Raw genomic sequence first — 63,451 nt, forward strand, 5'->3', positions numbered from 1 at the left:
CAACACATTATCATTCCTTCCCTTCTCTAAAACAGGAAACTACTTGTTTTACCCACCCAGGGCTTGATTTGGCAACGACTAATATCAGACCTGGGCACTACCAAACCAGCTGTCAGCTTTCTCTGGATCAACAGACCAGCCAGTGCAGAGTCAGTGTTTATGGAAGCTGGAGCCAGGCACCTTCCCTCCACCCTTGGGTACACTGCTTGGTGCTAGCCAGTTTGTGTGGTTGAAAGCACTGTGTTGAAAGCATTGGCTGAAGTCACCTCTGGCATCTGCCCCTCTGAAGTCTCTTCCAGTTCTTCTTGACTGCCATCTTCCAGACCTTTGTGGATCATAGGAGACACTTTCCAGATAGGAGGTCTGGCTAAACCAGAGGCAACCGTGAATTCCTACTCCTCGTAACTCTTCCCTGCAAGAGAGGGTCAGGGACGCAGGTCAGTATGCTCTTTGGCTTGGCTTGATAATATTAACAAAATCAGTACTTTGCCCATAGGATCTGCCAACCATCTGACACCTCACAGACCGCTCAGGCTGGATGACATGAGATTGACCTGTGTCAACCCCGGCTAACAAAAGTATCTCTAATTCAGCAGGAGCAGCCAGAGAACCATTCTCTGATCCTCTGCAGAGTTCCTGTAGGGCTCACTACACTCTTGGAGAGAAGTGGCAATCTGTGCCAGGTCAGACAAGAGACTCATTATCCCAGGAAACATTAGAGGGATGTTGCTTTATTATCTTGAGTAAAGTTCAGTTTTTCCACCCTGACACGCTGGCAGGGGTTGATGTTGTTGATGATTACCTGGGCAATAAGGGCATGCAAACCTTGCTAGCTCGTGCCGTTTTCTATGTGCATTCCTCCTTGTAATAGGAATGATTGGTTCTGCGCCAATTGTTTACTAAGATTTGCCAGCATGTGGCTTCGGTATGAATAGCCTGAGAGAAGGAGAGGTGCTGGGGCAATGTCAGCCAAGGAGCAATGGAGAAGTGAGGGAGTGAGTGTGTGTGTGTACAAGGGGGGTCAGGATGCGAGGGATACTCTGAGCCAAGGAGGTTGCTTGCTCCCCCCCAGAGGCATAACTGTGCGTGCCCTTGCCTTCCTACTCTCTCCCAAAGTATTTGACTTGGAAGAAAAAGATGGTCTTGCCCTGGCATTGCCCTAAGAAAAGAGAGTATTAAATCCGCTTGCAAGAAGTGGCCAAGCAGAGGCGTATTCCAATTCAGGGAAACTGGTGACAGACAAGTCACAGTGTCTTAAAAATGCTGCTGGGCCCTAAGCACTTACAGAGGTTAGTAGGACTCGGGGACCACATCCAGTGAGAACAAGGATGAACATATCTGGAGATAGATATAGGGAACCCAGCTTTCTGCATCCAGCCACAAGCAATTTTGAACAGGATTGACCCCACTGTCAGTTTTCACTTGGTCAGCAGTGGTACTTAAAATGGGATTTACTCTTATGTCTGTCTAGGGCTTCTGGCTGTACTGCACTAGCCAGGCAAAACAGAGCCAGTTTGGAAATGTCAGGGAAATGGATGTGATTTTTGGCACAAAACTGCAAAAAAACCCCATGATTGTATAAATAACTATTTTTTACCAACTAATCTCAAAATCACTTCATCAGCAGAAATTCAGATTATTACAGATTTAAAAATGCAGTAGGCGAGAGCACAAAAAGCCCACCTCAGTTTCAGTCTGCAGAGAATCTTTCTAAAATCAGGGTTACTTGGGCTGCTTTCCTTCCCTCACAACACTCCTCTGTTCTTCAGTCCATAAACGCTCACCCCAGATCCAGGTTATCTTAATTGTTCAAGCTATGAATTTCATAAATACCTTTGGCAACTTAGCAGACCCATGCCTGTAAAATAACTGTAATCTCAATAAGAAATATCGCTGATTCCACCCACAAATCCAACCTTGGATATAGGTTGCAATCTCAGTACCACGTCTTGTTCAAAACACATCGCAGAAGCCATGCAGGAGGTGATGAGTTTTCCGACCGGCCTTTTGAGTGCACAACGGAGATGAAAATTGCATCCATCTGTCTGCAGCATCCCCAGTGCCCACTCAGTGTTTCCATGGAGTACCTGGTACCCACCAAGTCCTGTGCCCACAGAGGAAGGAAATTTGTCTCCTGAAATCAAGAAGTCTTTTTTCAAGACTCGGTGCTCACCAGCTCTGATATTCTGCCAGATTTACTGCTTCATATTTTCTGTTCCCTTTCTGTTGTGTTTGATTCAGAAATTTCAGATTGCCATCCCAGGTTACCAGGTTGCACATGACACAGCGAGTGAGGAAAAAAATGTGTTGTGTTATTTGATCTCAGTCCCACCAGGCTTACCGTAAACCCAAAAGCATCTCATGTAGGAGGCAAGCTCTTTGGCTGTGTCATGATCTAAGCCTTTTGGACTGATGTGACAGCCCAGCTGTTACACCTATTCCTTTAGCAGGAGGTCTTAATCCCATAGCATAGGTTGGCAACATCAGCTCGATTTTAGCATGATTTTTAGGACAGAGCACAGCTTACCATACCAGACCTTTATCTTCCCACATGGCTAGGTGCAAATCCTCATTTACTGGCTTGCTGGAACTCTAGCTAAGCTCCAGTTTAAAAAAAAAAAAAATAAGTGGGACAGGATTCATCTACTCATAAACTTGTCAGGATTGTGTCTCTGCTGCTCATTCTCTTTTCTCTCCAGGCACACAGGGAGGAGTGGAGGGTTCTGCTCCACCTGCCCCCCACCAAGACCCTGCAGATCCCCCCCTGCTGTAAGGATGGCCTCTGCCTCTGTGCTCCCCACTAGTCCCAAAGGTCCCATCTGTACTAGTAAACAAAACACACCCAGGACACACGTTTCTCCGAGCCCCACGGATGCACGTGCCCGTGCACAGCTCAGGCGGCGTGACACTGGGACCCTTCACCAGAGGCAGTGATCCTCCCATTTGAAGAGGGAAGGGAGCTCAGTCCTGGCCATGGCAGCTGGGCCATGCCTCCTGCTCTCAGGGCAACGGACTGCCCCGGCCTCTTTTATTTAGCAGCACAGACACAGTCACGCAGGGCTAACACCGTGCCAGGCTGGTCAACCTCGGTGTAGCCTTGTCGGCCCTCACTCCTGTTCCCTGCCCAGCTCCCCAGGCCTCCTCGCCTGGTAGACCTTGTTGGACCTTTATTTGGGTGTTCTTGGGCTGAGATGCAAAGCAAAGCGTTAAACTGTGCTTGGGAGAGCAACAGCAGCAGCTCTGTGCGTTGGTGATGCAGGAAAGGGTCAGGGTTGAAGCAGCCACAGCAGCACAGTGGAGGACAGGACTCCCAGCAGAGGGAATCTGTGCTATTAACAGTGCCGTGAGGGAACAGCTGTTCCACTTATGGTCCATGAAATATTTATGAAATAAACTTCTGGAATGTGATAAAGACCTTTAATAGGATGTCACCTCCTGGGATTAATGAAGCACTAGAACAACTGTAAGGTCACAGTCCTGCAGCAAAGAGCGGATCTGAAGGAAAGCCATTGCTGTCTTCTGCTGCTTTGATTTGTAGCACGTAGGCACATAGTCAAGAAGACCTTTGTGCCAAGCGCCGTTCAAACAGAGGATTAGAAAAAAACGCACGTGCAGACCTGACGAAATAGGTGATGAACCCAACCAGGTCTCACCACTCACAGAGAAGGATAGACAGAGACTTGTCCTTGCTGGCTTGAATGCTCCTGGCTTTTGTACCTCCATGCAGGCTACATGAGCATTCCCTCTTCCTAAGCTGGACTGTGGATTTGTCCAGCCTTCCATGTTGATGTTTAATATCCACTTCCCAGGGCAGGAAGAGAAGAGACTCATGGCTGAGGCAGCCGGAGCAGCACAACAGAGAGCATGTCACGGCTCCAGCATCCTTGCAGCCAGCATTGCTGTGGCACACGGTAGGCAAACAGCACCGCTGCACTGAGCACAGACAGAGGAGCATCACTCCGATGCCAGCGCTCACGCTATCAACACACCACCCCAACAGAGGAAGGTGTCCAGTAATTCAAATGTTGTTGCAGTGCCCTTTGGAAGCAGTGTGCAAATGGGACCCTCAGAATTGCCCAGTACCTGAGGAGCCTATGCTATATTTTTAAGGTGATGTAAAAGTCAAAACCTAGTTAGGCAAGGTGAGGCAGCCAAGCTATGGGAGTCTTATGGCATTTTCCTGCTTGCAATGCAGATACACTAATCAACGTATATCCAATGAGGCAAATCATTAATAGCTCCTCTCCTAATTTCAAGTTCTTATAAAGGGCAGCATGTTATACAGGTGGAAATTTGTACTGGGAGGCACACAGATACTGCACCGCAGGAATATCCTGGCTTCTGCCACAGAAAGTTAATGCAAGCAGAGTGACAACCCTTACTTTGTGAACCAAAAAGTCAATTCTCACCAGCCATGCAGCCTAGCTAGTACACTGAAACCTAAAACCAGCTTGGTGGCAGGAAGGCAGCAAGAGGAGGCAGGTCCATGTGCTTGCATGGTTTTCACCTGGCTATGGCACACCCTAGATTTCCTCATTCTGCATAATCCCAGCTCCAGAAAATGTCGGAGGCATTAAATTGGCCGCTCTAGGGTTTGAGAGCACCATTCTCCATTAGAAACATTCTCTCCAAACTTTTGGCAAAGACTTTTTTTTTTTTTTTAGCAATGTTTTATTTTGCTAAAAAACATTTGAGCTAAGAAAGCCCTGGAGAAAATCACCGACACCTTTAGTGAGATTTTAAAATGTCTTTTCTCCCATCTCCCTCTTGGTAGGACTGGGGAGGAATTGTTCACGGTTTATTTCTCACTACCTTTCATGAGAACTGTTCACTGAGGTGATGAACGCTTACACAAAATCATCTGATCTGTAAGTACTGTACCATTTCTTAGTTGTCCTATAATATATTCATGGGCAAATGTGAAAATTTCAGTAGAGAAGCAGTTAATGTTTATTGCAAAGTGTAGCTGCAGTGTGCTCAGGGAGAAACAGCACAGCTGGCAAAATAACCTTCCTCTAGGGCCTGATTTAAACCCCAGGAAAGCCAGAGAGACTCTTCCATGCTTTTTAGTTCAAGCAACACTTACTCTGTTCATCTCTTGGACCTCTTATACTCTTGTAAAAATTGGATGGACCTGCAGGCCAAGACGTAGCAAAAAATGGAAAATATTTTCAGGTCTATTTATTTCATTCGGATGAAAAAATCTTTGAAATAGGGCATTGGATGCTTTATTGCAAAAAGCCAGAAAGAGAAACCTTGGAACTATTACTTCTACCAAAAAAAAAAAGGGGGGGGGGGGGATTTTTTTCCATTCAAAAGCCTGTTATTTATTTACTTTATATACAGCAAATTCTTTTCTTCAAATTACAAAGCTTCTGAGTATCACTAAAGACCAAGCTATATTTTTTCCACTTGATAAATGGCATACTGGAAAGCCCATTTGCTATAAATAGTTCATGGACAATGAAACTGTTGCATTGGCTCCTCTTTATTTCTAGATAATTCAGGGGCGGGGGTGTGTGTGGAAAGATGAGAAAGGCATACACAGAAAAGCAGCGTGATAATTTCTTTTCTCACCTGTCTGTGTGATTAAGACTGAAGGGTACACAGCCAAAGCACGTCTTCAGCCTGGCAAGGCCAATCTTTCTGAGATCCCCCAGCAGTCAGTGGAGAGAGAGGTCTAACTCGTTTTCTTTGGTGACCCATCCACAGGGTGTCAGCTGGTGCAGGCCACCGTGGACAGGGAGGTGCTGGGCAGAGGAGTGATGCTGGGGCAGATGGCTGCCTTGGTCCCAACCACCCCTCGTTGGGAGGGTCTTACCTGCAGACCCTCACAAACCGAGATGGGGTTTCTTTTGTGCACATCATCAGATCTCCTGCCTGCCCAAGCCCTTCGCAGGAGCACGAGGCTCTCCACATTTCCAGCACTTTCAAAGAAGGAAGAGTCTTGCTGCAGTTCAGCTCTACACAGGGCTGGGAAAGCTTTGGTGAAGTCTGCAGAGGCCAGAAAACCAAAGAAGAAATTCCTGAGAGTGCTGAAGGGCTGGAGCAGCTTTTCCTTAACACAGCTTGAGTTCTCCAACATTCACAGGCCATCTGCTTCGGTCTCAGGCAGAGATGAATAGAAAAAGGGCAGCTGTGTGGGTATGTATAAGCCCAAGACATTCACATTTCTGGCTGCTGTAGTCCAAAGAAATAGACAAGTAGCTTCCTTGCTGCTCTTGCAGATGGAGAAGAACCAGAAGGAATATTTTCATAACTGGACACCGTTAAGGACAGCAAAATAGCCCTCAGCTGCCTGTTATAAGCATTTTATTCCAATATGAACTTGATCCCTGTGCACAAAAAGACCACAGCCATGGAGCAAGATGCTCTCAGCAAGGAGGAAAGGAGCACTAGATTTGAAGCCTGTGCATTCATGCAGGATTCACCGCTAACCCTTTTGTTGTGACTGACATAAATTTGCCTAAAAACAGCAATCCAAAGCCAGCAGGGATCAGTCTCACTTGTCAAAGTTGTACGTTACAAAATATTTTATTGTGCATATACTTTATGCCGTGTGAATATCTTGTGTAGCAATTTAATAAAGCTTTTTTAAAAAGTCTATTTCAAAAATTATTTTTTAAAAAAGAAACATATGGCCCACAAATTCCCTGCCCTTGCTTTAGGCAGTAACTTTGATTTCCTTATTGGTACTGTGGCTCTTTTATGATTGTGAATACGGGTCTTTTACCAGAGCTCTGGAGCTTATCACAGGCTGTGGGTAGATAATCTGAAGCCCTTGGTGTTTTCAGAGAGGTAAAGGACAGATGCTGATAATTTACAGAGGGGTGAAAGCTAATATTCATAGATACAGAATTCCAGGAAGAGTTTGGCTTTTCAATCATTAGTCCTTGCTAGAGCAGCATCTAAAATATTCTTTACAGCTTGCAGTTATATATATTCACACCAGCCCTGTTCCAATACAGGCTTGAGGCTTGGCAGGTTTCCCAGATTGTAGTTGTGCGGTCTCAAACAACCGAGGTACAACGTACAGCCAGGGCCCACTGTTGACAATGCGGCCAGGGCAGTGTCATGCTGCTGCTGCTGTGGGGTCTGAGGCTTTGAAGTTCCCCCATAGCCATTGCTGGCATATGTATCCATCCCTGCTGCAGGACACCTTTCAGTTCTTGCTTCAAAATCTCATTAAGGATCAGTTGGGCACTGTCTGATCCCAGAAGGACTTGTTTGGATGAATTATTTCTACAGTGAGGATCCTGCAGTATAATGTTTCAGCTAAATTTTGGTGCCCTTGCTCTTCCAGGCATGGAAAGCAAGAGAACACATCAAGAAGGATTAGGAGGATTAGATGACTCTTCACTGAGGGGACTGGTTAAATAATCGGCTGTCACTTTCAGGTGAAGAAAACCCTTGTCCGGCTACCAGGAGGGAACCCCAAAAAGGGCACAACTGATGAAATTAGACTAAACAACAAAAAATAAGTGGGCTGGGCCTGAAAAAATCTCTCCTCACATAGAAGCAAAATGTCTTAAGATGTTTTAAAAGTGCCTTAATTATTCATGGGAGGAATATGGATGTGCAACTTGCTGGGTGCTTGCAGCCAAACAGACACTAAGGATGATGCTCCAGGTGAACCTGCTTTAGCAGGGGTGTTGGACTAGATGATCTCCAGAGGTTCCTTCCAACGCCCACCATTCTGTGGTTGTGTGATTGCATTTAAATGCCCACAGGAGGGGACTTCCAATGAGTGTCTTCTGAGAGATGCACACCTATTTGAAGTTGAAGGAGCTGGGACAAGAGAAGGAAAGCTCAACAGTGCCAGTAGCTTTTAGATCCCAACCTCTTTTCTGAATAGTGGCAAAAAAATAATAATTAAATAAATGTACAACTCGGGGGGGTGGCCGTTCCCTGCACCCACAGCCTGGCTGGGTGCTGAGCTACCCGGAGGCGAGCAGCCACATTGCAGCATCCCATCAAGTGTGTAAGTGCATGCTTAGCTGTACATGAGTCAGCTGCTGATTTCAGAACAGCTCTTCTCACTTAGAGTTGAATGCACTTGAGGTGCTCTGCTGAATCAGGCAAATTGTCATGCAGACGTGTTATATTCAGATAGTGACCTTTTTAATGAAAGTTGGAACTAGCCATATTCTAGCCATTTGGCATTTTGCCACTGACCAATAGAGGGGCTCTCTGTAGTCCAAGAAATATCAGGGAAATGCAAGTACAACTAAAGGGCAGCTGATTTCAACATTTTAAAAGCTCTTTCCACTTCATTAACCAGAACCTGCATGTGTAGGCACTACATGAAGTGGTAATGACGAGTACATAACCCTCTCTCTGTGTATAGCAGAGTGGTACTATGCAGTGTGCTCCCCAGAGCCAAAGAGAGAGAGGGAGCATGACCGTGTGTCCCAGCAGTCCAGTCCCATGCCTGTCAGATATTCAGTCAAGACAGGTTAAAGACACTTCATTACTCGGTTACTGTCCTGACCTACCCCTAGTCCAAATCATCCCATGAGCCTTCAATTCCCCATTTTACAGTGCTGGGTGAAAAATGTCCCCCACAAGCAGTCTTGGGCAAGCCTGGTCTTCCCTAGGCTAGAGGAACTGAGTCCAGCTCTTTCATGTCCCAGGGAAAAGCTGTTGTCATTTCTCATTACACTCCAGGCAGATGGCTGCACAGCAATCACCAGTGCCACCACTGAATTTAGTGAGGACCCTGCTTCCGGACGTGTGGGACACAGGTGCAGAGACCAATGTATGGGCCCCAAGGGAACCAGGCAGGACCTCTGGAGACCTCTGAGAGAGACGCTGTGCCAACATACGTTCCCTGTTCAGACTCTGGAGGCAAACATGGTGGTGTGTGGTGAGCATGAGCAACGTTGCATGGCTTGGATCATTTGGAGGGACACCCTGGGTCTGTGGTGTGTCAGTTCCCTCAGTCCCTCTTCAGATCCCAATGATCATTACCACAGCTAGCCTGACAGGTTTAATTTTGGGATCACTTGATCGTTTTCCCATAGACCTTCAATGTTGTTCTCTGTTCAGAGAGTCTTGTTCTGGCGTTGGGTCAGTAAAGGAAGCTGTTGCCATTTGGACCACTGTTTTGTCTGTTGTAGCATTGTTACCTGCTGGAAACCTCTAGTGGGATGTCAGAAGTCAGACAAAGGGCTTTCTCTGAGGGCAAAGTTCTCCAGAAAGGCATATAGAGAAAAGGCTCCCAGGAGTCCTCATGGAACATCAAAAGTCCTGCAGCCAAGCTGGCCTTGCCAGAAGCCAGAGGTTGAACTTGCTACCAAAAAAGTCTGATCATGGTTTCTAATTGATTTAACCCCTGCTAAGTTTTTTGTTAATCTGGTTCCTTGCATTCTGGGTGGGGTTTTTTTTTTTGATTGCTGTGATGTCTGCTTCAGCGTTGTGTTCTCTAACACCTCAGTTATAGAATTGCATGTTCTTGCAGATGGAGTATTGGTTGTGTTTTTCCATATCAGCACAGAGGAGCCAAAACAAGGGCCTGACACCTATAGAAGAGAAGTGCAATAATCAGGATATCGTCAATATTAACTTGATTTCAACCTGGAGACTAAAATAGTGTAATTAACAAAAGCATGCTATCATTTCGTAACACTGTGATGGCATAGCCAGGAGAAATTTTTCAAAAATATGTAAGCGAAGTGATCACCAAAGGGGAAAAGACAGCTGTAGTTGCACATCAGAGGCATCCAAGTAGCAAAAGTTGCTGGAAAGAGGACAAGAAAAGGGCCCAGGATTAGACTGATGGCAAGACACAAGAAAGTAAAATAAGTGGTATCAGGAGCAGAGGAAACCTTCTGCCCTTTTTTGGTGGGGCATAATAGCATGAAAACATTAGGCATAAATTAGGAAAAGCAAAGAAGAAAGAATACTACTTGGGCTCTGAGTTGTCTTACCAATGAGCTCTCAGGCCTAATGGCTTGGACCTCAGTGATTATGAACAACCAAGACCACAGCCAGCAGTGCAAACTATTAGCTCCATGGTATCTTGTACTCACAGCTAACCTAACAGTGTGGCTCTTAGACGAAGAGTTTTCTCTATATAGTGACGACAATGCTTATTATCATGTAAGAATTACCTGCTAGCAAGTGTGTTGCTAATGAACGAATTTAGTAGACAATTTAGTTTTAGAGTTTACAGTTGGTATGATTTGCCCATCTTCTAAACACTGCCATCAGTGGTCTTTAAGAGCCTAGCTGATATAATGAAAAATATATTCAGTTACACAGGCAGGACTGACCCATGTTGCAACTGTATCTTGTGTCAGCTATATAGAAGTACAATTTTACTCCCACATTAAAAGCTGCAGTATAGCCAATGGCTACCTATGAACTTAACAGTGATATTATTGCTGCCCTTTGATTTAGGACCCAGAAAGCAGAACATTCACTTGAAAGGTGAAACACAAATTGCTGGGGCAGGAGGTCATTTGCCTGACAGTTTCATACCTCAGGAGTCCTGTTTTCAAGCTCTTCTACCTACAGTAGATGTACATTTGCTTTTCGGTTAAAGTGAAATACTCCTGTTTGATAAGATGCTTCCAAGTGTTGGAGCTGCAAGGAGGAATTCAAAGATACTGTGAAAATCATTATAAATCACAAGACTTGGCAAGTCTATCCCAGTTAAAAACCCAAGTTCTTCAAGACTTAACCCAGCTTTTGACTGACAATGGGATCCCAACCATGTCAGAATTTTTGTATCTGTTTTAACAAGGGCAAGGGATTAAATCAGTCCACTGACTTGGTTGTAGTTTCAAGGAAAAGGCTGAGACTCACAAGACAATCCTCTTCTGTTTCAGGCTCAGCTAAGCCTTAGTCTTTTATGCTGAGAGCTCATGGATCAGTCTCCTCATGTTGCCCTGCCTACCAGGCTTATTTGGAAACCTCCTTTTGGTGTACTCTTTCCTTCTCATGTTCTGCAATCAACCACAGAAGTTTTTCTCGTGACCAGAATGAGCTCAGGGCTGCTAAAGACATTTTGGTCTTGATTCCTCCATCAAGGTTGTCGAAAACAGCTGTAGCATGTCTGCCTTCGTAATGAAAAAGACAGAGAGGAACGTTATTTGGAAAAGAAGCTACGCCTATTTAAAAGGCCATCTCGAGCTATAATTAGGCAGTGCTCAACTGGATGTGGAGGAGGTCCCTCAGCTGTAATGTAATACATGTGTGGAATAGAGTAGAAACAGATTTATAATGCCAGCCAAAAAAAGCAGACAAAATATGGAATAAAATTAGGCAGTTAAGAAATAAATAAATGCAGGATTAAAATCTGCACTGGATTTACTACCCATGTTTTAACCCAAACTTTCTTTTTAGTCTGCAAATGAACTCCCTCCACGTCTAAATATTTCCATCCCAGAAATGGAGAGAGGCAAGAGCACAGGCAGAGGAGAGAGCAGTGGGTTTGGGGAAGCCAGGACTCTGCTGAGATGTCCTGCAGCACTGCAGACACTGGTGGAGAGACAGCCACCCTCGGGAGGAGGCAGGAGCCTTGCACAGCCCTCTCAGACAGGCAGTGTCCTGAGGGGCCACCACAGCTGCCCAGCCCCATCCACCTCTGCTGCTCCTCATCCCTCCTTTCCAGCCATCAGCACTACAAAAGCAGCCCACTGCTGCTTGGTGTGGTGTCGCCCAGACGTGAGTAGCTCCAAAACTCACACAGGAGTTCAGAGGAGAGCAGGAATGGCAATTCCTTTAGGGCATCTTGGGGAAGCCTCACTCCAGGGACCTCTGCTCCAGCTGCGCCTCTGGTTGCTGTTGATGCCCCACTCCCTGGGAAGCCCTTGGTGCAGCCAGCGAAGAATATGACCTGAAATTCGTGTTCAGTCAATGTGGCCTGGAGGTGGTCAATCCAACCTGCTTCCAGGGCCCACGGGTGGCCAGCAGTGGCCAGGGACAAGTGTGAGCTGAAGAACTACATTTCCAGAAGCCAGGCACCCAGATGCACATCCATCCCAGCTCTAGCAAACAAGGCAATGGCACTGCGTCTGGAGTCACCCCACTCACACATACTGTGTGTTTTATTAGCAAGTGCTAAGCACTTATCAAGTTGCAACTTCCTTTTTAGTCTCATTAACTGTTTAGTTTCTCCTTGGGATGCGTAAATAAAAAGGCATCCCTAAACTGTACCACTGTCTTATTTCTGCCAGGCCTTCAGGAGGGCTCATGGTACCTCCCCCACCGGAGAGAAGTCTCCAACCAACTGACAGCATAGGGAGCAAAATGCATTTGGTAAAAATGGAGGTGACCCAAAAGAACAGGTATTTGGAGACTAAATCAACCCTGTACGTTTTATCTCTCTGATTCAGCCTACTACAAATTTCTGACCTCATATCAATTTCTGATTTTAGTGGGGACGGTGTTTACAAGAACCAATTGTAACTCAACCTACTTACGCTTTCGTGGTCTAAGAATAGTGTGCTCTGGCTGCCACTGCCTGACAGGACTGGCAGCTGTTTCTGAGATCACTATCAGACATACTTTAAAGGGTGTTTTCCACTTAAGGAGATCTACAAGATGCCTTTTGCCTTTTTTAGGTTTCACTTATTGATGGGAAAAAAAATACTAATTTCATAGCAATTGTGACCAAAGAACAGCCTTGCAAAAAGCCGCCCACCCTCTCCCCTCAGCACCACTCAGCAGCTCTCGGCCCAGTATTTCATGCTGCTTGGGATTCAGCTCCTGGACTGCATCAGGCCCTAATTTTATACCTCTCTTTCCGTTATCCTTTTATGAGTTTTCCACTTCATTCTAACATATTTTTGGAGAGATAAAGTACATTCAGGGGTTTCTGGTGACAGCTAAATATCTTTTTTTTTTTTTTCCTTTTATTTCTAAGTGTAATTTTTTCCTACATTTGGGATTATAGAGCATCTTCTAGGTAAGAGCTGTCAGATTTGTCTCCCTCAGAAACACCTGTGTTTTACAAAAGGAGACTTGCAGTAACTGATTGCAAGTACTGGGAGTTGCAGGGGAGGCAGAGAGAGCACAGAATAAAGCTTGAATTCTTATTTGAAAGAAAGCAAAGGAGGAACCTCAGCTCCTTCTCGGTGGAAGGGCGGTGAATTCCGTGCAACTCCCTTGGTACATTTCCCAGGGGGTGCAAGGGAGGCCAAAAGTCAGCAGCTGGTGTGCCCCTGGCTCTGTGTCCTGCCACGCCGGGCGGGCTGCAGTGCTGCCCTGGCTTGTGCCATGGCTGCAGCCTCCAGGCTGTGTGGCTGGCTGGACTCTCGCCGAGTGCCCTGGCCCTGGCGTGGCCTCCCCACAGCACTGCGGACCCCAGGGGCACCTCGGCTCTCCCCACACACCACAGGGCCAGCTCTGCACGGGGAGCTGAGCAGGAACAGCAGCAGCCAGGGCTGCTGGAGATTAATCCCCCGGAGGATTTATCACCAGGGTTTGCAAGGTGCAGACAGCCCACGTGTGAGTGCTAAGCTGCAGCCATTTGCAGCAGGGCTACAAGCCCCAGTGAGGGCAAGGCCAGGAATGAAGGCTGCAGCAATAAGCGGGCAGCAGCTCCCTAGATGCATGCAGGACTCACCAGTGAATCACAGCATCCCACCCAGCACCAGAGCCACTGCCAAGGATTGCCCTTCAGTGCTCCTTGGATGCTAATTGCACATTACTCCCCACTGAGAGCAGCTGAGAGGTCTTGGGGAGAAAACTTGGGGAGTGCTTCAGCATTGCTACTGAAGACCCAAATGGTCTCCTTCAACAGGGAGCACTAGGGAGTAGTGCAAGGGAAACTGTACAGGAGTCCCCACAGAGGTATTCACTGCATGGACACCCATGCTCCCAGCCTGAGAAAAATGCCTCAAGGTGCATTAGACCAAAGCCTGCAGATCCCAGTGCTGTGGTGAGAGGTGAGGGCCAAGCTAAGCAAAGGGAAAAGTGACTGTCATCCCCTGGGCAGCCCTGTGAGGGAGAGGAGAGCTATCTTCCCTGCCCAGCCCAGGCAGAGCCTCTTCCCCCATTGGCCCTGCGGCAGGGCTGTCTCCCTCCCCAGCTACAGGATCGCTGCTTCCCACAGATTCGCCTTCCGGTTTGCTGTGAGATACTAATTTTCCCCTTTCAAGTACAGGACTGAGTAGGATTTTCACTGGGTCAGGCCTGGGCCCCCAACTAGTTGAATCTTGTTTCAATCACTGTTGGCCAGCTTTTCACCATGGAGCATGGCTCTGAGGCATCTTCTCCCCTGCAGCCCCTGAGATGCACACCAAGCCCTTTCCCTCCAGGCGACCCAAACCACTACCCCGGCACACAACAGTTTACACCAAGTGTCTAATGGAAAGTTAAAGCCAGCCACTCCATTCCCCAAACCTTTGGAGACTGAGGGTAGGATTTATCTGACCACGTGCAGACATCTCCCAAAGGCAGGATCTGGAGCGTCAGGCTCCACAGTCGTCTTCTTCTTGCTTCTGCTGTTGTTTGTGGAGAACATGGGTGGCCAAGGACATGACCTGGTAAGCCATGGCCAAAAACCAATCCTGACCGAGAGGCTGAAACTTAAATGATTTAAGATCTATATGGTCTTAGCCTTTAAGACAATGGCAAGACAGACAGACTGTATTTAAAATATGAAGAGCTCCTCAGCGGAATATGATGTTTCTTAATGTGATAATTATTTGTATGAAACCAGTGATATTTATTAATACTTGTCACTCATAATGGACATGTTTTGCAGAAATACGTTTCGATCCATCATTCTTTGTCACTTGATTGCTGTTACTAGCTGCCATGGCTTTGTGATTTGCTGCTTTTGGATATCATAAATCACTTGAATCGCATGAGCTTGTCATCTTCCTGACTGAGCACTGTAGATTTTACGAACAGGAGTCCCCCTGTCTCCTCGAGAAGTACATGTAGATAAGTTCAAATTTTTAATGACTGCCTCTAATTTATAGTCTCTTAATCATTTGGTAAATAGAAGTTCTTCACAACACCCAAAAAGCAATTTCAGCAAGTGCACTCCCGAAGACGTTATCATCATCATTATATTTTATTGCTACAATGCTAGTGTCTAAAGATCAGAAAGCATTGAGCAGTTAAATAACAATATCCTTACCTTAAAGAACTTATATCTATGCACAACAGTATACAAAGAGGTAGCTAAACATACAGATTTTATTTGCATTTAATGCAAATAAACACATGAGGAAACACAAGAAAAAACAACGATGCTGCTGGAGGAAAAAACATTTCCACTGACACAGTCAAATATAATGTGCTTCATTCAAATTATCCAGCAGAGAAAATTTCTGCATTCAAACATCTGGAAAATTGTGACTTACTTGGTGTGTACTAATAATAATATTCTCCATGTTGGTTTTGTTTGCTCTATTTACCCAGTCCTCACCTTCAGGACAACCTCCTTCATTCCATCCCAGCACTGGAGCACTCACCACCCTGACTCAGTAATGCACAAAGAAACCAAGGCTGTAGACTGTATCCTGGTCTGAAGTGGCTAGATAGTTCCTTCTTTTGTCCCAAGGAACTGAACAAAATTGCAATTTTTTTCTACAAGGAAGAAAAATTGAGGGGTATGGTTTTTTCCAAGTATGTAAAGCATTTTTTTCCCCTGAGCATAGTAAGAGACCACCAGCAACACACATTGTCTCTGGCCATGACTCCCTCCAACCGAAGTTTCATGCTTTGTTTTCTTTTTCTTGTGGTTTCACAGAAAACACCTCTCTGGTTGTCTACAGAGCTGAACCTTGGTGGTTTCCCTCTTTCTCTCACAAATACACAGCAGCTACCACACCTTTCCTTCCTCTTGAGCTTTTTCTGTCAAAGCATTATGAAACATCTCGGACCCCAGGTCCAAACTCATTACTTTATCATAAAATCACAGAATCATAGAATGGTTTGGGTTGGAAGCAACCTTCAAAGATCTAGTCCAAGCCCCCAACCATGGGCAGAGATGCCTTCCACTAGACCAGGTTGCTCAAAGCCCCATCCAGCCTGGCCTTGAACACTGCCAGGGAGGGGGCAGCTACAGCTTCTCTGGGCAACCACTTCCAGTGTCCCACCACCCTCATCACCTTGCCCACACGCAGTAGTTTTCCACTACGGCTAACCAAGGGGGGCATTCAGTCTTCCATTGTTCTCCAAAAGGAATGCAGCTGCCATAGCCAAAAGCTTCTGCATAGTGATACAACTGCTCAACCCCCAGCACACCAAGGAGTCGTTCATTCTCCTTCTGTTTGGTGGTGTTTTGAATGTGTGAAGTCAAAGCACACAGAACAGGCACAAATACAGGCCTTGGGTAAGGTATTGGCCCCTCAGAGCAGAATGTGTGTGGGACCAAAAAAATCAAACATTGTCTTCACTACTTCTGCCACATCAGTTTTGACCTGTCTGGAAGATATTTTGGTGCCAGAACAAAAGAGAGCCAGCTCAGGGCAAGGGGATGGACAACCTGGCTGTTAAGCTTTAGATAGGCACTTAATAGCATGACAACCAGAGAACTATCTCACAAACTGCATACCACCTGTGTTCACTCTACAATGACATTGTCCTCTGAGCTATTAAATATCTTTGATAGAAAGGAGGTCTGCACTGAAGGTGTATCTGAATGTAAGCTACCAAATTGTGCTTTGCTTTGAGCTTCTTACTTCAAAACAGCAGAGGAAGCCCTTAAAATGAAAAGTCTTGCTCTGGTTTTTATTAGCAATTAATACAGAGCTCAGTGAATGAAAACAACATTGAAAAATTGAGAAAATGCTTCATAGAATTACATTATGCAAATTGTTTTAATGGAAGAACATGCTTGCTTTATTAGACCCCATATTGCCTGCTCTACAGTCATGTTCTTAATCAGACTAATTGCTCTTGCTTCTGCAGTTTAGAGAAAAGACAGGGATGCACATAATTGTCAATGTAGATTAAAACTCATTTACAACCTCAAAATCTGCGCTGTGTTCTGCAGCAGCTCAGCTGAGCCACAGACACACACCCCCCTCCTCTGCCCAAGCTTGATGACATTGAGAGAGGCAACAGTTTCGTGCAGGAATGCTGAAGTGTGCTTGTGCTAATGCTCTTGCTCCCTTTTTAATTTAACCAAGCTATCTCTCACAAACAAGACGACAAGTAAGCGCTCCAGGAATTAAGGTGGACGTGCTTGGACATCTACTGGGTTCACAGTAGCAGCACTGGTCTAAAAACTTATCCCCTAGATGATAAGGACCTCTGGAGCAAATTCAAACATGCAGAAAAATTTCTGTGTATGTGCACAAGGTGCCCAATGAATAGAAAGGCAGTTGACCTTCCCTGTACTTGTCTGTATGAGAAAGGTGATTTTTTTGGGGAATGCAGCAATGACACAGAGTGCTGTTCTGGAACAGCTTATTTGCCTAGAACACTGATAGTCGATTTGCCATGTAAGAGGAAAGAGTCCAAGAGCTTACATGCTCTACCTAAAGGAAAGTCTTCCATAGCAACCCCATTCTCCATATGGGCTTTCCATATCAGAAAAAAAAAAAAAGCCTGTTCAACAAGCTTGGATCTTGCTGTGCGTCAATATGATACTTTAGTGACTTTTCATGCAGCAATTTCAATGGTACACATTTCTGGTAGCACCAAAACAAGGTATCTGCAAAACAACAAATGATTGTCCCTCCATCTACTGTCTTTGGCTATAAACAATGTGAGAAACTTCCCATTTCCTACTTAAAAACTAGACCTGTTGCTAGAAGGACTGGATCTCAATTTGAAATATGAATAAAAACTTCAGATAATGAAACCCAGCTCTCTGCTCTTGCAGAACGGCTCCAAGAGTTAAATCAACATACAATGGATTTGGAGCTTGGCTTTGTTTTTCCTCTTGTTCTGGTTTCAAAGCACCAAAGGTCAAAGGTGTGTCTTTACTGTGAATTCTTGCACAAATAGGGAAGACTCAGGTCCCTGTGTGTTGTCAGCACCATGATTTCTTTGCAAAGAGCCTGTGGAAGTTTTAAGTGAAGAAGCAGAGTTGGGTTGCTACTGCCAGCTTCAAATATTTAAATACTATGAGTCAGATTCCCCCAAACCCATACAAACAACTTTCTTTAAATAGCAGCAACTAATGAGCTCTCTTGACTTAAGCCATTGGTATTCTTTTGGATTACATTTCCTCTGCAAGCACAAGGGCAAGAAACTTACTTTTTGTAAAAGGCGAGACCCTCATCTCATGTCAGATATCCAGGAGCCACACGTCTAAAAGCTCTCAAGGTGACTAAAAAAAAAATCACAGGCATAGCATTAAATAAACATGTCTCCAAATGCTGCTTTGGTTTCCAAGTGCATTGACTTGGCACCTGGGTAAGCATTGGGTTTCTTTTCTTCTCTTTTCTTCAGTGCTCTTTTGTTTCACATACAGAGGAAAAACTAGTACTTTTGCAAAGGGTAGTGTGATAACTTCCTTGCAAGTAAGTCCAGAGTCTCTTTTTCCCCTTTGAAATGCCTTAGATTATGATATATTTTCAAGTTAAAAAATTGCCAGGGAAGGAAATTTCTTCAGAAGTGTCCTTTGAGTCAAAGATAAAAGTGATGCCCAGCAGGTACAGGCTAACAGTAGTCAAAGAAAAGATGAACTCCCAGCAGAAGCTGTGAAATTCACTCCCTCTAGTTCTGCTACTGTGTAAGACTACACCATTCGCTATTCCTAACCTTTTTTTTTCCTATCCGCTGGCTGTGCCAATAAATGTACAATAAATCTGCCTGTGAATCTGGCTTTCTCGCCTAATTATTCTGCTGCTTATGATGTTTTCCCTGAGAACAGGACTTAGGCCACCAAACATTTCGTGCAGTGACCCAAGTTCCATCAAGAGGTGACAATTCTGGACACCTCTGCAGCAGGCGGGACCTCCCCAGGGCTGCGGGAGCAGGCACCAGCTTGAACATCAGGAAGGCAATCTTCAACTTCCAGGTTTAGCAATAATCTTCTGATATACATCAGTGAGTATTTAACATCTTCTGCCTTCGTAAACCTGAGATTTTGGGAAAGTTCACTGATATTCTGTGGGATTGTACATTTGGATGCAATGCTACAAATGCAGGAAACACTAAGATCCTTTTGCAGAAGGGGGAAAATTAACCTAGAAAGGCAGGGTAAGCATCCAGACCAGGTACCAGGAGAGATGCTGGTGGTGAGAAGAGTGTTTCTGAGAAACCTGCTTTTATCTCCTGCAAATTTGTATTACCATTTCAGCCCGTATTCCTCATTTGTCCTCATGCCAATCAATTAGTTCTCACTCTAATTTAAACCTGATGCAAGCCAAGGAGAAAAGCTCCACCTCAGGTCTGTGTCCATGACTCTCTAATGCCACCTCCAGCTTCCCCAAGAAAGCCAGGCATGCAGAGGAGAGTGACACACAGCTGCCTGTTCTGGTAGGTCAAATTATAATGCTGGACTCATCAGTGCTACAGCACAAAATCAATGTTGCACATTAAAGGGTCCTTTAATGGACTTCAGGAAGGAAACATCATTCTTGTCTGGCTAGGCAAATTAACTTTTATAAATTGACTACATTCCTAGAACTTCTCTAACTCACAGTCCTTCGAGATTATTGAGGACCAGACCATTCACAAGCTACTTCTCATTTCTAACTCCAGAAGTATTTATAAAGGAAGCTGGTGTCTTCCTGTCCCCCTCTAGTAGCTTGGAAACTTGAGTTTGGAAGATCAAATTACTTTCCCCAGCCACCTAACAGTCCTGTGGCAGACCGAGTCTCCCTGGCTCAGCTCCTGGGGTCCCTGCTGTCGGTATGGCTGTTCAGACCATGGCGGTTTCATTGTGTTATCTGAGAAGCTGTAACAAAATAGCTTATTTCCACTCTTTCTAAGTAACCTGTGCTTCATGCATCCTCGTTGTGCCAGTATTGCAGGCGGAAACCCAATAAGCCAAACAGCAACCAAACAATACCATAACCCCAGTATGCAAAGTGCCTTTAATACACTTCTTCTAAGTTAACTAAATGTTGCTGATGTTCTCTGATAAATAAAAGCCTGGTAAACTGTTCCCAGTGGTACCGTACTGATCAGGGAGAAGCATATCTCAAGGCAACTCCTTTACACTGAAGTTTTATATCAAGAATATGCTGAAGCTTCACCCTAAATAATTAAACACCTTTCTAAAATATTAATGTAGTTTGTTGATGGTTTCTGTTTTGCTTATGGTGTTTCTAAGATGTTGACTGTAGGCAAGTATAGATCTTATCTCTGATGAAAAAATGCTTTGAAAATAGTGTAACACCTTTGCAGTTGAAAGTCTTTCTCCAGACAGGGACTTTTAAATGAAGTGTGCTGTTTGAAAGGCAGCACTGCTAAGGAGAAAGATCTAAAGACCAAAACAGAGCACAGTCAAGTCACTGCAAACAAATCTGTTTGGTGTTTGACTATCTAATGTCAGCCACTTACAAATGACAGAAGTTTAACTCCATATGGCCACTTTCAGAAATATGCTAGTCTAGATAGAAATGGTCTGAAGCAATAATTGACATTAATTCCAAACTAAATAATACCAAAAGTGGTTATTCAAGGCACTTCGGTGCTGAGAAATCAGATAACAGACTGTAGTACATCACTTTCCTTATCATAGTTCCTCTCCATTTAGGAAGAGCTCATGGGTATCAAGGCAGACAGTATCTAACAAATAGATTTCCAGAGCAAGTCACAATGTTGCAGGTAATTAGAAATGCGTTTTTAAACTTGGAGAAACATGACAAAGCTTTTCCAATTATTTTTCTTTTCAGAAAGATTTGAGATTTGCAATCAGCTGATGAGGGGGTGCAGAGAGGAACCTGGGGTATTCTAGTCTCGACCTTCCACCAAGCAGAGGGCACAAATGCTGCAGTTCTGGTGCCAGATTTCTGAGTTAAATACCCGTCTAAGCTCAGTCTTCTAAGAATGATCCCACTAGGCCATGAGCAAGCTTTGTTGTAACCCACTGTAAGAATTAGGACCACTGAACTTTATGTTTGTCTCAAACTTTGTACTTTGTGGTTTTGGAAAGGAAGTAGAGACTCAAGTCACCATAGTGACAGACGTGGTAGGACCCTGGGCTAGACAACATGGCTTCCTGAAAATCTTTTTTTGTCGCTACGCGGTAACAGCAAACGGCATGAATTTGTTCAGCTTGTGCGCTGCAGCTTGCAAGCTGTGTAATGGAGGTTGCATAGACTGCCAGCTCATGACCGGCGCGTGGAAGCAACATGCCGCTGCTGAATTGGATCTCACCATTTGATCGCAACCCATCACCATCAGATTGGCCTGGGACTACAGTACAAAAAAAAAAAGGGACCCTCAGCAGCCTCTGGGGAAAAGAAAAGCAAAGGGAAGCAAGAGGGAATCAAGAAGAAGTGGAAAGGGGAAAAAAGGAGTGGAGCGGAGCAGAGCTGAGACCTGCCTGCCTGCCTGCCTGGACTGAACCACCGCTGGACGGGAAAAACCACCAGATGCTACAGATCCCCTGCGGTGATTATTGCGGCGTGCTCTTCTTCTTCTTCTCCTCCTCCCTTTCTCCCTTTCTTTCTCCCTTTCTCTCTCACTCTCTCTCTCAATAAAGCTTTGTAGTGGTGTTGACAATATATGGCCTCGTTTGTGCCTTAATCTCTCGACGGGTATTTGAATCAGCAGCCCTGGTAAGAGTCTACCTGTTCCAGACTGTAACACCCACATGGCCTCTGCTCCCAACAGCTCTAAGCTGATCCACAGCTAATATTTCTGTGTTGTTTGCTGGTGATGGCAGCCCAGTAAGGGCAAGTGTTCCAGAGGCTTGCACTGAACACTAGGGATTTCATGTCTAAAAAAGGTTTATATTAAAGGAAACAGAGACAATTAAGTACAAAATCAAAAAATCTTCTGCTATCTTGTAAGTAGAGTCCCAAATGCAGAAAAGCACCCCCCACATCCTTGCCTTTGTGCCACCACAGTAATATAACCACTTTCAAAATGCCAACATTAGACTGCCTCCTGTTATTGCAGTAAACCTGCAGATGAACATTGCTAATCTGTGGTACTGAATGCAGGAAGCTATTGTTTGTGTTATTAGTTGCTGAGCACAGATTTGAGCGCTGAACACATCTGTGGGGCATTCGCTAGCTCTGGTGTTTATGTTCAATGGGTTCACATAAGTACCAGTGTAAACGGTCGGACTCATTATTCCCTCCTAGGAATGGGCTCCCTCAGTTTCAAAGAAGGAAGGGCTTCTGTTGACTCCTGCAGCTTCATCAGACACTCAGAGCAAGGTTTGCCTGCAGGCCTGTCATTGCAACATGACCTTGAGTCAGTTAGGCCATTTCAAAATAAAAAGAGAATATTGAATGTCACTGGCAGATGGTGAAGATCTGTACTAAGTAGATAAAGTCTACATACATTTTCGGGGAACATGAATTAAAAGAATAAGCAGATAAAACTGAAATGCTGCCAGACCTTGGAGCACAAATGTGGTTTTCTGGAGCGTGTTCTGCCTCAGCTGGGCAGGAATAGCAGAGCAAGGAGCAGTGGTGTCAGAGGGGGTGTTCTCCTGCAGCCTGCCCTGAATCATGGTCCCGCCTGCATCACTGAGGTTCCCGAGAGCCTCCACTCACAACAGAGCCTAAGCAGAATAATCAAAGTCTTAAGTGCCTTCTAGCTCAATCCATTTACTTCTATGGAGAAGGATGTGCACATCTTCCTCCCCACCTCATACAGTACCAACCTTCAGTGGTGCCATGTCAGGGCACAGACCTTTTCCTGAAAGTCTGGTCCACCTTCCAAAAAGGGCACTTTCAAAGCTACCAAAGTACTTTCAAATAGCTTTTGTATACACTATCATTGGTCTAGATTCTTATCTTAGCAACTTAGCATCAAAATGTCACCGCCTGATCAAAGCGCTGGAATTCACACTACTTTCCCTCTTTGCTTGAAGAAGCGAAATTATTAACTAGGTTATTAGAATAAAAACTTAACACTGTATGTATTCGCAACATTTTCCTCCCACTAGTTAATTTCTGACTGGATACTGTGCCAGCTTAGTACCGAGATAGAGATAGCAGCACACAGAAGCTTAACTGGATGGGAAGAAGTCCCAGAAGGACACAGATCTGCTGCATCTTGATGCTGTGCCGGACTGAAGGCTGCCGCAGGCCAGGCAGAGCTAGAACCACGTAAGCTTGTGCAAATACAGCTGCAAGGCTTTGCTGGTGGTGGGGCTCTCATTGCAAGCATCAGAGCATGCACAGGAGCATGTATCCTTCATAACGATGAGGGGGTTTAATCAGCTCCGCATCCCCGAGGCAGCCAGGATTACACCTCAGCCACAGGATAGTGAGGCGCTCAACAGCACCGTGTCCATGCCGGCGTGTCAGCAAACCCCAGGTCTGCCTATGCAGGGCACATCCCCAGGGCTGGCTGCCATAGCTCTTGCTTGGGTGACTCTGAATTGCCCCACCACACCACAGCGTCCTTGCAAACAACTCTTGTCCATGTGGCCTTCAGCAGCTGGGGGATAAGGCAGTGAGGCTGGGGGTGGGCACCATGCCCATGACCCACATTCCTGGGGCCCACAAGGTGCTCAGAACTGCATCCCACCTGCCAGACCATGCTGCCAGGAACCACTGCAGAGGGACATGTCCATAGTCGGGCAGGACTAATCTTGCTATGGTTGATCACAGAAAAGGGACATCAACATTTACAAGTTCATTTTAGCCAGTGTTAGTCAATCAAACCAGGAATGACCAAAATTCATCCAGCAAAAGCATCCATAGGACAATCCCTTACAGGGAGAAATTAGATTGGCAGCTATCATCTGCTCTCTCTTCCCTTTTTTAAAGCAAGAGCGTGAAGGATTTGTTTACAGCTCAGCACCTGTCCTGCACTGACCTTTAAGGCCATGGCCAGTCTCAGTTTCAGTATGTGGTTGGTACCTCATGGACACAAATCCATCAGCTTTGTCTGGAGGATGTGGGGCACAATCCTCAGAGGAGCTCTTCCTTGAGGCTAAAGGTTGATCCAGTAAGAAGTAACTCAACACAGCATCTCCAAATTATAATCAAAACTGAATATGGGATCGTTTTAATGACATTTCTCTGATCCATCACTCCTGCTAACTGAGTGGCGGTTAAATGACCTGGGGCAAATCGAGACAGTCCCCATGGAAAACTTCATAACTCTACCAGCAAATTAAAAAGCAAAATGTGGGTCTGCTTTTAAACAATCTTAATTCAGTTTGTTACAAACCTGACTGAGTTCCACCAGCAGCCTGATAATGCTACCAGAAAACAGTTGTACTCTTTCACAGAAAGAAAGGGTAGCAGTGCTTCAATTCTCCTTGTTCAATACTGAGACAAAATGTCCTTTTCTTTACAAAAAAGTTGCTAGCTCTCAGTAGACCATAATCCTCATGTTGGAGTATTAAGGTTAACAGCCTGGGTTGGGACATTTGTCTTTTGAAATGTCTTTCATGCTTGGATAAAGCATTCTCTTCCCTTGATGCAGGATCTTTTTTCCCAGCCGTCATTCAAAAGCGATCAAAACATCTGTGGAGGAACTGTAGATGAGAGAAAACAGACACCTTGAAATTACAAGTAGTTTTGAAAACACCTTCAGAAAACCCAGATGGGTGTTTGATGCAACATTTTATGTTTTATTAGCAATAGTCATAGTAGCTCATTGGAGTCTCTGAAGTGCCTCACTTACTCCTCTGGGTGAATTGTTTCTGCCTCGTCCCAAACACTGCAGCCCACCACGGTGACAATACTGGCTTTGCAGTGCAGCATTAAGGGATGAAGAGTGTGTGCTCTGCAAATTCACAGGCTGCCCTATAACAAAAATTGGCAACTAGGAAACCTAAGGCCTCCTTGGAGTTAAGCCTTGCAAAGGAGGTCAAGGACAGCAGAAAGGGCTTCTTCAAACACACTGCAGACAAAATTAACACTAGAGGCAATGTAGGCCCTTCTGTTGAATGAGGCGGGTGCCCAGGTGACAGAGGATACAAAGACGGCGGAGCTACTGAATGCCTTCTTTGCCTCTGTCTATACTGCTGGAGACTGTCCTCAGGAGCCCCAGACCCCTGAGGCCCCAGACGAAGTCAGGATAAAGGAGGAGTTTGCCTTGGTTGATGAGGACTGGGTTAGGGATCAGTTGAGCAAGCTGGACATACATAAATCCATGGGCCCTGATGGGATGCACCCGCAGGTGCTGAGGGAGCTGCAGAAGTCATTGCTAGACCACTCTCCATCATCTTGGGTAAGTCGTGGGGAACAGGGGAGGTGCCTGAGGACTGGAGGAAAGCAAATGTCACTCCAGACTTCAAAAAGGGCAAGAAGGTGGACCTGAGTAACTACAGACGGGTCAGCGTCACCTCCATCCCTGGAAAGGTGATGGAACAACTTATCCTCGGCGCTGTCTCTAGGCATATCAAGGATAAGAGGGTCATTAGGAGCAGTCAACATGGATTCACCAAGGGGAAGTCGTGTTCAACCAACCTGATAGCCTTTTATGAAGACATAACCAGGTGGATAGATGTTGGTAGTGCAGTGGATGTGGTCTATCTTGATTTCAGTAAAGCATTTGACACCGTCTCCCACAGCATCCTCGCAGCTAAACTAAGGAAGTGTGGTCTGGATGATCAGGTAGTGAGGTGGATTGTGCATTGACGGAAAGAAGTCAGAGAGTTGTGGTCAATGGGACAGAGTCTAGTTGGAAGCCTGTATCTAGTGGAGTCCCTCAGGGGTTGGTACTGGGACCAGAACTATTCAATATATTCACCAATGACCTGGATGAGGAAACAGAGTGCACTGTCAGCAAGTTTGCTGATGACACAGAACTGGGAGGAGTGGCTGACCCACCAGAAGGCTGGGCTGCCATTCAGTGAGACCTGGACAGGCTGGAGAGATGGGCGGGGAGAAATTTAATGAAATACAACAAGGGCAAGTGTAGAGTCTTGCATCTGGGAAAGAACAACCCCATGGACCAGTACAGGTTGGGGACTGAGCTGTTAGAGAGTAGCGTAGGGGAAAGGGACCTGGGGGTCCTGGTGGACAGCAGGACGACCATGAGCCAGCAATGTGCCCTCGTGGCCAAGAAGGCCAATGGCATCCTGGAGTGTATTAGAAGGGCTGTGGTCAGTAGGTCGAGAGAGGTTCTCCTCCCCCTCTCCTCTGCCCTGGTGAGACCCCATCTGGAATAGTATGTCCAGTTCTGGGCCCCTCAGTTCAAGAAGGACAGGGAACTGCTTGAAAGAGTCCAGCGCAGAGCCACAAAGATGATGAAGGGGTGGAACATCTCCCTTATGATGAAAGGCTGAGGGAGCTGGGTCTCTTTAGCTTGGAGAAGAGGAGACTGAGGGGTGATCTCATCAATGTTTATAAATATGGAAAGGGCGAGTGTCAGGAGGATGGAGCCGGGCTCTTCTCGGTGATGGCCAATGACAGGACAAGGGGCGATGGGTGCAAGGTGGAGCACAGGAGGTTCCACATTAACATAAGGAAAAACTTTTTCACTGTGAGGGTGACAGAGCACTGGAACAGGCTGCCCAGAGAGGTGGTGGAGTCTCCTTCTCTGGAGACATTCAAAAGCCGCCTGGACGCGTTCCTGTGTGACCTACTCTAGGTGGCCTGCTGTGGCAGGGGGGTTGGACTAGATGATCTTTTGTGGTCCCTTCCAACCCCTACCATTCTGTGAATCTGTGATTCTGTGAAAAATAGACCTCACTGAAATAAAGCAGGGGCCAGGCATGCACATGTGCTTGACATTTAAGACACTGTCATCACATCAGCACTAATAAAGTTTGCACTAACGCTCATCGCTGGTTGTTCCTGGATGAAGTACATGCAGATTCCTGGCACTCAAACGATTCGTTGCAGAAAGCACACAGCAGAGGGGAGAAAAGGACATTAAAAAAGGAACCTGGAGCATGAGTGAGGTGGGACTGGTACATTTACCCTTTCTCAGAGTCCTGAAATGGTATCACATCAGAATGATGATGTGCATCCAGACCTGCGGACATAGAAGAGTTGCTGGCTCCTCCCCCATTGACATCACCTGAGCGATCTGAAGGTGCAGCTAACTTCTGCCACAGCTGTTGCTGGATGAAACATAGAAAATAAAATAAAGGCTGGCAAATCATGGCCTGTGCCGGCCGGATTTCCCCAGATGAATTTGGGGAAAACCAGCACAGACCAGCAGCTCATCCTGGAAGGCAGATCCACGAGGTCCCAGCTTCAAGGAAGGGAGTGTAGCTGTAGGGACATGAGCTGTGTCATACCATCTGCCCACAGGACCAGTCAATGGGTCTTGAACATTTTAGCTTCCTTACTGACTCCTGGATCCTGCTGTCCTGATCATCCATGTTGTTTAAAGGTCATTTCTCTCCCAGATAGTCTCTTGGGAATGAATCAGTCAGCCTCCACTGAAACCAAACCAGCACATGGTTCCTGGCACGGGCTGCTCCAAGTGGGCAGTGTGGATGAGGCTGCACCGGTCTGGGCTCCTGCTGCCCTCTGCAGCCTCACAGCACCTTCCTGGGGGTCTTCAGCCCTCAGACAGACCCCTGTGACACCTGCCAGGGCCTGTGAGATGCATCCTCAGTTTCAGGAGACAAAACCATTCTACTGGTGGACTGTGACTCACCCTTCACACCTTCTCAGGCTCTGCAACTAAAGAAACCACCAAAATAATAACCAACATCTTAAAACCACCAGGGATTTCCACAGAGCCCAAGGAAAACACAGGCTTAGTACCATGCAAAGGGGATGCAGCTGTAGCCACAGCGCTGTGCCAATGGGTGCTGTGTGCTGTGCTGAAATGGCCAAAGGGCTCACCCAACACAGTGTCTCCTCCAACTGCTGCCATTCCTGCGTTTCTCAGGTTTTGGTGAGCACCCAGGAACATACTGCCACCCCCCCACCCCACCCCCCTCCCCAGCACCCTGCCTTGGGCAGGCTCCCCACCACACCACTCCAGGAGACGGGAGCCTGAACGCCACCCAAATTACATGACGTTTCACAGCTTCTCAGAAAAACAGTTACTGCAAGTCTGTGTGTGAGGAAGCACATCTCAGTGGGTGGGTTCCTTTCGTTCCTGCTCCCTTCTTCTTTTTGCTAGATCAACCTGCCAAAGAAGCTGATTTTTACATTATTTGGGCAAGAAAAGCAGAGAAATATGTTCATAGCAAGAAAAACCGAAGGGGAAAAAAAAAACAATACAAGGCACAGGTTAAATTTGGTGGTGTTCTGGTGTTTCTGAGCCCTTTACATATTAATTGCAGTGAAGCTGGGAATGCCTTCCTCTTCTCAGAAGCAAGACCTCATCTGTGGTTGAACCTGCTGTCTTGGCTTAGGGGCCAGAAAACAGCCTCTTTTATTTACTGGTACAGACACAGCCACAAGGTTGTGCCAGTGACCTGGGTCTGCAGGAACATGTCTCATACAGTGTTTTGCATCCTGAGTCGGTGCCTCCCAGACCCACGTAGCAACCCTGCACCTCGTGTCTGTACAAGATCCTCGGCAGGATGGACGGCTGAGGTGGCTCCAAATCCTGTCATGTGTTCCTTGCTCTCTGCTGCAAATCCCTTCCAGGAAAACTCATCACGTGTGTATTTCAAAGCAGGCCACAGAAAGTGAGGCTGGACCCAGGTTTCTCTGCAGTTAAGATGATTTGCGGCCCGAGACCTTCACCCTGTCCTCGCAAGCACAGATCGATGCTGCTGGAGGGCCCATGACAACTCTGTTGCCACGGTGGATCCTCTTTGCAGAGACCAAGGGACGCCCAGCTTTGGCAGATGATGCTCCACTGGAAACTGAGATCCTGAGAAAATCGCCCCAGCTGCAGTGCATCCCAGCTGAGGGCTGGGCTCCCACAGGACCTCCCTGCTGCCCTGGGGGAAGCTCCACAGCAGCTCCTGCAAGGTTTAGGGGTGGTGGGGAGGTGCCTGGCACCCTGCCGTGCCTCCTCGTGTTTCTGTGCAAACAGAGCAACCATGCGCTTCCTGCCAAACACCTCCCTTAGAATAAGGAAAACAACCAGAATAAGGGCAAAATCTCTGACAGAGCACAGCGTGTGTCCCCGTCCACGGGCTGGTGCAACGCAGAGATAAGATGGCATCTCCCATCTGCATGCATGAAATCCACAGGTAGTCCTCAGATTGTATCTAGCCAATGCAGACATTCCTCATGTTTGCACAACCAGACAAACAGTGTAGGAAGGAAGGAACCATGTCTTTGTGCACCCTGATTCCTGTTTCACTAAATTCGCAACCTTAATATCGCATTAAGACAGCATGTGCATTTATGCTGTAATTGCATTCCAGCTGCCTGAATGCTCCTTTTAATTTAGTCATGCTACTTTAGCTTTGTTGTGAGTTATAAATCATTCTTGCTTTCAAGAAACAAATTAATTTACAGATGTTACAAGAGATAGGATTACCCAGCAGGATTCCTTTTTTTTAAAACTTGCAACATATAAACTCTATTAAATGAAAGTAATTTCTTCAGGGAAGTCCGACAGGCACACTAATGGCAGAGGGAGACAAATTACAAAGATTTTTGAGCTTCAAGGAGCATCGCAGTCTCCTCGCAACTGATTTGAAGGAGCTCTGCTGCAAACACTACAGCAAAGCAAGAACACCAGTACTATCCTGTACCTGTATGGGTTTTGAAGTACTCACTGATTTTTCAAGGGCACAAATATTATGTGCACATACCCCCATATTACCATCAGAACATGAAGTAGTGGTTTGTTCGAGGTTGGTCACATCTTTCCACCCTGAGCAAGCTTTTTCAGTCAGTTCAAATCATTGACATTGTTTTGGTTAATTTTTCAAGGAGGAGGTGTTTTATTTGCTCAATATGTTGAGGTTAAAACCTAAACCACTCCCCATTTTGTTACAAAGATCCATGTATGGACAAGCTATTTGTTTTATTAAATAATAATAATAATGAGTTAAAGCAAAACCAATCTTTTCTGGACTACCAGCAAGCAGCCATGCTCTTGTGCAGTCCTCTTCCTGCCACATTTACCCTGTTTCCAAACACCCCCTTGATCATGCATTTACTGAGTTACACTGTTGTGTTGTGGAAGATGCACTTTTGCCTATCAGAGTGCTGTTCCTAATTAAAATAATTAGATCTGGTGTCAATAGATGGTGCTGAGGAGCAGCAACGTCACATCAAGAGTATGCCTAAAGAATTGAAATCACTGTCACTGGCTGCTGTTTACATAAAACTTCAGTGACCTGTACTTCTGGAGATATTGCACTATTTCCAGCCATCAGTACATAATAAACTTTGGTATTTCTATAAAAAGATCTTAACATTCCTAAATAAACATGAAAATCTCATTTTGTACAATAATGATATGTCTCTATAATTTTTTTAGCCATCATTAATGCCTTCTTTTGAAGTTGTCCTCAATGTAGTGTCAATATACATTGCCTGTTCTTTTGGAGTACTCTGGACACTCTGATTTATGGGAATAAAACACACCTTTCACCTGTAGTCCCAGTGATCTTTCTGCCTTGCTGCACAAGCTCTGCTCATGGTATTGACAGCTGGGGAGACTGGCTGGAGACGAGGTGGTGAAATAAAGTTTATTTTGAACAGGGTGATGTCATGATCTTGAGTCTGGTGATACTGACCCCAGGCCATACGTTTAAGATGAAAATATCACAACTGTTCCCAGCTGGTAGCTTAACAAAAATACATCAGTCTTGAAGGGCATGGGAACCTGCTCTTGGAGGCTGTGTTCTCTCAGAGAGCTCTGAGAACTGTAACTTTCTCTCTTTGCTCTTTGTATATCCAAGAGCCAGCTCATGAAAAAAATCAATTCTCCTACATCCAGAAGTGATATTGGTTTGGGAATCTAATATCAAGATTTTAAAGAGATGCTGCAACTTAACTAAAACCTACACATTTGATTCTGAGCAATCAGATGTAATGTGTTGGCCTGTGTTGTACAAGAATCAGATTTTTCCTTATGGCTCTTTTCTATAAAATCTGTAACTTTCGGTCTTGAATGCTCTTACATAACAGAAAAATTAAATTGTATCTGGAGAAGAGTGAAGGATGCACATTTTGGATACCACTGCACACAAATCTTGTTGAACCAGCCATGGGCTTCCCATAGCTGCTAAGCAAATCTCTGTGCCTCTGTCATCTCTCACATAAACTGTAAATCTTCCAGCTTGGTTAGCCCCTCACTACAGACACCAACGCCCATAAGAATGGAGCATTGTACTTGGTTGGGGTCACTAGACATGTTTTGGTTCCACATAAAACTAGGCACCCAACATAAGAAATCTCAATAAACAAATATTGGCATCTCCAAGGGAGAGCTGAATTGTTCCCTCCAATTGCAAAAGAGAGAGCTGAGGAGGACGAGACTCCAGCACCTCAGATGCTGTTTGTCTGATGAGTGTAGGTTTAGGTGTAGTCTCAGGTTAAAAATTAAATGCTGTAACATGACAGGTCATCAGATTCTCATCAGATCTAACACTTAGTTTGCCAATAGGTCATATTTTGGTGAAAGACCAAGACAGGCCCAGGATCTTTCACTTTGTGTTTTTAGGAATCTCTGTCTGCTTGCTCAAAATTGTTCATGATTGATCGTGTAGCTTGTGCAGCTTCTCTCTGTCAAACTTCCTAAACAGATTGAAATAGATATTTACAAGACAGATATGTATAATGCAATGAAATATCCCACAGTATGAGTATGAGTGAATGGTGCTGACAAGAACTGATATGCTTGTCCCAGGCATCACATCATATAGAACTATGTGCGACTTAGGAAAGGTCAAATATCTTAAAATAGCTGATGTCCAACAGCTCATCCTCTCCCTCAAACTCTAGCACAGATAATGTCACCACTCAATTACTGCCACACTAATTTTTTTCTTTTTCCAATGCACCATGATGTTCGGATGCCAGATAATTTTTGATGTCTTGTAACCAAACCTTGGAGGGAGGTTGGATGTCACACATTTTTATTTGGATACTTGGGTTTAATGCAAGTGACAGCTGGATTTTTTCTCCAGCTTATTCCAATGTTAAAAAGATATATGTTAAAGACTCATTCATGCACCTTGTCTCAGAGGTACCAGATGATCTGGCATATGTGATTGATTAACTGAACATTTGTTTCCCCAGGAGCAATACGTGTCACTTGTGCTATGAAGCAATGCATCTTTCTTAAAGAATCTGCACCTACTTCCTTCCAACTCACAGACAGACGGCGCGTAGGCATCTGGCCTCCATCCCACACAGAGCAGGTTCAGGGGACCAGCACCCCGTGCTTAGGACTTTGCAAGGCCAGGCTCCACATACCTCTTCTGTCCAGAGCCGGGACTGCACCATGGTGCTGGTTTGTGATGCAGAGCCCTTCTGCAAGTCAGTTTTGCCTCCTCTTCGGCCAGGTAGCTACTCCACAGGGACAGGAGTAGGAACTTAGGGTGAAGAAGGGTAGGACACCAGGTGTGCACAACCATTGGCATGCAGCTGGCCACCATCCCATCCAGTGGGGTCACAGTGAGGGAAACGAGAGCCTTGCATCATGGGGATGACAAGGGCATGGGGTCATGGACAGAAGGATTGACAAAAAATATCAACCTTGTCCTTGCTGAAATCTTGAAAGACCTCCCAGACTTTCTTGGTGGCATTAATATACATCTTAACGTTAGCTACCAACAACCTGGCATGAAAATCTTTTGTATGAAGTTAAATCACAGCCTGTATCTGTGAAACGGAGTTCTAAAGTTTTCAGTTCAGAATATAAGTCTGCCAAGTCACTAAGCTGTCCCAGTGTAAGTGATCGGGAATCCGAGCTGGCATGCTGCTCCCCTCTCCTTGTGGCTCATCTGTGCAATTTGCTCGAATCAGATTACAATCTACTATTATAGTCATATTTTAAAAGCCTTGGAAGAACAAATCCATAGTTAATGGGCTGTACTTGTAATCTCACACGTTTTACACAATTTTGGTTTCAGCAGTCTATATATTGAGATTAGCTACTGCCTCTGCACTCACACCATGCCACAAGACAGTCCTGCATTTTGAAGACCAGCCAAAGTCTGAATCAATACATGTTTCTATGTACTTTCAGATAAAACCTACATTATGTTACCACTGATCATACCACTAATTATAGAGAATAAAATAAAATACCACCCCCCCTCAAAGGGAGCATTCTACACAGGAGGGAACTGAGTATCCAAATTAAAATTAAAATGAATACAAGCCTAGAAATAATACCATATTTAGAAACACAACATACTGCAATGCCACAAGCATGATCTTTGTCCTGTCACAGTGACAGTATCGGATACCCACCTAATTAAAACATTTTTGCACTTGCACTACAAATTTAATGGCATTCAGACTTCCAATAACCAAATGTTTCCCTCTTGATTCTGCTGCAATAAAGAGTTAATATTCTTCAAACACAGCCTGTTGATGCTGATGGGTTTAAGCAGCTCAAAACATTCAGTGAACTGTTCATGCCATAGCCACCTGTGAGAAGATCCATGGGGTGATCCATTTCCTTTCACAATCCCTCAAAAATTTAACCCCTAAATAATATACCTACAAATTCTCAGAAAACATTGCCAAGGACATGCTACTTCTTAACAAGTAATCAAGATCTATCTTTACTTTAATTCAGATTCATAAGGTGGAATAACTGCCATTCGTCAACTCTGGACAGCCATAGCATTTTCTGCCCCAGGCAAATAGGCAACAGCTAGCGGTTATCTAATTTAGCAAGATTATCGCCCAAAAGCAATATTGTAGATTAACATTTCAATGAGGTGCACTTTTATTTTTTGGCACAGTAAAGCTCCTGAGTTCTCTTGGTGTTTTCCAATACATGTTCTAGCATTGAATTCACTGCTTATTTGAAATGAGAGAGGCAAGCCCACCACAACTCAGCAATGAGAAAAAGACCAGCAAGTTGGGTCAAAACCAGCCTGAACAGGCAAATGTGATTTCTGTCTCTTATGTGGAAATCTCAGTAAAAAGTGCTCTTAGGTTAGGTAAACTCTCTGAAGACAGCTGCAAAAACACCCCTAATGTCCTTCCTGTGAGCAGGGCAGGGGCAGCCTCCACTCCAGATGGCAGGAGTGATGCTCAGGTCCAGGGGAGAAGAGGTATAGGCAGGGGAGGCACGGCCCCGCAGTGGGACTTGCCAGGGGAGCATGGCAGCTGGAGGGACCCTGGTGGGAAGCAAAGGATCCACCGTTCTCAGGACAACAGAACACTGTGCCTCCTTCATCAACAAACAGAATTTCCCCAAAGCTTCCTACTCACATCAGCAGTTTCTTCTCAAAACAACCTCAGGTCACGGGTAGAAGCCATGGGATGGCTTCTTTGTAGCTGTTTCTTTCAGTTGCTCACTGATTTGGGTCCCTGCCTCGGGCATTTGTTCTGCCCCTTCCAAACACCTGGGCTGTCACCTCTTCCCTTGCCCAGGCACAGGTCACTCCAGATCCACACCGCTGCAGACACTTCACCTGACTTGGTCCACCCCAAATGTTCTGTAAAAGCTAACTTCTTCACTTTTTCCATTTGACAAGGTAACGCTTTCACCCCCTGACACCAGCCTTTGACCATACTTTCTATCGCACTTCTACTATAACTCCAGCTGCTGTCTTGTGCTTTCTATTGTTGCAGCAATTCATAGTCACCATCTGCACAGAGCCCTGCTATTTTTCCTGAGGTGCATAAGATGAGACCAATTTCCACGCCACACTGCATACAGGACGTGCAGGCACACCAAAGCACTCTCTCAACCACTGGACACACACAGCTGTTTAAGCAAACACCACAGAGGTGCTGAAATGCCCCATTGACCACAGAAAGAACATGCTGCAGGTTGGGCCATAAGCTTCATGTGGGATTAATCTCATCCAATTTTAGCTGTGCAAAGGCTAAGCATCTAATCACATATGGCGCCACACGGTCATCAAGAAGCGTTGAGTGTCTCAACCACAGGCTGCAGTGCCATTTCAGAGATCCTAGGGCATCTCATCTGGCATCCACAATCTGCTCCACATCGCAGGTCTCCTCTAGATCCTGGTTCCTATCTGTCATCCCCTAGAGATGCCACAGACTCCATAGGGTGTCTCAGTTGACACCAAGGCAACTGAACCACACCCCCCCGAGAAGCACTTTAGACAGGACCTCAGCAACTTTTTTGCACAAAATATGTTGACTATCTACGTTTAGGTGCTGAACCCCACTGTGCACCTGTAATGGGTTTGCATGGCAAGGTTTTGGTAGCGGGGAGGGGTTACAGGGGTGGCTTCTGTGAGAAGCTGCTAGAAGTTTCCTCTATGTTAGATATAGCCAATGCCAGCCGGCTCCAGGACGAACCCGCCGCTGGCCAAGGCCAAGCCAATCAGCGACAGCGGTAGCACCTCTGGGATAATGAGTTTAAGAAAGGGAAAAGTTATTCCACAGCAGTAGTTGCAGTGAGAGGAGTGAGAATATGCGAGAGAGACATTTCTGCAGACACCAAGGTCAGTGAAGAAGCGGGAGGGAGGAGGTGCTCCAGGTACTGGAGCAGCAATTCCCCTGCAACCTGTGATGAAGACCATGGTGAGGCAGGCTGTCCCCCTGCAGCCCATGGGCGGTGGAGCAGATGACTGCCTACACCCTGTGGAGGGCCCCCATGCCGGAGTAGGTGGATACCTGAAGGAAGCTGTGACCCCGTGGGAAGCCTGCACCAGAGCAGTCTCCTGGCAGGACCTGTGGCCCGTGGAGAGAGAGAAGCCCATGCTGGAGCAGTCGGTTCCTGAAGGACTGCACCCCATGAAGGAGACACGCGCTGGAGCAGTTTGTGAAGCACTACAGCATGTGGGAAGGACACACGCTGGAGAAGTCATGGAGGACTGTCTCCTGTGAGAGGGACCCCACCCTGGAGCAGGGGAAGCGTGTGAGGAGTCCTCCCCCTGAGGAGGAAGGGGCAGCAGAAACAAGTGTGATGAGCTGACTGCAACTCCCATTCCCTGTCCCCCTGCACCAATCAGGGGGAGGAGGGAAAGAAACTGGGGACAAAGTTAAGCCCGGGAAAGAGGGAAGGGGTGGGGGGAAGGTGTTTTAAGATTTGGTTTATTTCTCATTACTCCTCTCTGAGTTAATTGGTAATAAATTACATTTTTCCCAAGTCGAGTCTGTTTTGCCCATGATGGTAAATGCCGAGTGATCTCCCTGTCCTTATCTCGACCCACAAGCCTGTTATATTTTTCTCTCCCCTGTCCAGCTGAGGAGGGGGAGTGGTAGAGCGGCTTTGGTGGTCACCTGGCATCCAACCAGGGTCAACTCACCACAGCACCAATGGGTGCAGAGTTCTGGAACGTCCACCTATAGACCTATAGGTTTGCTTGCTGTTTGCTTCATTACTGCACACAGGTAACAGTGGGTGGGACATAGCTCCAGGTTGTAGGCAACTAAAATTTGGTATGGAGAACTGCAGCTTCATCCAGATGGCCTCTCTCAGGTATCTACTGCCATCAGACTTCCTTATCCCACCTCGTCTCCAGCTGCTTGTTCAGCTTTAGATGTATAGATGTCTATAGATGCGCCAGTTTAGGTGTCTTAATCCATGACCTGAAAATAACTCCAGTGGTAAAGCAAAAGATAACCTGGCCCAAATGCTTTTCATAAAACATGAGCACCTCTTCACCCTTCCATGCATGAATTACTCACTGAAAAAGCAATAGTCCTGTAGTATCTGCTGAATGTTTGTTCTACTATCGCTAAATAAAATCTGGTAAGATTTTTGCTGAATTTTTTGCTTGAATAAACTACACCAGAAGCACACAAAAGCAGTCTGTGTCGTTTGATCACCAGTATCTTCAGAAAATATTGTATTTACTTCTTATGGCAAAGCTCAGCCATTAAAAAAATCATTTGGTCAGTAAAATTAATTAATGTAATTTTGAGCAATAAAGAAATTCTAGCTTAAAAAAATAAACCAAGAGCCAACTCTTATCCGCTGAGAGCTTTATTCTTTTGTTAATTCACAGACCTATGAAGGCTTGTACACAAAAAAAAAATCCCAGTATGTTTTTACTGATGTTAGAACTGCAGCCTCATTATTTTTAGTCATTTACTGTAAACATGAAGAGGAGGAGGAAAACTGCCAATGAATCTACTGAAAGCACTTAACCTTTTGGAGATTATGTCACTACTGTTGCAATAAGGATTGGCTAAGATGCTTCAATTTTTTTTAAGATATGTCAATTTTATTCAAATCTTTCTGCAGAAACATGTCCCATTTCAGGGAGAAATTCATTGAGAAGTGAAGTTCAGTTCAAACACTTTTGCTGTCTCATCCAGAAAAAAAACATTCAAGTTCTTACTGAACAGAGCAAGGGCCTGACTTTGTCTCCTCCACCTAGTGGGAATGCACCAAACAACAGGCCCTTGAGACAGAAAAATAAGAGATTATAAAAACGCATATTCAAGCTTCCCTTACTAGCAAAATTCAACATAAAATACTTGTAGCAGCCCCAGCTGCGACAGGTAGCACAGCAAGAAGAAGAGATGAACATTTGGGTTGAATGTAAGAAGCAAATCCTCCAGTGGAGGAATGAAGTCCATCAGCACGTGAAAAGTATAAGTATGCAATACAGCTTGCAGAACTAGATCCTGCAAGCAGGTGAGTGGCTTTTGCAAGGTGCTATTTGAGCGTGCCCAGCACTGAGGTGTGAGAATCACGAAGTCCTCAGCATCTTGCAGATTTAGGTCCTTAACGCAATATAAAACATATTTTCTCCACTTAGTGACCTGGCAGCTTGCTTTGACTTAGTTTTTCCCCCAAGCATCTGCTGTTAAGTTAATTAAGCATTTAAAAATAACAGTCTCTCACTTTCCAGAGACTCCACATAAATACTACTCTGTCTTCTTCTAAGGGCCAGATTTTCTGCAAGGGTAAATCAATACAGTTTCACTGATTGAGGATCTGGCCTTAAAAGTCTATCCAGTGCATTAAAACCAGTGCAGCATGACATATGCCTTGGCAGTAGAACAATTCTCCAGATTAATATTTGAGGGGAATTTGGCAGTAGGAAAAAAAAAAAAGCTCTATTTTGAAATGCTGCCATTTCTTTAATCAGTGCTGACCACCACAGTTTCTCCTCTTGTGAACTGCACAGTTATGGCCGGAGCTTCACTCTCATTCTCCTCAAGCTTTAGTGCAGCGTTATCCAAGCCAGTGCTGCTGGGCTGTGGCAAGGCGGTGGGTTCTGCCGTGCGAGTCGGAGTGGAGCAATACAAGATGAAGCCCACCATGATGATAACGAAGGACAGGATATAAAGACCTGAAAACTGGCAGAGGAAAGAGAGAGACGCATTAAGCCTTGTCTGATGTAAAAACATGTCAATGCTGCCTTGGTTTAAGAATACGAAAGCTACCCTTCCTTTTAAAAATTATTTTAATGAGAATTATCACCATGAAATCTGAAAATCAAAATTCAACAGTTCCATTCACTGACTGACTCAAGCTGCTGGCTGGTTTTCTCTGCATTGCAGCCTCAACACTGTTGGACAGAGTTTCCTTCGGTCTGCATACAAGAATCTTAACAAAGAGAACAAATGGCTGTAAATATGGTGGTACTGAAGGACAGTTGTTCACACACATGAGTACTGAAACACTGTACCCCTAAGAGAATTTTGTTTCAGCAGAGTCAAATATTTTAGGTCCTGTCAAGAGATGAATCGCTCCATCCTACTGCAAGTTACCAGAGCAGCTGGTTCTCTGCACAGCTCTCAACCATCTGCAGGGCTAGATAAACGTTATTACTGGACCAAAACTAGTTTGCTCTCTACATCCAGCAAGTCTCTGAAGAGAGAGAGACTGGGGCTCCTTTTACAAGATCAGCATTTGTCCTCTGTTAAGAGCGGTGTGAGGTAAGAGTATCCGCTGCCAAGCTGCATCAGGCATTTGATTCACTATCATTCACTTGTCTGTTAAAAGTCCAACAATTGCCAAGATTCATCTACCTTGACAGAAAAATAAATGCTTACTTCGTCACGCCAGATTCAACAATACAAAGCGTTTGAGTTACCCACAGCCAGGAACACTTTTTCAGCAGATTTATTAAGATCTTCTGTACTGCCTTTGCCAAACCACACTGATTAAACAGTTGGATGAAGGACATAGCGCATCCTACATCCCACTGTCAACATTCCTTAACCTCCTTAGCTTGAAAAATACATGCTAGTTTATCAAGCAGCAGAGCTGGATGAACTGAATGGCAGGAACTGGACAGCGGACTCTGATCCAAAACAACACTGAGGCATCTACAACTAAGGTATTGCAATTCCTAGCTGGCAGTCACTTGGCTTGGAAACCCTTGGACGGCACCATGCAAATGGAAAAAAGCAGACTGAAACACAGTGGCCTTGTGATACGTGCCCTCTCTCCTCACCTTGCTGGCTGGCTGCCTGGAGGAGCTTGGACTCAGGTGTTCACTCTGCACACGAGGAAGCACAAAGCTCTGAAGACGGAGGCAGCAGCAGCATCCATGGTCCTACCCCTGACTGACCCATTCCCATCAAATGGGTAGAGCTTGGGTCTGTATCAAGGCACTTGCAAAACTTCTCTAGAGCGCAGCTGAAGGCTGTGAATGAACATGCGCTTGCATGCGAGGACATGTGGCTGGCAGGTGAGACTGGGCAGTCACAGTAACTGCCAGAGCCCCTCTCACAGTGCGTACAAGGCAGTAGGTGTCTCTGATCCTGCTCAGAATTAATTCCTCTGTGAGTGGACACACAGTCGCCTATGCTTTTTTTTTTTTTCCCTTTCTTCCTTTTGTCTTTGGGAGGGCTAAGTGGTCTTTTCCTGTTTTGTTTTGTTTTCTCATTTCAAATATTGCAGCAACTTCATTGCTTCAGACACTGACTTCAGTTGTACCTGTGCAGCTTATATCCCCATACTCACTACTTTAAATGTTACTGGAGGACTGTAACTCCATCTAGTGTCTGTATTTGCAGTATACTCCCTTCCATAGGAGTTTATACAACAAAAGCATTCTGAGACCTTTTTTGATATCTCTTGAGGGATTACAGGTATCTATATAATGAGCTCATTAGGAACAAGCACAGCAAAGATTCATGATGGAGTAAAAGAAAAAAAAAACAGCTCACCAAAACAGGTATGCAAAATTTGTCTTTCACCTTAAACAGACATGGTTTGGGCTGAGAAGTCAACTGCATTAGCAAAACACTGTGCACAAGTCAAAACCTCACAAATTCCCAGGCCTGGTCTCTGCTGTAGCCACTGTATGTTTGTGCTGCTTCTGTTTCAGAGCAGGCTCAGATCATAGCAATTCAGAGCTCTCCGTGGCTTGCTCTGCTCCGCAGCCCAGACAAGCCTTCAGCGGCTTGCTGTGAAATGTCAGCCGGTAATGGAGAACACAGAGCGATTCCTTGCATTTTTGTTTGCAGATTCTGGTATCCAGGGTGCTTTTTAATCCAGGAAATGTCCTGCCTTGTTTCTTTTCCCCATAGGTAAAGAAACTATACGGTTAACATGGCAATAAGATTTTATACTGCTAAGTGTTATGTTAAAAGCCCTGTCAAAATCAGGTGCTCTCAGTTCTTGGTTCCTGAGCTATCTCAGATCCTCTGATTACTAACGATGCATCATTATTATTGCTCCCCTTTTTGCTACTTCATTGCTGCTAACCACAGGTGCAAGTTCCTATTTTAACAGATATCTGAAATTCTCTCATAATACAACCCCAAAGTCTGCTCTAATTCATTTTTCCTTTTTGCTACCAGAACACCCCACAGTAACTAATTACAGGACGATGTGCTCCCAGAAAAACCTCTCCTCAAAATAAGCTAAAAATCCTGACGAATAAGTTTATTATACCTCTTCCAAAGCTCTTGCTTACTTCTTCCTCTTTGCTATTATGAATATAAATTTATAATCTCTTCTTCAGTTAAAGCTATCCAGGTGCCAAAATACATGTTTGGAAGGGACTTAGAAAGGATTTTTTAAATTGTTAAAATGTAAATATGGTTTGCTTCCTACATTGATTTTTAATTGATGCTTTGTAGCTTGAAGCAAATTCTGGAACCCAAAACAAGGAGGAAAGCTGAGCTAAGAGACTCTTGAAAAGGAAAACCTAGCTGCTGTCAGACCCTACTACTACCAGACCTCCATGCTGAAAAATAAATTGGCCTTCATTTTCAGAAACAAATCTGACCTAAAAGCTGCTGGTTCTCCATAATGCTGAACAGAAAGCAACCACATGGAATAATACAAATAAGTTCTTAAGCAAAGTTCACAAGCTCCTCACTAAGCCCTTCCAGTCACCGAGCAACTGACTCAATTACTCCAATTGCCGTAACGAGCTGGGTTCCCACAAATTACTCTGGATCAAAAGTGTAGGACGGAATGAAATCTTTTTAGCACTGTCATTTAGCTTGAATAGACACTATCAACAATATTTTAGAGCACAATAAAAGTAACTGCCTTTTGGACAGCATACAGAATAATATTTATCCGCATCTTTTTCAGTTCCTTTAGTCTCTCCTGAGAGAGGTTGATTCTTATCCCAAGATGTTGGTAATAAACAGATTAAATTTCTAAAAGAAAACGTGAATTTCTGGAAATCAAGCCAAACTGCTCCTCTCTCAGACACCAATTGCCTTTCAGGACAGGGAGATTCAAACCCTCTCTTTGGACACTTGGACAGATGAACCAAATCTAACATACAGTTCTACACAGGGCTTATGGCAAGAACTCTACCATTTGAACATCTCGGGAAATTATTTACTGTCTCTTAACATTAACTCTAATGTATTCAATCAACTGTGAAATTGTTTGAAAATCACTATCTGCCTAATGGTGCAATGCTATGTAATTAACTATGACTCCTCCTGATGGACATCTGCCAATGACGAATGATACAAGCTGTAGGAATGTACAAGTGCAAATGACTGTTCAGGGGCTTTTAAGAACTTTAGGCTTTACTTATCATTTTGGAGTAAAAACGTAACTGAAATCATAGTGACAGAATGAAGGTACTTACCTTATAGAAAAAGAGGAAAAGCCCAAAGAACAGGCTGTAGAGATCCGCAGTCAGAATACCCAGATTGACTGAGGTTGCGCTGGTGACTTTAATCACTACTGGCATAAAGCTATACAGCCCGAACATACACAGGGCAAAGACTGTGAACAGCAATGCTGCAAAACAAGATGACAATTTATTCCTAAGGCATGGAATAATGATTTTAAAGAACTCAAATATTCTTCAGATGCTTCAAAACTATGCATTTTTATCTTTTAGGATAAGGTCTCCTAAAACATATGGGAATGTAAATTTAAGAAAAACATGGAAGAAATACATCTTTTCCAAGGCTTGTATATATACTTATTTCAATCTATCTTGAAAAATTTCTTATGTTATATGTGAACTGCAAAACCTGAGCTCAAAGATTTTTATGTTCAATCCTGAAAAGCTTGTCTCTTTGCTGAGCTGCAAAGTTTGCATAAAACAAATTCGTGACAATATGAATGTTGCTTAATATCCAGAGAAAGAAAATTTAAACCCCAGCATTTAAAGTCTAAACAATCATCATTTTCCAGTGTTCTGTAAAAATGCACATGATTTTGTCATACACATACCAATTTTCCAGTTCCATTGAATTCTCATTATCTCCCTATGTTCCACAATGGCTCTAGAGTTAGAGAAAAGATATAATACAGTAAAAAAGAAAAAATCATATTCAAATAGAGAATTTAATTATCAAAATATATAAGAAACATTTTGATTTATAATCCCTTAATTTTTCATTTGAAATTTTACTGAATGACACTAACTCCACCATCTAACAAGCATGAAAAAAGACTTGAGTATTACAATGCCTTAAAGTCAAGAGCACTTTTATCTAATTCTTATGCTTTCTTCCCAGGCTTTTTCATCCTTCAGAGATTCAGTTTTATTTGATACACCATTTGAGGAAATTATTAGCTATAATGATGAGAAATTAGGAACATAAAATTCCTTAGATAGGCCTAAGTGCATGTGGTCTGTTACTCTAATGTGGTTATTTTTAAGACTATACATGGCTTCACTTTAAACTGAAGTTTAGTATGGAAGACATCCTGCTAACGATTATCTCCTAAACTTTTCCATAGAGAAAATCTATTAAGAAATACATTCCTGTGAACAGTCCTCAGCATACTGAGTGTCCTCATGAACATCAACAAAATCTAAAATACAGCCAAGTATCATGTGTGTTCAATTGCAGGACTTCAGCTTTAGAAATACTGTAATAAAAGTAGTGCAAATAAAAAGGATATAAAACGGATGCTGATCAGCAATAAAAACAAAGTTCAAGAAAGAATTCCCATAAGGCCAAATGCAGACGTAACAGAATTAATTTAATAACAACAATATAATTTCATGGTAGACAAACAATCATCTGTAGAATATTCTTAATTAGTTTTAAAATAAATATTAGATCCTTACAGCTGTAGACCGCTGATAATAGTCCCAAACAAGCCCACCATTCCTAGAAACTCCACTCTGCTCAGATTTTTCACAATGTATTCCTCACTCACATTAGAAATGGCATACAAAGAAGCACCAAGAAGCACTAAGACATCTCCAATCACCACGTCACTACCTGTACAGAAATATTAATCCACAATAAGGGTAATGCTGCAAAAACTTTTAACTTTCCTTAAAAACACAAGCAAGTTTATCTCTAACATCTCTTATCTTCCTAGGGCCTTCCAGGGTAAGGGGAAAGGAAACTTCTTTTATGTGTGCAGACGAGGGCCTTGGCATCTGAGCATGGACTCTGCTACCTGCTTTCCTAACCCTGCACAGTCTGCAAGGAGCTAAACCCAGCATTTAAATCTCATCCTGACCAAGCCACTGCTGCAGTCTGGTCCAATTCTGCTTCTGCTGACCTTAGGCACTGTAGGGAATTGAGAAAATTCCCAGTTAGAGATGCTTTCCACCTTCCTCAATATTGCCCCTGCTTTTGCAGTTAAGGCCTGATTCAAGTCTTGCTAAAACCAGTCTATTGATTTCACAGCAGGACCTGGACTCAGCTTCAGGTTTATGACAGGTCTTAAGTGGGCACTGCAGACGGGTGGTATCATGTGTCCTGCTGTGATTTATTTATACTGTGCAAATGGGACCCCCACACATACAATCACTCATCAAGTAAATGCCATTACGCATCAGCTAAATAGCAAGAGCATCACTGTTGTTTAAATCCTTGAATTGATTTAAAATTTCCTTCCCTGAGCCAGCTGGCAATCACTAATAAACTATGTCTGAAATATGAGGGTAAGCAGTAGTAAGGACACCCAAGTCAGTAAATGAAGTCTTAAAGTCTCAGGGAAAGGAGATTTTTCTTCCTCAGGATTGAGATACTTGTACCACATAGCATTAAAGCTAAACCTCAGTTTGTCTTGATGTCTTACCTACAGTAAGTTACACCAAACAGGCTTATCTCTGTGCTGCCTGATGAAGGCAATGACCTGAAATTTACCTTGCCTCATACCCTCTGGCTCAGACAATTCTAAATTCTTCTTCAAAAATAAGAGTGCTACAACATGGGTTGATTTACGCATCTGTCAGAGAAGATGAGACCAACCTGCCCTCATCTGCGCCTGGATGGATCCTGGTCCCCAGAGCCCAGTCTCCCTCCCAGAGGTCCAGGAATCCCAGTATCCTGCCCACATCTCCTCTTGCTCTCCTGTAGTAAGCCCCTGCCTTCCAGGCTGTGACCTGTGGGCCTTGCGGATACATGGACCGTTTCTGCTCGGTCTACCAAAGATAACTCAGATGTCAGCTGCTGTTGAGGAACTTTTTATTTGATATTTGTGCTCATAGAAAACTGCAAATCAGAGAAGTCTGGCTGCCAGTGGGTTGATACAGTGTAAACAAGACATGGTTTGCAGCGAGAGGCAGCATCTTTTGTTAGACCATCTTATGTGGTTAGTAAAAGAGAAAAAGCTTTCAAGAATGAGGCCTTTCATCAAGTCTGATGAACAGCAGCAAAATTTAACCTTAACAGAACTGTTTCTCTTTTAAGGTGGAAGAAATAATCCAAACCTACAAGCAAAGAAATTCCACAGCTCCTGTAAAATTAGCATCTCCTCAGCCACTATCTTCTTGGACAAGAAATACAAATAGCAGCGTGTCTTCTCCTCTTCTCTTTTGAAATAAAACTATATCCACTCCCCCTGCATTTGCTCCTCTTTCTCCTTTACAAGTTAGCCCACCATGGGAACCGTGTCTCCGCTCCCCGCCCACCATGATAAAGGGCTCCTTACCTTCGCTGTCCTGCCTCCCTGCCAAAATGTCTGCACCCACCATTGTTCCTACACCCAGCAAACAGACGGCAACAGCAAGAAAATGGATCAGCCTGTATCTTGCACGGAGAATGAACCACGACAAAGCCATCAGCACAGGAATCCCAAAACAGTCCAGCAGCTGTGTGTACAGAGAAATGGTTTGAATTAGAAACCCACCCCAAATCTGGACTGCGCTATCCTGAAAGCAAGTGCACAGGATCTTACTTTCCATTGCTATCAGACATTAATGAAAGCCACAAAGCAACCCCAGCGGATTTGTTCAAAAGATGGGTCAGACGCACATTTTACCATTAAAAGCATTTTGCAAGTGAAGGAGGAGCTGGGGCAGGGGTCCACTCCCTCCTGATAGGACAGCACTGATCTAGAAACTCTTCTAATGATGGATCTAATCAATCTTTGCAGCTTCACAAATGAATGCTAGGATGTAGCTCTGAAACCACGTTGCTCCCTATGACACCAATAAAGGAGGTGGTTTACCAACATTTCCTTTTCTCCCCAGCAGGTTTTGCTTAGCTCTTCTTTTCACTCCTCCTCAAATCTGCAATTAGAATGTAGGGCTCCATGTACACAAAGTAAAAATCTGGAACTATTGAAGGATACAAGTAATTTGATTTTACATTGAAGTGACTAGGACAAGAATCTGACCCTGCAGTTTTGGTTTTGATTTTTTTTTCCCCCCAACTGGATCCTACTGAAAAAAAAAACAAAAAAAATGGTACAGGTGCTGGAAGCCTTGTGTAAAACTGGTAGAAGGAAGATAGGAAGGGAAGAACAGCTTTCCTAAGGTCACCTTCTCAATCTTCCAACTTCCCACAAAAGCACGTACAAGCCACCAATGCGTTTTCATTGCTTTGTTAGAGCTGACTCTCAATTAGTCAGAAGCAGGTAACCCCTCTAATTCACCCACGCCCCAGCAGCAGAGACACACAAGACAGCTGGAGCTTCAAAGCACTTCAGATGTGTTTGCAGACATCGCCCCGAGCAGACTGAACAGCTATGGCTCAAGGATGTCTGCCCTCCAGGACAAGCAGTGGCATTGACTTCTCTTTTCTTTCTTTATTATCCCCCCTCGGTACACTCCTGAAATCCTACATATCTTTGCCTTGCTGTTAGACCCACCCATCTTCTACTCATTCTCCTTTATTACAGAAAATATCACAAGTTAGCTGTGTACTTAATACAGAAAAATACGCTGCAGCGCACAATGGGCATAATGTTGTAGAATAACCAAGTAATACCAAAAAACATTGAGCTAATCATGATTGGCTTAATATTTAATTTAACAAAATAAGACTTTGATTCAGAATTCATCAGGAGGGAAAAAAAGGTGCATTTTCTGACCTGACTCAGAAGAGTGCCATGAAACTATACAAGGGAATAGTCTACAGCAGAACATACAGTCAGCCTTCCAAAGTCGGCTCACAAATTACTCTCAAATGTCAGCCCTTAAAACTTGGCCTCTTGAAGTGCCTTCAAAGCATCAGGTCCAGGTCAATGGAACTGGGGCATAATCACTACAATCAGGACAAGAGCCCTTAGTCCTTAATGTTCATTGACAACCGCTGCCTGCCTAAGTGCACCACTGCAGTCACCTTCCGTGCTGGCTTCTGTTAGTTCAGCCATCATCCCCACAGGTTTTAACTGAACCTGCAAGACTTTCATGATACATCTGGTTTTACTTGTTCATAACCACACATATTAAAGTCTTACAAGCATAGCATTGAGGGGAGTTATTACAGATTAAACCCTAACAGTGCCTCTAATCCTTCCATTTGTCTTCGCTCCTCAGATTGCCCCCATCTTGTCGAGTCTGTAAAGCGCAAAAGCACTTGCCTAAGCTGCATTATGAGTCACTACAACCACACAAGTCCTAATATGTGATACCACGTTACTTCAATACAACTTTGCTCTACCAAAAAATACCTTGCTGTGAGTTTCTATCTAGTCACGGGCCTTTTTCTCTATCTTACCTATAGTATAGGCTCAAGAAAAACCTTCTAACATTTCCTCCAAATTTGACTGTTTTGACTAGCGTCAAACAACAAGAAAGATTATAAAGCAAAATTTCCCACCCTCCCGTAGTATACATCTCTTCTACCAATAAATAAGCTTTCACTTCCCCATTACATTGAGATGTTATTAAGCAGCTTTTCAACTCAACTCCGAGTAGCTTTTCAACCCAAACAGAAAGAGTGGGAGAAAAACCCTTTAAAAAAAATTCTTAATTAGGATGTAAGGGAGTAGCACATAATGAGCCAGAAGCTCTTTCAGCAACACCAGATTGGGAATTGCTGCATCCAGGCCAGTAACATACTGTAGAGCTACAGCATCCTGGTTAGAGGACTTGCAGCCAGGACACAGAGGCACCAAATGATGAAGAACACAGCCTGGTAATCTGTTCCAGGGGACAATTACAGTCAGAAGAAATCTGATTTCCAATACTGGATCTTGCCTTCCTTTCATCTACTACATTGCAGAGCTCTTTGGCAGAAAATGCTCTCTTCTGCACAGGATCAAGATCAAAGAGGTGCAAAGCAGATGTAATATCACAATGAATTGTGTCAATGGAACCATTTAAAAGAATAAACTTTATTTATTCAGGTTTTATGACATTTACAGCAGTACTGTGGCACTGATTACTATTGCCGGTAGAGCCTCAGCGAATTATTCAATTCTAGCTTGTATTTTTACAAGGGAAAAAACAGACAACCTGGTGATTTGATTTACAAATGTTTTGACTGAAGCCAAGCTTTGGCCACAATGTTTATAGGAGGTTTTAAAGGTAGAGCAAGTAAATTATTAAAAGATGTTTTAATACAAGGTTAATAAATTATCATAGACTGTTAGAGGTCATTGGTTTGCTTATAATTGCCAGCTCCAGACAGCTTTGTGAGCAAGAAAGCTTAACAGCTCATCCTGCTCCTTCCCCGCAAGGCTCCCTTAGGGCAACCTCCAGCTGAGCCCCAGGGACTCATCCTGCATTTTCTCCTGTTGAGGTTAACACTCTTCCATCAGCTCATATTCTGTCAATAGCTGCCTATAAAATGCCTCCACTCAAATTACCTACACAGCAAATGCTAATTGCTGTATAACATGCATAACATGTTATAACATGAAACCACAGCTACGCTGCTTGTTTTTCTATGAAATACATGGTCAAACAGCAGCACATTCAAGTTCTGCCACAAGACAGAAGGACACCGACAGCAAGAATTCTCCCTGGCACCGCCTCAGCCATAGCTGAACAAAGAGTTCAGCTGTGGACCAAAGTATTTTTATTTACAGAGAAACGAGAGCTGCCATCCCAATGTTATCTCCTTAAAAATCTCCCAACCCCTTCCATGCAATGCTGGTATTTGGTAACTAAAGGAAAATCACTTCTGCTTTTGTGTGCATGTCTGAGAAAATACATGGAAGTTCCTTGCTGAGCTGAGAAAACTTATCTTTGAAGGCAAGTTTCACAGGGCTGAGCTGAAGCTCCAGCCAGCCAGCATTTTAACAGTGATTACCCAGTATTCAGGAAGGTGCCATATACTCCTGTGTTGCTTTTATGGTCCCTGGGCATCGACTCACAGACAGGCCATCAGGCTGGGTACTCTGAACCACAGGTTCTGATGTAGCTGCAGAACTGCTTGCTACTGACAGAGAGCAAATGCTTAGCACTAGAACAAATCACATGCTTTTTTTTTTGTCCTGCACCTCATTTCTGACAGTGAGAAAACCAGTGACTTCAGAGAATGTGCAAGAAAACTTACGGCAACAGGCAGTTACAACAAATTCACAATTACTGAACTGACACAAAGCAGCATCAGCCCAAAGGTTACCACATGGGAAAATAGTTCAGCAAATGTTTGAGTTTGGCAGTGGGACAGGACAGCCTTCTCTATCTCTTCTTTCTTAATTTCCATGAAAGAAATCATGGGAATAGCTTTACTACTTCTGAGAACTTGGATCAAAGTCCTGGCTTTTTCAGCTGTAAAGTATATGATCAAACAGTGTCTCAATTATCAGATTAACTTGAGACTGAAACATGTCACTCAAAGCTTTGATCTCTTACGCATTATTTGTAAGGAAATTAAAGGCCTAATGAGTCATAACACATAAGAATTAAGTGGAAATGTGGCAGCAATAATCCAACAGACACATGTTACTGGTCTTTAGCAGTGCAAAGAAAAGTTACTGCAGTTCTCTAAAGGGAGCCCAGACCACAAGAGTTTATTGCTTTACGGGTGATTCTTTTAAATATTAACCCTCGTTACCGTGACTCTGTAAAACACTGACACCTAAACACTCCTTTCCAACAACCAATTCTGTATGGTACGTTGGTTATTTATTCAGGTAAGTGGGGCCATGACCCCAGCCACAGATCCACCATCGGTAACAGCAGGCACAGGCTGGCACGGCACCACACTCCCTCCCCTTGTTCCAGCCACAGCTGTGGAGCCACACCGTGAGCTAACCTGGGTCTGCCTGACACAGCTCGCCAATATGCCAGCAGAAGGCAGGATTTACTCTGACTTTGCTCAGTGCCCTGAGCCAGTCTGCTCAAGGGATTTGGCCATGCAAGCTCAGGAGCATGCACCTGGAAGCAGGAGGAAGGCACTAACTCTTCCAGCAGCTTACGTCTGTGCAGGTCAACAAAGAAACCCCTGCCTTAGCCCTCCTGCTTGTAGAGCTATTTCAGAACACAAGATCTATCCTAGTGCAGCGACACAGGACCAAGCACTGGCATGGCAGAGACTGTCTACTGTCACTTCAGGAGCCTGGCACGCTGACTTCCCTTCCGTCTCCTCCAGAGAGGGGCCTGAAGTGAAGTGCCACATCCAAAAGCCATAGGGCTGGTCCCTCACCACATGGTCAGAAACACCAGCTATCAGTATGTCCTCACACATGGGGTTACATCTCACAACATCTCCCACAGCTTCCAGGACTAGGCAAGAGATCTACCTTGCTTTCATCAGCAAGAACCTGTGCTGAGCATTATCTGGTCATAAATCTTTATTTTGTGTCAGGAGAAAAACCTGAGTGGCTGTCAGCAAACTCTCAGAAGTGCTTTCTATCAAAATAATTAGAGTTCAAGTCTAGAGCTGGCACTGGGTAATACCAGCCAATTTTCTCTGCTTCCTGGAAATGTTATTCATGATGCAGGATGCTCTTCCCTCTACTGCAAAGAGAAAATAAGATATTGGAAAGTTTTTTCAGGCTTAAATGGCTTCCACATCTGTCCTATGAATCTCATTTCAGAAACTTGTCCAAAACTGTAATAAAAGCAACAGTTCAAAAAGAGAGATCAGTCCTTACCTGCACACTTGTGAGGGTTGTGTATTGGTAGGCTTTTACAATCATGTAATTTGCTTCAACATCAGCCAGTCCCAAAAAAATATACTTCCACCATCTCTGTTTCAAAATTTGCCAAAGACTGTCACTGCCTGTTTAGAAGAAAGCAGCAATCAATGTATGGGTTTTTTTCAACCAAATGTTGCACAGGAATCTTGCTTTTTAGAATTATAAATAATACTGAGATGTTCAATTTTGGTTACGCCTGCTTAAGAAAGATACAGTAACAGCAAAATGAAGCCTGGGAGAAGACAATGCAAATGGTGACAAACACAGAAATTCTTCCACACAAGGAAAAAAAAAAACACATGACGTTTAAAGAGTAAATGAATAAGAATAGGAGGAATATTAAATAGCATCTGGTAAAGCAGCTTGTTACAACAAAACCTATCTTCCCTAATATAACACAGGACTTGAAACCAAAGAGCACATAATTTTAAATAGATATGAAGTCAAATTAAATGCATGTTTAACCTGTGAAATTCATTTCCATGTGTTATTACACAAGAGGAACTTTACAAAAGGAGGATGAGTATCAAGTTCTTCAGTTTCAAAATATGAAAGGAAAATGTAGAAGAGAAAAAAAAATTATGAACCAGAATCTCCCATCCCATATTTCACATACCAGTCCTAAATGCCAGCATTGTTGTATAAACTAGAAGAAGCAAAGAATAGTTGATAAAACTTTGAAACATTGGAGTATTCACTTGGTATTGTTCTGCTAAGTACTGGCTTGTAACAGCAGTCCCACAGATAAACAAGGAGAGCATCTGGCCCAGAAGTATTGTTTTCAAAATATGCCTGTAAATATAAAAGACAACACAGTAAGCTTAGAAATAAAAAACAAAAAACCAAAAAACCCACATTTGCTAGTTGTACAGGGGAAACATCAGTTTTTAGACTGATGCCTTATTCTTTTTGTACTTGCTACCAATGCTGTTCTGATTTACCCAGTAAGCAGGGTTTTGTCTACACAGAAGACCTAGTCTAACCTCATGACAGCCATGTAAGAAGTGAGGCCAGTTCAAACCACCAGTGACAGAGATTGCAACAATTTGCAATGATCTTGCAGCAGCTCACCTGGGCAGGCTCAAACCAATGGTAGGGTCTGTTCTCATCAAGAGAGGTTTTGATACACACGGCCTGAGTTAAGTCCTTCGTCCTCCACTGAATCCCACTCTGACTTTGGTCTGAGAAATCTACAACATTTGAAAGTGAGCTTCAAAAGATCATCTGGTCCAAGCTTTCATGGGAAAGGGAGCCTAGATGACATTATCTAGCACCCTGTCCAGTCACATCTCAAAAACCTCCAGTGATGGGGACTCCACCACATCCCTGGGGAAGTTATTCCAGTGAATGATTGTCCTCACTGTAAAAAAATTCTTTCTTATAATACAAATTGTTGTGATTAATAGTTACTGTGGATTTTTTTCTGCTATACTCCATCATGTCGTGCTGTAATTGAAGATGGAGTTAAGAACACATTTTGGCCAAAGATCATGTTAGCATTTACAACTCCTTTTAAGTCCAACCCACAGCTAGGAGGGGAAAAAAAAAAATGCTCACGGTCTCTTAGTAGCAGTTCTTCACCTAATATAAAGTGAACTATTCCAGATGCTCTCAAACAGGAATACACATAGATCACTGTGTATCTTTTTTTTGTCCTCCCAGTGGAGCTATGCAGATTTGTACCATCCCAGTCTCTGCCTGCATACTCCCAATATACAGTAAGAGGGGCCCAGCACTGTGCTGTTTGTACAGGTCTGCAAAGTTCACATCTAACTTGTTTACTCTGAAGGCTACTGATGAGAATTTAACTGTCTGCACAACTGATTCATTTGTTCCTACTCAAAGCAATCGAGCAAGGGAAGAAAGCATCCCATTAGGATTCTGCACCTACCCTGTGCCCACATCTCTCCCCAGTGATTTCTGGCAGGGCACCCATGTGCCAGGCACACCACCTGACAGTAACACCGGTTGTCTTCCCAAGGTAGGCGACTTGAACATAGCAAATACCAGCTCACCCAGCTATGCTGTGCCACCCAGCTGTGAAGCAACAAGAAGGGTGTGTTCGGGGTGCTAAAGCCAACTACGACCATACAGTCAATCCCTCCTTTTGGAAGGGAGGCATCTTCTTTGCATGGATTCTTAGTTCTGCTGCATGAATCTCATTTTCGATTCAGCCTGACACCAAAGCTCTTCTGACTTTAAAAATGCTGCTAGGCACATTTTTCTCTCCAGGTCCATTTGGATGAGACAGCAAATCTCTGCAAAGTCCACCTGTGCTGCATTTCCAAGAGAGCTGAACCCCACGTTTTACTACTGCTTGCCTTGCCAATCCCATCAACTGTGTACATCCATGTTATAAGTATTCATATATGATGTGACAATCTTGTAAGGTCCTATCCAGCCTTGTGTGAATAACTTTCTGGTGCATGAAAGAACAAACATTCTCATTTCTAGCATTTTGAATGTTGAAGCAAGCAACAGAGACCATGTTTCACCTAGAAGTTTATCATGGCTACTTTGTAGCACAGCATTCAGTGCTATAAAATACATTTTATAATATATATATGTATTTGTATGCAAAAAAAAAAAAAACACAAAACAAACACCTTTGAAGCTAACTCACTTCTGTTACATTGAATTTCTTTTTATTCTGGCCAAAGACCTGATTGAGCTATCTGGAGAAAAATCAGCAGTGATCATGACACATTCCGGCTAATTATTCTGACTGATGCAGAAATGGCGTTTTACATTCACCTAAAGAATTAATTAAATCAGGTGCCATTAAGAAGAATATAACACAGGTTAGCTAAAATTTCAGGGTTGAGACTACATCTTCTTTCAAGCAGGCACAGACATCTGTTCCAGCTCACCCTTTGCCAACCCTGTGAACTCCAGCTCCTCTGCAGGAGATGAGACAACAGAATACCCATTGAAATTTCAAGGAAGAAATAATGTGGTGAACAACACACAAAAAATGTTATTTCAGACATTTAAAAAATACATATATACTTTTTATTATTCAAATAAAGAGTCTCTTGCTCCAAACTAGCAGAAAATATTTCTTCTTTACCCTCAGTGGAGGGAGCATAGAGCAAGCCTTTAGCAATTTATTGGACTAAACTCACCCTGTGCTTGGACTAGCTGGGACAAGGGTGTGGAGGTGGTGATCAAACCCAAGCAGAGGTGTGACTGAGAAAAACCACCACAATTTTACTGGAGCAAAGCTGTGAAGCCCGCATAGTCCACAAAGTTAATTGCGCTCATCAATACGTTACCAGGCAAGGTTAAAGCTGCCTTGGCCGGCAGAAGCCCTGCTCTCCCGGATGCAAACTCCCCTTCACCATCTCCTCGGTGGTGTCACAGAGACAGGCAGAAGCATAGGCAATACTACCCCGCCAGCACCTGGTTTGTTTAATATGGACTTCTGTGGGGCAAGGTCTTAAAACATTTTCCTCCAGGATAGGATATGCAAGGGGCAGCTCTGCTTCTCCTGAACTATGGCACCCTTTCCACAGCAGAGGCCAGGACAATACGTGCGCAGTGTTTCGGCAAACTGACCGTGTTCCAGCAAGAGGGTAAAAGGAGGAAAATCTGCCACCATTCAAATTTGCTAATGATTGATCAGCTCCAACCACCACTTATTAAAAACAAGAAATACCCCGTTGCCTTCTTGCAGAGGAGTAACTCCACTAAGCTGATCCTCAGCTTTTCTAATAACTAAGTTTCTCCAGTTTAAAGTATCTGGGGAATTATCTCCTTGTGGCTTTGCATATGGGAAGAGACAGAGGTCCAGAATCTACAGAACTGTTTGCAGAGTGGTTACTGCACCAGCAATTACTGCTGTATGGTTAATGTATGTCTCAGCAGTCCTACAGCTTTTACTTCTACAGTACAAAGGCATCTGACCAGGCAAGCAGGTTTCATCCCCTGCCTCATCTCCTTCTTTATTTTTCTCTATTTCCATTCAAGGATTTTTTTCTTCCCTGAACACATTCAGAATGATAAATTCAAGAGATACATAAAGACACTGTTCAATGACAGTGAAAGGCTGCCCTCAAAAAACGTCCTCTGTGAATTCCAAAACACTACATTTCTGGCAACTTTCACAGCCACGTGTAAAATAGCAGTCTTGGCCTGATCGCCCCACGCCATCAATACCAAGTGCAAGCCTCAGCTGGAAGCAGCCACAGTTTCCCCTCACACCATTTGTCAAGGTGTCAAAAGTAATTTCTTCAGATTGTGACAGTGACACCATGTTCCCAGCACGATGCACTGGGCTCAAGGCAGCAAGACAGCGGTTTGAACAGAGTAAGACAACCCTCATTAAATGTGGGCTCAGGAGCCTTACTTCAGCGTCCACTAAATTCCCATAGCAAATGAAAAAAAGCATTTGACCCTGTGTAAAATTTGAGAGCAAACTTTAAAGCCTATTTGTTTCATTTTGCAAGAGAATTTCTTATAAGAAAAATGCTTCAAAGACATGAGTTTCCACTCATTCTGGTATTGACATGAGTATCGATGACTGATTTCCTTATTAATAATTTATCATAATTTTTTGAAATATATTAATTATTAACTTTTCCATGCCAGAACCTGATCCTCTCTGCTCTTTTTTTTAAATGCATTGGTAAGGACTAAATCACTTTGGACTCCCAGACGACGCAAGGTAAGTGGCCTGAATTGGCCTTTTAGTTTTATAGTTTGGGGTTTTGTTGTTATTTTTTACTGCTTGGTAGTTAGCTACTAAGTAATCACACCTCTTCTCCCTTCAGCCCCCATATCTTATGTAGCTGTATCTACGGCTAAGAGCAAAACTAGGAGTTATTTGGGGATTTTTTAGAACATGAAAGTTCGCCACAAATTGGTCTAAAGCTAACGCTGAACAACATGCACCTCTTGACATCGTGAGCACATCAGGCTGGCTTTCTTTGCCTCTGTGCGAAATGCAGAAGAAAAATAACCAAAGATAGTAAAATACAATCAGAGACTATATCTGAGGAAGTTAAAGACAATCTAATAAGCCCACAGTTATCAATTTTATTGGCTATTAATTTAATAAACCCTATAATCTTAATGTGATTTTTTTCCTGAAAATAAATACAGCTTTTTAAAAATCAAATTTATTTATGCCATCAGTTAAACACTAACAGGCAAAGGCTGGCAACACTCTTCATACAGACAGTTTACTTGCACTTCAGGTTTAACTACTGAGCCCTTCCTGAATGGGGGAGAGGGCCATTTTGTTTGAATAATCTCACACTTTCATGTGAGTAGTTGAAGGAAAAGACAGGTTCAGACTGAAGCCATATTCCAACATGATTAGCAGATAGCTCAGGACAGAAAAAAAAAACCACATTTTTAAGAACTAACATTTTCAGAAATCAGTGTTTCAATGAGTGTTCTGCTTTGAAACTAGGGTCAGTTTAATTAGTAAAAGGTTAGAAACAAAAAAAGACTTGTTTCAAGAAGCAGAAAGCATACTTTCTACTGCTTTTACTCAAACAAAAAAAAAAAATCTACTTTATTACATACAAGTATTAAACTTCCCCATGACTCAGAAAGGCCTCTAACAAAACTGAAGTGGCTGCACCACCAGCTATCTGGGAAAAGAAAAAAAAAAATCACAGTATCTCAGACAACACTTTGCAAAAGGCAGTGAGAGCTAGTTATTTTCTTTCAAGCACCATGACAGACAGGAGGAATTAAAAGAGAAAAACTTACAACCAGAAGAGAAAGGCAGGCTTTGCCCTCTGGACAGGGCTTTGCCTGGCCAGCACGCACCTCCATGCAGCCCAGTCGCCACACTCCAGCTTATAAACGTGAGGCTGGCAGGAGAGCCCACAACTCCTCTTTGCCAGCCAAGGATAGCTGATGTGATAGTTATTAGAGACCAAACCTAGAGCCCCAGAAAAGCCTTTTAAATAGGGATTTTTTTTTTTTTTTTTTCCAGATGGAAACTGAAGCTGTAAATGAATGGTAACTCTTGCAGGCTGGAAGTCAGTAGCTCTCTGCTGTCACAAAAGGCAGCACTCTGCATTTACCAGCTTCGGGATGCGTGCGATGCCTGCACAACTCAGCAGACGTTTTTCCTCAAGTTCGCCATGCTTGACCAGTGCTCTCATTTTAAGTGATATACTTAAACGGGTCTCTGTCCTGAGCTGCTGCAAGGAAGGAGGGAAAGGGAAGATGGGACTTTCTGGACTCCACACCTCATCTCAGCTATTCTGCTCTATTACTGCCTCTGCCCCCCATGACCTGTTCTTCACGACAATGTTGATAAGAGCACAGAACAGATAAAAGTAAAGAAAAATAGGAAATAGGAAAAAGTACAGGGGAAAAAAAAAAAAAAAGAGGAAAACAGAAAAACAAATCAAGCGGATGAGTGCATACATGAGATTACACTCTTGGTTTAACAAAACCAAACACCTCACTCCCTAAACCTACACTTCTCTTCACTGAAGCGACTCTTCACGCCCTCACACAGCAGCAGTTAGGGGCTGCAGCCCCGGGCTCCGCACGCTCTCCTCACGCACCCCTCCTCCGGCCCAAGCCACAGCTCCCCCGGCCGCCGCTCTCGCCTCTGCCAGGGCGACGGCCTCACCCGCGGGCCGCAAGGACCAAAGCTCTGCTCGGCCTCACGCCCCGCTCCCCGCGGGAACCCCGGCACCCCGCCGGCTCCGGGCCGGGCACCACACGGCTTCTCCCGGCGGCCACCGCATCCTCACCGCGTTACCGGCCACCGCGCCGAAGCCCGAACGAACGACTGCTTCCCTCCCCCTGCCCTCCCTCGGCCCGGTGGGAGCGCTCCCGGCGCGGGGCACGGCGCCCCGGCGGCAGGCGGGCAGGGAGGCCGGCGCTGCCCGGCTCCACGTGGAGGCCGGCCCGACGAGGGGGGGGGTTGGTGGTAGCGGGGAGCCGCGGCCGGGGGCTCACCAGGTGCAGAGCTTGGCCCCGAGCAGCTCCAGCAGCCGGCGCGGAGGGGCGGCGGCGGCGGCAGCAGCAGCCCCGGGCGGCCTCTCGTCCCCAGGCGCAGAGCCGGACGGCGGCGCCCCGGCAGCAGCCGCCTCCATCCCGCGGCCCTCCGCCCGCCGAGAGGGAAGGAAGGAGGGCGGGCGGGAAGGCGGGAGGGCGCTGCGGAGGCGGCGGGCGGCGCCCCGCGGCGCGGCAGGGAGGGAGGAGCAGCAGCAGCGAGACGGCGGGCGGGAGCGGGCTGGCGGCGGCCGAGCCGAGCTTTGTGCCCGCCGAGGGGCCGCCCCCGGGAGGGGCATGGCGCGGCCCGGGGCGGGCGCAGGTGGGAGCGGAGCATCGAAGTGCCGCTCCAGAAGCTCCAGCGCCAGTGGATGTTCCTGCTCGCCAGCTCGGGCAACCTGCGGGGCTTCCCGGTAGCAGCCCCAGCCTGGTGCCCCGGTGCGGGTCCCTGCGAGGCCGCTCTGGCCCCAGCCCCGCCGCAGGCTTCGGCCCCCAGGACCTGCGGAGGCCTGAGTGCAGCTGGCTTCGTGTGCAGGCACTTCAGGTCTCATCTTTCTTCCAGTTACGTGAGTCAAAGTTACTCTAAACCCTTAAATTTTAGCTTCTCCCAGCTTTGTGGGCAGCCTTGAGCTCCCCTGTTTCTAAGGCTTTGACTCCTGCCTTTTTGCTGGTGACTCCCATGCCCAAGGATTTGTCTCGTCCTGTGTGTCTTCACCCACATCTCAGCCAAGCTCACCTGGTGGCATTTTGCATACCCTGGTGGGCTTTTTAGTGACCCTCCCTTTTGATGATGCTCTGTATGTGTCACAGGTGATGGAATTAAACCCCAGAGGTGCATCCAAGAAGAGCAATCTTCTGCTCTTGTTGGTGCAAATATTTGTCACAGTCCTGGCTATGCCGGCATCCTTTCTGCCACAAGACACTGCTCTCTACCCTCACCTGTTCCCTGCAGAGCATCATGGTTTGATCTTTCTCCCCCCAACACAACAACGTTTTTATCACATGTTTTTCTCCATTGCAGTTCTCTCGTTCAAGCTGTGTTTATCTCCCTTTGCAATTACTCAAATTCATCCTCATAGGATTTGATTTAGGAGCATAAAAGAGGCATTACTCTGCCATTTTCAGGTCATCTTTACAACTTCATGTGCCTGACAGTCCCTTTTCAGCAGAAAGGTGAATTTTAGTCTCCCATTTCCCAAGGGCCAGGCCCTAACTACTAAGCTATTGCCTACGTGGGAGAGGCTTGGTCCCAAATCCCCTCTTTGATTCTGTGATCATGTAATATTAAAGCTGTAGGTCAATATGAGAGAAAAACTGTATAATTACATGTCTTAAAAGAGCAGTCACAAATATACTTCTGTATTTATAATATACATACTCGTTTCTATATCATATTGAGTTTTTGTATATTTTTCCTTCACTTGTATAACAGAGTAGTTTACGGATTTTGTAAATTTTGAATTCCAATAAAAATCCTGCTGTGTCTTCCACAAGAAATCAGTGTGTCAAGATTAGTTTTGGTGTTGCAATAATTATAAGTCAGGTCACAATTCCCCGTAACCTAAAATAATAAGTTTTAAAAAAGCAGAACTATCAGACCCTGCATATTTCATCACATCTGATCTCCACAACTATAGTATATGATCTTCACCTTTAATTTTATTCATCCTATATCTGCAATCTGCTGCTGATTCTCCAATGATGGAGAATCACGTCTTTGGTGCTTGTTGTCCCCATTTAAGCTAAGCTCTTGGAATTCCTTGCTACAGGCAGGCTGCAGCAGCCTCACGCCAGAAACCCACTGCCAGGCTGGGGCTTTACACCAGAGCTAAAAACCAACAGCAAAAACAATTTTTAGAAGTGCCCTTTGTTACACTTTGGGGACTAAGTTTACTTCAGGGTATGATAAACTTTGCTATCTCAGGAAATTTTTATGGCTTGTGGACAGCATGTCCATGAAGGCAGAGATATCCGAGACGCCTAAACATGACTTTGTGTTCAGCTGCTCCGGCTCCAGGATCCTGCTTGTACTACGGTTCAGGGTTCACCTCACGTGTGACCGTGGCCGCGTGTTTCTGGATTTTTGTCAGCCCCTTGGCTTGCCTTGTGCCACAGCGAGCGATACAGCTGCCTGGAGTATGCGCTGGGCAGTCTGCCTGGCTCCAGAGACACCCTCCATTCAGCCCAGAATGGGTATTATCGCTCCCCTGTACTGTCCCACCGGTGGAAGCCTGGGACTGTGTGCATCTACTGCTGCGCACCCACTTATAGATGCAGCAAATCTGTTCCTGGTGCTCTCCAAAAGTAACTAGCTCCACTGTAACGTGGTTTACTGTGTCTTTTCCAGGGTGAGTGAAATCCCTGGGAATGGCTGCAGTTTATCTGCATGTAGAATGTATTTAGATGCTTAATGGGCCTCTAGCCTAGTAGCCATATACCTCTTTTTTTACTTGGAAAAACTGTTGACGAAGAACTGTTAGCAATACCTTCACAGAATTCTTTAAACATTAATTATTCCTGTTCAAAATTTCTATCCCAAATATCAAGCTGTTTTGAAATGTGATTGAAAGGAACTAAGGATCTACGTATTTCTTATAGTTGGTTATCTTCTAGAATGGTCGAAGGATAACCCAAAAGTAACAGCATGGCCTCTTTTGCTGCTTTTTTAAAAAAAAAATACTTTTGAGCTAAGAACAATTAAAATAATTAGCACAGCCATAACAAATGAGACACAGACATAACTCTCATATCCTCATCTGCTTTCAACTCCTCTTTGTTAAACAATTTTGTTTCAGTGTGTCCTATCAGGCTGTTCCTCATGCTAAGAAAATCGTAAGTTTGAATAGGTGATAAAAGTAGATAACAATGATAACAAGTAAAGACATGGAACATAATTTTTAAGTTGACAGCATCTGCTTTAAGTTTCAGAGAACTTAAAGCACAATGCCATTGTACCCCTAGACACTTTACTGTATATTACTATACCAAAGTTATATTTTCTGCTTTTACTTTATCAACAAAATGAAAGGCAAAAATATCACACAAATTGAACTTAAAATCTGAAACCGCAGAAGTGATTCCTTGTGAAACAGTGAGCAAGCATAATTTTCTTATTTGGAAGTATTTAAGCCACTAGAGGTCCTTCACGGTTAGGTTATGATTTCCTCCACAGTGGGTTTTTTTTGTCTTCTATTTCTTTATCCATGCTACATAGAATTACTGTCTCAAAGAAATTTATTTCGTTTAATGTAATACATTATTAGAATAACAGAGTGATTTTTCTTTGACTAACTTTTTTCTGGGAAAATATCAATATAAGGATTTTTCAGACAGAATTTCTTTAATAAAAGCTCCTGTTTTATTGTGAAATAAAATGTAACTTAGTTTTTAATCCAAACTGCCCATTTTCACATTTCCAATTTTTCATCATCTTAAACTACCTCTCCAACATAACCACTTTTCTCTTAGAAAAATAAAGGAAGGAAGCAAAAGCCAAACTAATGAGCAAAATTAGGATAAACAACTGGAACAATAAAACAATATGTAAGGTAGTTTTCTTCTGCTGTTTCATTATTTTCTTCTTATTTTTCCTAGTTAGAAGCCAGTGAAAAATGTTTGAAAACATTCAGAAGAACTGTGCAGCCTTGGGAACTTGCATAATAGGGCTGAGATTAAATTTATCACTGCAGAACACAATGTAATTTATCAGGACACTAGTAACAAAGATTTGTAGCATAAGCTGATAATCTGGAAATTATTAGGAACTAAGGCAAAGAAATATTTGCTTTTCCCAGGATGACCATGAGCTGAAAAGGCCTAATAGCTGCACAAAGGGCAAATGTAATCCTAGGATGCATCAGCTGGCATCAAGATGGAGATGTGCTGGACTACACAAAGTCCTGGGGAGACTTTTTCTGAAATATGGTGTATGTGCTGGCTACTCATATTCAAGAAAAATGTGCAGAAAGATGCAAAAGGATCTATAGGAGCCCACAGGAACTTGGCTTCTTCGTCTGGCAAAGGACACTGACACGGGATGAGACTGCTGTCAAAAATGTGCTGAGCACAAAGCCTAGAAAAAAGAAAGAAACTTCTTTAAATAAAATACAAGGTTAGCACAAGAACAAACACGTATATACGAAATATTATTAGGTTTAGGCTGAAAATGAGAAGACAGTTCCTTACTAATATTTGCAATACAGGTGTGTCTATTGGAACAATCAAGGCCTGGAACAGATTTTCCATAGGAGTAGCAGAACCAAGAAGATAACGACCTGGCAGCTGGGCATGAGCCCTCATAGCCAAAAGATTCCTTCCCGTCCTGTATCTCTAGAAAAAAAGCATTTGCAGATGAAGGAAATCATAATTTTAAAATTAAAATATTATAATATTCTTTAAAATTAGCCATTAAAAAATAATTTGAGAAACATCACTGTAAGCCACTCAGTGCAAAACATGCCTTACGGCTGCACCGACATACACTGAAGCGCAGGGGTGACTCTGCTGTCTCTACCAAGAAGGAAATACAAAGCAGAATGCATTTCCACATCACAATGTCAGAACAGGTATTAACTGAGCAAAAGCAACTGAATGAGGAGGGATGTGAAATTCAATATGTGGAGAGTTTTATTTATAAGAAAAGATCAAGAATGGAATTTAGGTACTTGATTGTCATTGAAAATCACCAGAGCCAACAGAAATGAAAGACAGAGGGTGGCATTTTGGGAGCAATCAATATGAGGTCACACGAGTCTTTAAGCATCAGTAATTCTGGTCTCATACACCATCCTTGCTTCCCATTCATCTAAGACATGACCCCCTGCTTGGAACTACACCCAGGCAAAAAACCTGGGGTTTTGTTGCAAACATAGTGCCCCGGAGGCCTAAACTGATGTGGGTGCTAATTTCAGTAGTAACTACTAAAATTTCAAAGGACACTGGCTGTGCACCCAGTCCAAACACAGCTCCCTCCAGCACTGACACCAACATAAATGATATTGAAAGATCTAATGGGAAAACGAGATTACAGCTTCAAACCATGTCTCAGAAAGGCAGACATAACAAAGCCCAAGGACCACATGTTGACAGCATGATTTTTTTCCCAAACTCTCTGTCCCTGAAATGAAATAAACTGTTCTTCAACCTCTGGCAGATTTCTTCTCTTAAGAGAATCATATTCTCCCAGTGGTTTCATGGAATAGCATTTAACACCTCTGACTGCAGCCACAGCCTACAATAAGACCTCTTCAACAGGCATCTTCTGCTCTTTGGACTAAAGAGAATAGTTTTGATTTTATTCTAGCTGGTCACTCTAATGACTATGAAAATAATATTTGAAGAGATGCAGCAAATGGCCTAGCTTCCTCTATGCAGACCGGCATACAACCCTATCTGAAAGCTTTCCGTATTATTTAGGAATTATAGCCCAATGAGTATTCCCAAAGTTTGGGAAGACTTTGTGTTTTGTTTTATTGCTAGAAACTCCTGGCAATACAAATTTGGTGTGGGTCACGTGGGTGCACTTGGTTACATTTCTTTCAGACTGGGCAAAGCACACAGAATTGTTATTCCGGCCTGCGCTATAGGCCTGGGATCTGATAATCCAGCGTGTGTTGTGTCCACCATTCAGGGCACGCCTTCAGCATGGGATCCCTGCCCCGCTCTGGTATGGGGTGTTGGGAGTCGGACCCTCCAGGGGACTGACTGTCTTCCCTTTCTAGGATGAACCACTAGGCTGAGCCTTCCACCTCTGCCTGCATGGTCCTGCCCTTCCTCTTGAGTTTGTTTCATCCTGCAGGGAGCC

At 44.2% G+C, this 63,451-nt stretch overlaps 1 protein-coding gene across 1 annotated transcript; it reads right to left on the reverse strand.

Moving 5' to 3' along the window:
• Window positions 1-38,090: 38,090 nt before the first annotated feature.
• On the reverse strand, window positions 38,091-57,749 carry SLC35F2 (solute carrier family 35 member F2). Its single transcript, XM_086481783.1, has 8 exons — window positions 57,613-57,749; window positions 51,296-51,471; window positions 50,635-50,762; window positions 45,292-45,451; window positions 43,469-43,625; window positions 42,622-42,674; window positions 42,026-42,180; window positions 38,091-38,309 (listed from the first exon to the last, which is right to left on the reverse strand). Exons 1-8 carry the CDS (start codon window positions 57,747-57,749, stop codon window positions 38,091-38,093), a joined length of 1,185 nt encoding a protein of 394 aa, XP_086337909.1.
• Window positions 57,750-63,451: the final 5,702 nt, after the last annotated feature.

This window comes from Leptosomus discolor, chromosome 1 (assembly GCF_034619465.1).
Source record: "Leptosomus discolor isolate bLepDis1 chromosome 1, bLepDis1.hap2, whole genome shotgun sequence".
NCBI classification, from domain to species: domain Eukaryota; kingdom Metazoa; phylum Chordata; class Aves; order Leptosomiformes; family Leptosomidae; genus Leptosomus; species Leptosomus discolor.

What these genes read in the sequence shown, in the direction of transcription:
- SLC35F2 (XM_086481783.1), bottom strand. Translation starts at nt 57,749, where the DNA reads ATGGAGGCGGCTGCTGCCGGGGCGCCGCCGTCCGGCTCTGCGCCTGGG. An exon ending in GGGGCCAAGCTCTGCACCTG is followed by an intron (nt 51,472 to 57,612) that starts GTGAGCCCCCGG and finishes TTATATTTACAG; the next exon opens with GCATATTTTGAAAACAATAC. An exon ending in ATTATCAGCGGTCTACAGCT is followed by an intron (nt 42,675 to 43,468) that starts GTAAGGATCTAA and finishes CTCTAACTCTAG; the next exon opens with AGCCATTGTGGAACATAGGG.